General features: G+C 43.9%; 1 protein-coding gene across 3 annotated transcripts; it reads left to right on the top strand.

Moving 5' to 3' along the window:
• Positions 1-4,666: 4,666 nt before the first annotated feature.
• On the top strand, positions 4,667-44,079 carry LOC145357830 (uncharacterized). 3 transcript variants are annotated; one of them, XM_080211359.1, is made up of 9 exons: positions 4,667-4,785; positions 10,532-10,714; positions 12,250-12,306; positions 24,978-25,068; positions 27,287-27,462; positions 31,854-32,028; positions 36,117-36,303; positions 39,281-39,520; positions 41,825-44,079. In XM_080211359.1, the coding sequence occupies exons 2-9, from the start codon at positions 10,607-10,609 to the stop codon at positions 41,880-41,882; spliced, it is 1,092 nt and encodes a 363-aa protein (XP_080067485.1). In that variant the 5' UTR covers positions 4,667-4,785; positions 10,532-10,606; the 3' UTR covers positions 41,883-44,079. The 3 variants fall into 3 exon arrangements, with proteins under 3 accessions (XP_080067485.1, XP_080067487.1, XP_080067486.1); XM_080211361.1 differs by lacking the exon at positions 4,667-4,785 and having other exon boundaries at positions 10,543-10,718; XM_080211360.1 differs by lacking the exon at positions 4,667-4,785 and having other exon boundaries at positions 10,543-10,721.
• Positions 44,080-61,583: the final 17,504 nt, after the last annotated feature.

Below are 61,583 nucleotides of genomic sequence, written 5' to 3'. Positions count from 1 at the left end.
CAATGTAGCATTCCATCTGTACTGCTGCAGAGTGCCAGGCTAGATTGTGGTCATGTTGTTCCTGCAGCAAGTAACTTATCAGACTCGGAGCCAATCCACCATTTACAAGGTAGATGTTAGAAGTGTGATAGAATACTCACCACCACTTAACCTAGATGAGTACAGCTCCAAAACACTAAAGCTCAACACCACCCAGGACAAAGCAGAGCACATAATTTGCACTCCACCACCGACACACATTGGCAACAATGTTATCATCTACAAGATGCACAGCAGCAACTCAGCAAGTTTCCTTCCATAGCACCTTACAAACTTGCAACCTCTACTGCCTAGAAGGACAAGGGCAACAGGTGAATGGGAACACCACCACCTGCAAGTTCCCCTCCAAGCCACAAACATCCCAACTTGGAAATATATTGCTGTACCTTCACTGTCACTGGGTCAAAGTCCTGGGATACTTCCTAACAGCACTGTGGGTGCACCTACACTGCAGGGACTGCAGTGGTTCAAGACGGGCAGCTTAAGGGCGATTTAAGAGTAGGTAAAAATGCTAACATTGCCAACAATGTTCACATCCCATGAAAGAATAACGAAAATGTCTTTAAACTGCTGATTTCACTCTATGACCTGATTGCATACGTGGAAGTGACTACCACTGAACCGTAATCGGCACAATGTATATACATTTTCTGCGAAGATGTGTGAAATTAAATTCCTTTATTAAGCATAGTTGTTTATCCCAATTTAGAACCAGTTTTATGCCGTACCATATTAAGTTTGAATTTTGGTTCTCATGTACTTGTGGTTAGTTCACTCTCCCCCTCCCACCTGCGCTTTCCATAGTGAACTGTTCTATTCAAGTATATTAAGTAACAAGATATAAAAAATTTGTAATGTTCAAGTCGCTATTTTTAAACAGGATTTAACATGAGAAAACTTCCAGAGTTAAGTATAATTTGATTGAAAACTCAGGATTGTAGTTTCTGCATTGTCCTTAATGTGCCCTGGTTAGTCCGGACTGTGTTGCTCAGACTTAAAACAAAGAAATGCAGCATTAAATTCTGACCACAATGCACATTTGGCTACTTCATTGTTTCCCATCATCAGTTTCCTCCCAAGTGCTCGGAGAGCGTGAATGAGTTCCACAGCAGGTTCATAATAGCGTTACAGAAAGTGTACTCTTAATAAGAACATAAGAAATAGGAGCAGGATTAGGTCATCTAGCCCCTCGAGGCTGCTCCGCCATTCAATAAGATCATGGCTGATCAGATAGTGGGTTCAGTTCCACTTACCCGCCTGCTCCCCATAACCCTTAATTCCCTTACTGATTAAAGATCTATTTATCTGTGACTCAAACACACTTAATGAGGTAGCCTCTACTGCTTCATTGGGTGGAGAATTCCAAAGATTCACTACCCTCTGGGATAAGAAGTTCCTCCTCAACTCTGTTCTAAATTGACTCCCCTGTATTTTGAGGCTATGCCCCCTAGTTCTTGTTTCCGTTTTAAGTGGAAATAACCTCGCTGCTTCTACCCTATCTAACCCCGTCATTATCTTATATGTCTCTATAAAATCTCCCCTCAACTTTCTAAACTCCAATCAGGACAGGCCCAACCTACTCAGTCTCTCCTCATAAGCTAACCCCCTCATCTTCAGAATCAACCTGGTGAACCTTCTCTGTATCCCCTCCAAAGCTAATATATCCTTCCTTAAATAAAGGGAGCAAAATTGTACACAGTACTCTAGGTGTGGCCTCACCAGTACCTTGTACAATTGCAGCATGACCTCCCTGCTTTTATACTCCATCCCTCTCGCGATAAAAGCCAACATTCCATTTACCTTCTTGATTACCTGCTGCACCTGCAATAAGCTATCTTGTGAGGAGAGATTTCTTCAGAGTTGTTTTGATCTGGAAGGTGTGTGACTATGGAGTAAATTCCTATTGTAATTTTCGAAAGACTTCGTGCTGGAAGACACTAAATTTTAGGGTTAGAACAAAACTGCAAGGTGGACTAAATTAGACAAATTGAACACCAGGTTGGATAACCTTCTGTGCTGTAAAGTTCTATGATTTTACCAAGCTGTTTGCAAGGATTGTGACAGAAGTCATGTGTTGAACATACTTCCCCTTTGGGCCCAGTAATTGCAATATTTATTTTCCTCTTTCCTTGTCTCTAACCATGCAGGGAGAGTCATTGGCTCTGAGATCTCTGACAGCAGGTTTCCCCCCTCCTGTTGCTAGCTGTTTGAAAAGACTTTGTTTTGCCTTGCTGCACTGTGCTCTGGTAAAAATATGAGCTTGTTAACTCGCTGCAGTGGAACGTGTCTCAAATATATAAATAGGTTTCTAAAAAAGGCAATGATTTGTATGTCTGCCCCAATGACTCCATGGGTAAAAGTACTGCATGGTGGTTGTGGGTCAGTGTCTCACCCCTGAGAATTGTACAGATCATCTAGGCTGATGCTCAGGGAGCGTTGCACTGTTGGAGTTGCTGATTTTCGGATGATATGTCAAGCTGTTGAACCAGCCTGCCCGCTCAGGAGGACATAAACGATCCCATGCTATTATTATGGAGAACGTGGGAATTCTCCCCTGGCCAATATTTATCCTTCAGCCGGCATCACCCAAAAAAGCCACACGATCTGCTTAGAAACACATTTCTGTATGTGGGATCTTGCTCTGTGCAAATTGGCTGCCACATTTCCTCCACTACATCAGTGATCATTTCATGAGCACTTGATTGAGTGAAAAGTTCTTTGGCATGGCCCCGTGGATGTGAAGAATGTGTTTTAAGACTTACTTTCCAAACTCAGATCAGGAAGGATAGAGAACAAGAGTTAACGAGGATGAGATGGGAATGTTCCAATTGACCTCAGTACTCTGGGCTAAGAAAGGGGAAACCAATCAGGGTGGTCAGCATTTAGTGGCTCCTGGAAAGGGGACATGCATGGAAATCGAATGAAGACTGACTGACCCCCCCCACACCAGATCATCCTGTAGTTTGCTGGCATTTGGTGCCTTGTGGCCATGATGAAGCATGTCACCTACATGAGGTACCGCAGACCGATCCCACATCAGTCCTCTTGTCAAGATCAGAGGAAAATATTTGGAGTGGGTAAAGTTGAAGGTGAGTAGTGACGGAGAGCTTTGGATTAAGATATATGCTGTATGAAGTGTTAACACTTCTACATTCACACAGGCAAAGTGAGTTGCATTCCTTTTATTTAAAAACTGAAAACAAATTTGTGAACCAGATTATAAAAAAAATGCAATTTTTCACAGTGGGTGGTGTGTAAAGTGCCAATCTTGACTAACGGGACCAAATGGAGATTCCCGGAATGAGAAAATGTTAATCACCTTTCAGTTCTAATTCTTGTAAAAATGAGAACCTGAATTGATCTTTGATCAATTTTCAAAATAACGGTAGCACAGTGGTTAGCACTGCTGCCTCACAGAGCCAGGGACCTGTGTTCGATTCCCGGCTTGGGTCACTGTGCAGAGTCTGCAAGTTCTCCCCATGTCTATATGGTTTCCTCGCGGTATCCTAGTTTCCTCCCACAGTCCAAAAGACATGCTAGTTAGGTGCATTGGCCATGCTAAATTCTCCCTCAGTGTATCTGAACAGGCACCAGAGCATGGCAACTAGGGAATTTTCACAGTAACTTCATTGCTATGTTAATGTAATGAGTGGTCCATCACCTGATGAAGGAGAAGTGCTCTGAAAGCTTGTGATTTTAAATAAACCTGTTGGACCTTAACCTGGTATTGTGAGACTTCTTAGTGTAGAGTTTGCACATTCGCCGTGTCTGTGCTCCAGTTTCCTTCCACAGTCCAAAGATGTGCGGGTTAGGTTAATTGGCCATGACAAATTGTCCCTCAGAGTCAGAGTGACTAGGAGAGTAGGGGATTACGGGGATGGGACCTGGGTAGGATTGTTGTAGATGCAGACTCAAAGGGCCAAATAGCCTCCTGCTCTGCAGATTCTATGAAATGAATAAACTTTAAAAAATTATGTTTCCGTACTTCTGTTGTTTCAAATGGCTCCAGTTTGCAAACACTGATCTCTGCAATATTTTTTGTATCAAGTTAATTTTCAGTGAACCGTGAGCGATGGGTAAAGCAATGCAAAATGCGACCTGACAATTTCAATGATCTGCTGTGTGGTTACAGCTGTATTTTTCAATTGCTGTGTTCACCAGAGGGGTGATGAGCTGTTAACAAAACAACCTCGCTGCTTCCTTTCAGAAAACTAGTGACGAGACAGTTCAATGGCCAGTTTATTAAAATCCTTGAAAACCTCATCAAAATAAGGGGCCGCTGTTGAATAACTAATTGAAAGGCTGCAATACTTAGAAAGGGAGAAAGAAGTCCTTATTTTTAATTTGTTACTTTAAAAATATGTGGAGACTTAAGATGAGGCAAAACGACAGCCTTTGCAATTGGCTTGGTCAACAAGGCAGCACTTTCATGACAATAGTGCTGTTGAGATGAGGATGGATTAACATGATGTTCAATTATGAAGTCCTAGATTACAGTCTGTTTCCTCCTGGGTTTGTTTACACATCAGATCAGCCATGCAGTTACTAAGAGTGACATGGCAACATTAGGAGGTATGTGTACACACTTGGAAGTCTCACATGATTAACAGATTGAGAGGTGGAGTACTGCTCAGAATGCCATGTATCAGAACGCCAAGCTGAACAAGAAACTGCACAGGATTCTTACCCTTCTCTGAATGAACGGACAAGATAATTACATTTCTGCTCAACTCTTGACGTACCAAGGTAGGAATTTACATGGTGCAGGCTGTGCGTGTGTTTTCTTTTTGGAGATTACACATGCATAGTATTTATTGCTTAAAGAAGATTGGGGTCATTTGGTCTAAATGGAGTTTCAGTCACTTCCTCGGCCTCTGTTCTATTCACAATGATGTGTCATACTGTTTCTGTTGGCATCTTCTTCCTGTGCTGGTATTGTGCTACTTACCAAATGAATCGGCAGGAGGGCATTGAGTTAGCTGCCCCCCTTGTTAAGCAGTGAAAAAGGCGATGGGAATTATTGTTATTCTATCTGTAAGGTAATACTAAAAGTGAGAAGCTAGGCTGTCATTTATTCTAAACATAGTAAAAATAAACCAAATGTTAAGAATCCTGTACGCATGTTGCACATATACATGTCCAGTTAATGAATGGAAATATTCAGACAGAAAATATTGCTTTTTTTGTACAAATTTTGGCAGTCACAGAAATCTTTATGTTACTGATCATTGCATGTTTCCAATAATAATTCCCATGATTCACAGAATCAGAATCACAGTGTTATCACATTCCAGGCTACGGTAGTTACATTACTGAACTGATATCCCAGAGCAAAACAGGAAATGCAAGAAAACCTCAGCAGGTCAGACAGCATCTGAGGAGAGAGAATAGAGCTAACATTGAGTCTGGATGACCCTTCATCACATGTTCTAGAGACCAGGACTAATAATTTAGCTTCATGAATTCAAATCTCATCATGGAGACTGGGGAATTTAAATTCAATGAATTAAAGAAATCTGAAATCAAAAACTAATCATAATGGAGACCATGAAACAACTGGATTTTTGTATAAAGAAATCCAACTCGTAGATTAATCCTGAGGGAAGGAAATCTGCCATCCCTATCCTGGTGGACAGGTACATTATTCCATATCCACAGTAAAATGGTGATCTCTTAGCTGATAACTGAAATGACATAAGGAGCTAATCAGTTTTATTCAAGAAGGCATTGCACTCCTTACCTGGTAGGGGAGAATCAATGGGTGGCACGGTGGCACAATGGTTAGCACTGCTTCCTCACAGTGCCAGGGACTTGGGTTCAAGTACCAGCTTGGGTCACTGTCTGTGCAGAGTCTGTGCAGAGTCTGCACATTCTCCCCGTGTCTACGTGGATATCCTCTGGGTGCTGTGGTTTCCTCACACAGTGCTGGTTAGGTGCATTGGCCATGCTAAATTCACCCTCAGTTTACCCGAACAGGTGCCTGAGTGTGGCGACTAGGGGATTTTCACAGTAACTTCATTGCAGTGTTAATGCACGCCTACTTGTGACAATAATAATAAATAAATTTTACATAACGATCAGGCAGGGGATGGGATTAGCCCATTGTACTGGGTGTATGCTGACTCCTGCAATCGTGGTTTACCCTGGCTAGCATAGAGTAAAGGATCAGGGTAGCCAATGAGGTTAAACCGAGGCTTTACCTGATGCAATTTTTCAAAGCCATCTCGGCCTTTTGGCTAAGATGAAGCATTAGATCAAGCTCGGGATGGGTGCAATGCCTCATCCTATCAGCTTGGATAATGTTTGATTGAGTCAAGATGGGTTGCAAAGTATGTCTGCTTGGATTTTTTTGTCCCTCATGGGGACCTTGATTGGGCTTCATTTGAATTGGCTTTTTGACTAGAATAAAAGTACCAAAACAAAAAGGCATCTCAGCACCATGTCCTCAAGGGCAGTTAGGGGTGGACAATAGATCCTGTCCCAGTCAGTGATGCCCACATCTCATGACTGAATATAAGAACAAGAATCGGTCTACCAAAGACTGGAATTTTCAATCCCTCACTGGTGGGATTTTCCTGTCCCAAGAATGTCAATGACTATTTGAAACGATCACCCCATCCTGCCTCGGGGAATCTGTTGCAAGTGGGGGAGGGAGGCTGGAAAACTCTGGCCAAGGACTCCAGGGTTTCACAAGTGTGGTGTTAAATCAGATTGAAATATATTTTAGTCAGGATTTTCTTTTTGTCTTCCTGGTAAATCAGTGATGATTTTCTTGTTTGAGTGTAAGTCTAAATTGTTGTTTACAATTTAGTGTTGTTACCATTGATTTCCTCTTTAAAAAAAAGTTAAAGTAAAGTTTATTTATTAGTCACAAGTAGGCTTATGTTAACACTGCAATGAAGTTGCTGTGAAAATTGCCTAGACGCCACCTGTTTGGGCACACTGAGGGAGGATTTAGCATGGCCAATGCACCTAACCAGCACGTCCTTCAGACTGTGGGAGGAAACCCATGATGTGGAGATGCCGGCATTGGACTGGGATAAGCACAGTAAGATGTCTCACAACACCAGGTTAAAGTCCAACAGGTTTATTTGGTAGCACAAGCCACAAGCTTTCGGAGTGCTGCCCCTTCATCAGGTGATTGGGAGTCCTGTTCACAAACAGGGCATATAAAGACACAAACTCAATTTACAAAATAATGGTTGGAATATAAGAACATAAGAAATAGGAGCAGGAGTAGGCCATCCAGCCCTTCGAGCCTGCCCCGCCATTCAATAAGATCATGGCTGATCTGTCGCTGCTCAGTTCCACTTTCCCGCCCTCTCCCCATAACCCTTAATCCCCTCTCCTATAACCCTTAATCCCCTCTCCTATCAAAAACCCATCAACCCGCGTCTTAAAAATATTTAGCGAGGCAGCCTCCACCACTTCAACGGGCAGAGAATTCCAGAGATTCACCACCCTTTGAGTGAAGAAGTTCCTCCTCAACTCCGTTCTAAACCGCCCCCCTTTTATCTTGAGGCTGTGCCCCCTAGTCCTATTGTCTTTTTTGAGCGGGAAGAGTCTTTCCACCTCTATCCTATCCATCCCATTCATCATCTTATACACCGGTGAAGACTCACATTCCAACCCTTTGTTTGCCATGAAGCTGGAAGCACCTGTTTAAAAAATGAATAAGGAGGGATTGCAGTTGAATATAAAATAAGAGCCAGCTGCTAAATTAGATTGTTAACTAAAAAGTAAGAATGTGTAGGGTTACAAGAGAAAAAGTGAGGGAATGGCATTGGATGAGTTGTTCATTTGGAGAGCTGGTGTTTACAAGATGCACCGAAAGGCCTCCTTCCGTGTCGGGGCAATTCCGTGATTATGAATGAGGAGATCCAAATGTTTCTAAAAAAAATCTTTGAAACAAGTGAAGACCTGGATATTTATTATTTTTTTAAAAAGAATTAAATGTAGCAGCTGTCAGCACGCTCTTGGGCTGGAACATATTTGATTTTTCCACGCGATTACCTTTTAAACTGGCAGCAGAAATAAACAAATGTTCCAAAAATGTGATGACATCCTATGGCCAGCAGAGGATGCAAAATAACTTGCAATACATTTTCCATTTCATCATCAAAGAGAGAAACAGCACCATCACCTGAACACACTCAATCAATCTGCATTATTTCATAAAGTCTTGTACCTGGCATGCAATTTGGCCATGACCCTTTGAGTGTCATGTCACATGGAAATTTGTGGCACACTTTTGTGTGCGATTGTCACAAATTTATATTTTCATAAAACAGCAGGTAGAGAATGCATGAACGCCAGGCAGGAAAACGAGGGACGGAATCGTCGACCCCAAGGTTAAAAATCAAACTATCAAAAATGAGCAATCACCAGTCAGCCATAGATAGCAAAAAAGAGAACCACTGAAACCTTGCCATGTATACCTCTTGAAAATTCCTCCAGTTCTGACTGAGAACTTCTCACTGCAAATATTAACTGCATTGGATCAGCAATCTCATTGTATACATCGCATGAATTTTCCATGCGTGCAGCATGACTTCAATGCTGTATTGAAGTGCATTTTTTTAAAAAAAGTTTTAAAGTTTATTTATTAGCGTCACAAGTAGGCTCACATTAACACTGCAATGAAGTTACTGTGGAAATTTCCTAGTCACCACACTCCGGCACCTGTTCGGTTACACTAAGGGAGAATTTAGCATGGCCAATGCGCCTAACCAGCATATCTTTTGGACTCTAGGAGGAAACCGGAAGAAGCCCACACAGACACGGGAAGAACGTACAGGCAGTGACCCAAGCCAGGGATCGTATCTGGGTTCCTTGCGCTCTGAGGCAACAGTGCTAACCACTGTGCCACTGTGCCGCCCCAGGTGCCACCCCACCATATCTTGACTGTATGCTTAAGTCAGGGCTTGAATCCACAAACTTCTAACATACAGGCAAGCAGCTGGTACTTTATTGAAGGTTTCTTGATGTCTCAGGCTATGACTTTACGTCCTGTCCTTTAAATTGACAAGCTACCAGCCCAAAGGTTGGTGAGGTCATATAAGCCATGTTTCCTGTTCTTTATTCAACTGTTTTCATTTGGATTCCGAAATATATTTTTCCCGCATGGATAGTTTTATCGTTTTCCATTTCCCATTTCTGCGCGGTTGAGCGGCTTTGCCAATTTTCAGCCGCTCTGACGTATTGTGCTTCTGACATGACAAAGGAGAAAATTGCCTCCCACAAATAATCCATGTGTTTTTGACACATTCCATTCATAGTCTGGCATTTCAATCTTGTTATTCATATCTGAATATAAATGTCCATTGACCTATGGGTTGGGGGGAGGGGGGCGGAGGAGGGAACGGAATATTTCTGCATTACTTTTACAGTTACTTAGTTACTGGTAACCACAACAGTGCATGACGGATGGCCAATGGCTGGGAGAATTGTGCTCACATTCCAGTCTCCAGTGACAGCAACACTAAAGCACCCTTTTGCAATTGAATGTCAACAGCTTTTGGTCAGGTTTCAGGAGAATTGGGAGGAATGTTAGTGTCAGCAAGGGCTTAGAGGGAAGAAGTGAACACTGGGCTTTCACCAACTTAGTAGTAACTGCATGGGGGGGGTAAGACACAGACGCTTATGGATGAGAATGGGAGCAGTATGGTTGTCCTAATTTTCATAGACTGAGTTCTGAATTCATCAGAGTGCTGATATATTTGTAAACTATTTCTGTTCACCATGTATTCTGATTTATTGACTAAAAATCTGTTCAGTTTGACCACACTGGATGTGCGGTGGGAGTGGGGCAGGATAGTGGGGTTAGAGTTGTTGGTGATATGGGAGTCACTGCAAAAAGATTCAGAGGTAAACAGTTTGAATGCCTTTGGAGGTTCTGAAGCTTCAGCTCTGCTTCTCTCTCCAGATATTCACTAACAATATCCAGCATTTTCTATTTTTATTTCAGATTGCTAGCATCCATGGTATGTTTTGCTTTGGGCCCAGATTGGAGCCTTAAGTGTTCACTCCAGAGTATCTGTTACTCTACACATAATTTATACACTTTAATTGGTCCCTATAAGTTATATAATTAGACTGGGGCACTGATAGCTGAAAGTACCATGGAGCATTGAATTCAGGTCAGACAGGATTGAATGTGGACCTCCTTTGTCCATACTGCCCCACTCAGTGCAGGCCATCAATTGTGGGTGTTTTGGCAGCACACATTTGCATCTGAATTGGAATCATATGGATTAAAACCCACTCTAGTAATTCAGCATGACTGAAGGAGAAATGTGATGCCTTTCAGATAAGATGTTAAGCTGAGTTATCTTCACTTTGGAATGGGTGTAAAATATCTGAACAATTGAGAGGCTGCATACCTGTAATTAATAGGATTATTTATTATAAGAAAGTTCATCTCAAAATTATTTGATGTGACATACAGTATGTTATTCAGGGAAGAAATCTTGTGTTTTTCTCTCTATTTCAGCCCCACTGCCAAGGTGGATGACCACTGTTTCCTCATTGTGTTAATGACCCATGACATCCAGCAAGCCAATTGCAAATGTACAACTGTTTAACACCAGGGACGCCGAATAGACATGGTCCTGCAGTACACTCGCTCAGTCTTGAGGAAGATTCTCAATGGAGTTTTAAACTGGTGGAGACTGATGTTGGTGGTACTGACTTCCTTTATCCTTACAATTCTCAGCACTTAACATTGCCAGAAAATGTTTTATTAAAATAGATTTAATTTCCTTCAACCTACTACCTATCTCTACTGAGCTAGCTAGTTATCTGCTTACTTCAAGCTAGTAATGTATCTGTATTTATGTGTGCAGAATGCTAATATAGTAATATTATAAAATTTTGTATGTACATTATTGAAATGCAAAGAGGAATGTAGTTCATAGCAAATTCACACTGTGACCTCCAATTCATAGTCTATCTTAATTCCATCTACACATGATACAAACTGAATGCACCCCCTCCCCATCCACGACTGGGAACACAGTTTTTTTTTACTATATTTGTAGATGGCTTGGAAGAAGGAATAGGGAGCTATATCACTGACAGTACTAGGTTAGCACAGTAAGAAATCTCACAACAGCAGGTTGAAGTCCAACAGGTTTAATTTGTAACCACAAACTTTCGGAGCACTGCTCCTTCATCAGGCAACGAAAGCTCGTGATTCCAAATAAATCTGTTGGACTTTAACGTGGTGTTGTGAAACTTCTTACAGTGCTAGGTTAGTTGGGGGCACAGTAAATATACAGAAGCGGGGGGTTGAGAAAATGACAATGGGATATAGATGATTTAAGCAGGCAAGGAAAGCTGTAGCAAATGGAGTTCAATTTGGGGAAAGTGTGAAGTCATTCATTTTTGATTTCAGAAAAATAGAATCAGGCTATTACCTAAATGGCAAGTAACAAAGAACTGTGGAGGAGTAAAGAGTTTTGGAGATTCAAATCGAGAAATGACTAAAAGTAATTGAAAAGTTGAATGAAATGTTTACCATTATCTCAAGAGAGCTGGATTACAAAGGGGTGGAGGTGATGTTCCAGCTGTAGCGAGCTTGAGTTAAACTCCATCTAGACAACTATTGTCATTATTGGATACCACACCCTCAGAAGGTTATATTGGCCTTGGAGCAGATGCCGTACATTTTCATCAGAATTATACCTCGACAGATTGCATAGACTGGGCTTGCATTCCCTTGAATTTATAAGATTAATGAATGAACTAATTAAAACACTTAATCAAAAAAGTTGATAGGAATAGTGAAAGTTTTCTCCAGTGGGGAGATTAGAGCTAGGCTGATAAGGGATGTAGGATCTGTTCATTCCTTTAGAATAGACATAGACACAACTGGTTCAAACGTCTTTATTACGCATCTTTTATAATTAGCATTTTACAGAAAGTAAAAGAGATTAATTTTACTGGTAAGAGAGAGAAGAGATCTTGCCTCAAAAGCTTATGCAGGATTCAGAACAGCAACTGAACTGAACTGAAAACATATAGATGTTACCACAATATACCTAAATACTTATCTGTGTTATTAAAGAGCTGAGTACAAGCAGTCTCTATGAGTTAACTCATAGAGCAGCCATGGTCTAATTTAACTACAGGACAAGTTAAAGGGCTACTCCAATACCCATGTTGCTGTGAGCACCTTTAACAATTATTTCTCTTTTATCATACACACAGACCAAACTGCACTCCACCAGATTTAAGATTGAGCCACTCTCCTCATTGACAACAACAGTAAGTATTTTATTTTCTCTTATCAATTTACTTCAGCTGGCGTTGTTAAGTGTGTCGAACATTTTACATTTCATAGCTTCTGGTTAGACTTTAACGACAAAGATCGAAGGGAGTGAACAATCTCCTCATTGGTGTTGTGAAGTGAAAGATCTAAGGACAGCTTGAACTGCCTATATTTTCACTGTACAATCCATCAGCATTCCTACAAATTTACGGAGCATGGAATTTGTGGGTGTTGAAGCTATGTTGGAACATCTCACAATTGCGGCTGTGTAAGCTCCTTCAATCGCATTGTGTGTAGATGTAGCTATATTGTGTGGGGTTGTGCATCATACAAAACAGATGGCAATCTGAGGTAGAATAGAGCTACCTATGGAGTGAAACCCTGGCAAGCATCCACAATCTTCAGGGGACAGATGAAAAAAATGGTGATGGATTCCAAGATGATTATTGAACAAAATAAATTTTATTTATTATTGTCACAAGTAGGCTTACATTAACACTGCAATGACGTTACTGTGAAAATCTCCTAGTCACCACACTCCGGCACCAGTTTGGGTATGTGAGGGAGAATTTAGCATGGCCAATGCACCTAACCAGCACGTTCAAACTGTGGGCAGAGACTGGAGCACCCAGAGGACACCCACGCTTCACGGGGAGAATGTGCAAACTCTGCACAGGCAGTTACTCAAGCTGGGAATCGAACCTGGGTACCTGGTGTGTGAGGCATCAGTGCAAGCCAGTGTGGTACATAACCTGCGCACAGGAGAGGGGAGAGGCAAAAAATTAAAGAAAAAGGATATCAGTTAAGAACATAAGAAAATGCAGGAGTCGGCCATCTGGTCCTTTGAGCATACCCCAACATTAAATAAGGTAGTGCGGATCTTTTATTTCAGCTCCGTCTTCTTACCCTATTTCCATATTTCATAATTCTCTTAGTACCCAAAAATGTATTGACCTCATGAATCTGAAATATTCACGTTTGCTGTTTTCAGGCTAGTTGTTTTAAATTGCTAATGCCTGCCTCAATGGAAATAAAGGACTTTTCTATTTCTTAAACAGGTTAGGGAGTTTTGTCTGTGTTTTGTTCAGAAGGGCATCCATGGAGCAAAGCTGTACAGATAAAAATGCACCGTAGTTTTTATAGCAGACTGTGTTTGCTTGAATAAAATAAAACCATTCTCATTAGGTGTGATGCTTGTGCATTGTCTCAATGTTTATTAGAAACACAGCTACTAATAAATGAAAAACAATACCAGACACTAATTGGGTACAATGGGTCAATAGAACATAGAACACTACAGCACAAACAGGCCCTTCGGCCCACAGTTTGCGCCGATCACATCTATACCTAACAAGCCGTAGAACTATCTGTAACTCCAAATGCCATTAGATCCCATGTACTCATCCAGAAGCCTTTTAAAAGACCCCAGCGAGTTTGCCTCTACCACCACTGACAGCAGCCGATTCCACTCACACACCACCCTCTGAGTGAAAAACTTTCCCCTAACATCTCCTCTTTACTTGCTTCCCAGCGCCTTAAGCCTGTGTCCTCTCATAGCGAACATTTCAGCCCTGGGAAATAGCCTCTGAGAATCCACCCTATCTATTCCTGTCAACATTTTATAAACCTCTACCAGGTCGCCTCTCAACCTTCGTCTCTCCAGGGAGAAGAGACCGAGCTCCTTCAACCTATCTTCATAAGGCATACCTCCCAATCCAGGCAGCATCCTTGTAAATCTCCTCTGCACCCTCTCAATAGCTTCCACATCCTTCCTGTAGTGAGGCGACCAGAACTGCGCACAGTACACCAAGTGGGGTCACAAAGGTTCCCTCTGTCCATGATTCTGGTGCCCAAACAGGTTTAAGAGTGAAATATTACAAAACACAACAAAAGCAATATATAAAATTACCAAAGAGCAGGGCAAATAGAAGCAGCCTTTTCCCAGTATTTGAGGGCTATAGAACAAGAGACAACTGGCAAGAGAGGCAGCATGGTGGCACAATGGTTAGAACTACTGCCTCACAGTGCCAGGGACCCAGGTTCAATTCCGGCCTTGTTCACTGTCTGTGTGGAGTTCGCACTTTCTCCCCGTGTCTGCATGTGTTTTCCCCAGGTGCTCCGGTTTCCTCCTACAGTCCAAAAATTTGCGGGTTAGGTTGATTTGCCATGCAAAATTGACCCAAATGTTGGGGGATTAGCAGGGTGAACATGTGAGGTCACAGGAAAGGACCTGGGTGAGATTGTGGTCGATACGGACTCAATGGGCCTAACGGCCTTCTTCTGTACTGTAGGGATTCTATAATTCTATGACCGGCACAAGATTAAATGTAAGCGATTCAGGACTGCGAGCAGGAGAACCTCTTTACATCGGGATCTGGCAAAGTCAATAGGCAAGACAGAAGCTTCATCCACATTCAGAATTAGATTGTATTGGTGGGTGAAGGAAAAGGCGAAATAGGCACATGGGCACAGATCAGGTAAACGTGATTAAGAATATTTAGTCGTGGAGGATAATTGCTGTTGGAATGTGGTTGGGCTGAATGGGCTGACTCTGTATTCTACCTACTGTGTGTATAATAATTCACTCTGAACTCCGAGTTCAGCCATAATTAAAACTCCCATGATATGCATCAGATCACAATTAGATTGAATTCATCCTGAGTCTGTAAGGGGATGAGAGGTTGAGCATGGGGCAGAATTTGTCCATTCAGGGACTCTGTTTTTGTCCGGAATCATAACTTTGAATGGTTAGTTACTCTGTGGTCTTTGTTCATTCTATCTAATTTAAACATTTATGCTCATAAGAGCTATCAAATTATTTTGTACATCATAGTTCGGATGAACTGTACGGAATAGTTACTGTAGTTGCAAATTCTGTGGTTATTTTAATATTGCTTCATATCTGACAATAGTGTGAAATGCTCCATGAGGCAAATCCAGTCATCAGTGCCGCAGAAAGTCATTTTTGGGGTTGTTGCTTCTTACAAGCACTAATCACCGAAATGGTGCAATTTTCAGATTGTACAGTAAATATTCAGTTATAACAATGCTAAGAAATGGTTCAAAGATGTGATGCTTCCATTAAATATCCCAAATTTGCAACAGCCTCCAGAATTATCTCTTAATAGCAAAAAAGTGCAAGTGCTTTTTTTAAAAAAAAACATTGTGAATGTGGCTTCCTTCTTGTAAAAAGCTCTATCGTGATGTCTGAGGACTCTTTCATTCTGCATATTTCACCTGAATATGAAACTTCCATATGCAAAAGTTACCAGGAATAAAACCTGATTAGCTAAGTCATAAGGATGGCATGGTGGCAGAGTGGTTAGCACTGCTGCCTCCTGGCACTAGGGACTCGGGTTCAATTCTGGCCTCGGGTCACTGTCTATGTGGAGTTTTCACATTCTCCCCATGTCTGCGTGGGTTTCCTCTGGGTGCTCCAGTTCCCTCCCACAATCCAAAGATGTGTGTGTTAGGTTGATTGGCCATACTAAATTGATCCTAGTGCCAGGGGATTAACAGAGTGAATATGAGAGGTTGTGGATATAGGGCCTGAGTTGTGATTGGTGAAGGCTCGATGGGCCAAATGGCCTCTTTCTGCACTGGAGGGATTCTATTGATTCTTTGATTCAAAATTAACTGGAACTTGGAGTACTAACCAGCCATGTGAGATTGTCAGTAGTTTTCAAATAGTTTAAATAGAAGGCCATCACTAAAAACTGTAGAAAGAAAACTACTTTTTAAATCATTGGCAACAGAAATATTCAATGATAATTACTTAAAGTTGTGTTTTAATCATGATGTGGAGATGCTGGCATTGGACTGGGGTGGGCAAAGTGAGAAGTCTCACAACGCCATGTTAAAACCCAACAGGTTTATTTGGGATCACGAGCTTTCAGGGCACTGCTCCTTCATCAGGAAGATTTTCACTCACCTGATGAAGGACCAGCACTCCGAAAGCTTGTGATCCCAAATAAACCTGTTGGACTTTAACCTGGTATTGTGAAACTTCTTAATATGTTATAATCAGCAAGCAATTAACTAAAACCAAGGACCTCTGTAGATCAGTAAAGGACAATAAAGGCTTCCCAAGTCCAGCATCGATCTGTTTTGGAAACCTCTGACACCGTGGGTGGGATTTTCCAGCCACTCTCACTCCAAAACCAGAAAATCCTGCCTGAGATCAACAGACCATTCCAGAGTCTGCCCCTCGCTGGCTATGATTCCAGTGGCAGACAGGATGGGTATTTATACCCCTGTATCTTTTTATAAATTAATTTTAAAGGACATGAACATCACTGGCTGGGCCAGCATTTGTTGCCTATCACTAATTGTCCTCCAGTTCAGAGGGCATTTCAGAGTCAACCTCATTGCTGCGGATATAAAGTCACGTGTAGGCCAGACCAAGTAAGAGCAGCAAATTTCCTTCCCTGAAGGATATTAGTGAACCAATTGGGTTTTTACAACAATTGACAATGATTTCATGGTCATCTTTCAAGATTTTTATTGAATTCAAATTTCATCATCTGCCATGGTGGGATTCGAACACGAGTCCCCAGATCTTGTTCTGGGTCTCTGGATTACTAGTCCAGAGAGAATATTCCCTGGTGCATTTGTTGTAGGTATTGTATCTTTGTTTGCAAGAACAGACCTTCTGGCATGTATTCTGGACTTGTAGCTCATGGTTTATATTAAAGATCTTTGGTTAAATATCTAAAAATACATATTGAAGATTTTTACTGTTCTAACCTATGTGACATTTTGTAAGTAATAAGTAACATTTTACCCATATTTTCAATGTTTAGTTGAGGTAAGATGGATTTGTTTTCTGAGGAATAGGTTAAAATGTAAATAGTTAACAAAACTTGCCTACCCATTGATGCAATGATGCCAGTGGAGACTAATATTAGGCTAGTGTATCATAGAATCCCTACAGTCCAGAAGGGGGCTATTTGGCCCATTGAGCCTGCACCAACAACAATCCCACCCAAGCCCTACCCCTGTAACCACACGTATTTACCTTGCTAACCCTGCTGACACTAAGGGGCATTTTAGCATGGCCAATCAACCTAAACCGCACTGCTTTGTAGTTTGGGAGGAAACCCACGCAGACACAGGGAGAACTTGCAAACTCTAAAGCTAGAATCAATCCAGAGTCCCTACGTTAAGCCACTGTGCCACCCAAACAAAGGTGTGCAATGTAGGGTTCAATCCCACAACCCTGAGATAAAGGGTCTCATGCACTACTGACTGAGTTTGCCATGGGTGCACTGTTAAAACTAGTATTTTTAGTTTGGGTTTCCTTCCTTGATGAGTTAAGATTGCTCCACTGTGTCTGCAGTGTGCCATTTGAATATTGGATTTTTAATTGAACTTGGACAGCTCTGGATTCTGGTTCTAAGTGGTGAATAGTGGCTCTGTCAGATGATCTGTGACCTGCTATTTAGAGAAGCTGCATATCTTAAACCTGAAATTAAATTGTGATGTCAGAACTGGATTTAGATCTGCATGTTATACACCCAAAACAGAGGCTGAATATTGGCTCCTAATGCTATGTTTGCCTGATGGCTCACAGTCATGCAGACTTCAGCCAAAAGGACCATTTTTCTTGGTCAATGAAGTGTGCTATAATTATCATGTTTGCAGCCTCTTTTCTGCTGACAAGGAAGTAAGATGCGATTGTTCAGTTTTATTGCTCTGCCCATTACAGGAAGTATAACTCATAACCTGCTGTTCCTTACCATCAGCATTCTGTCCCTCCCTCAGTCAGTTCTAGGTCATCAAGCTCACTGCATGAGTACTGTGCAGTTCAAACCTTTGGTGAGAGGCAGCTCTCCATTCCTGTTCCTGTTAATGCTCTCAGGTTTACAATAGGCAAACTAGACACAAATATTAGAACGCAGGTTCCAGAACATATCTTCAGCTGGAACTGGCTGCTGAATGTGTCATGGTTTGTGTGGGTAGGCGTGGGAGTAATTCAACAGAAGAGCAAGATATAAGGTCCGAGATATCGCTTTCCCTTGACATTGTGGAGATGCATCGCTTTGCCTTCGTCCCTAATGCTCTTGTAAGGAAGGATGTCCATAATGTAACAAAGTCACAGGCTTGAAATCTTTCAACCCTCCTTTAGTTCAGGCCATCATCCTTCCGGTTCTAACCTTATCTGGTAAGCAAAGACTTGTCATCTTGTAGAGAATATGTGCACTAGTCCAGATGAGTGCCCACCCTGCAGCTTACAGTTAAGTGAACAAGTTTGCGTGCAAATAATTTTATGCACAAACTCCTTTTGGTGATATGTCACAGCTTGTACTTATGACTGTCAGTTAACTCAGCCAGCTCGACAGTTGATTTGTGATGAAGCATGACACAGCAGTGCGGGTTCGATTCCCATCCCGGCTGAGGTTATTCATGTCTTCTCAACACTGCCCCGTGCCTGAGGTATGGTGATCCTCAGGTTAAATCACCACCAGTCAGCTCTCCCAAGAGCAGCCTATGTTCACCTGGGACTATTGGCAACAATACTTTTACCTTACTGTATTTATGTCCAGCTGGAGTATGCATTATACTCAATGAGAGAGCTTTAAGCTTGAGGGAGCATTTGTAATGGGCCAGTAAATGTGCAGCAGGCCCATAGTAAGACTTTATCGCATGTACACTTGGGCTTTCTGCTGAAAATTACATTGTGCATTGTTTAACTCAGTAGCTTCCCTAAGGTATGCCATCTTAAGTATTTATTTCCCAGTCCTGGGTAGAGTGTTGGGTTTAAGACGTGCCTACATTCTGTGCGGAATGGCAAACAGGACAATCCTCCTTGGATTCAACTCAAATCTCATCAGTTTAGTTTTACCAACTGTTAGGAGATTTTGATTTTGTGCTGTGCTTTAACTCACTCGCCTGCTGACTCAGTATCGTGCCTTCGCATCTATTTATCCTTCCCATAGATTTTTCAGCTGATTTCTTTCTTCCTTATTTGGACAGGCTGAAAAATAACTGTGTTTGAAATAGAACATAGAACACAGAATACTACAGCACAAACAGGCCCTTCGGCCCACAAGTTGCGCCGATCACATCTATACCTACCAAGCCGTAGAACTATCTGTAACTTCCAATCCCATTAGATCCCATATCCTCATCCAGAAGTCTTTTAAGAGACCCCAGCGAGTTCGCCTCTACCACCGCCGACGGCAGCCAATTCCACTCACTCACCGCCCTCTGAGTGAAAAACTTTCCCCTAACATCTCCTCTGTACTTGCTTCCCAGCACCTTAAACCTCTGTGTCCTCTCGTAGCGACATTTTCAGCCCTGGGAAATATCCTCCGAGAATCCACCCTATCTATTCCTCTCAACATTTTATAAACCTCTATCAGGTCGCCTCTCAACCTTCGTCTCTCCAGGGAGAAGAGACCGAGCTCCCTCAACCTATCTTCATAAGGCATACCTCCCAATCCAGGCAACATCCTTGTAAATCTCCTCTGCACCCTCTCAATAGCTTCCACAACCTTCCTGTAGTGAGGTGACCAGAACTGCACACAGTTCTCCAAGTGGGGTTTGACAAGGGCTGAAATATATAGCTGAAATAACTTTTGGCTCCACATGCAATTACTTACGATTTAATTTAAGGTACTTCCCTTACCTGTGCATGCTTATCATGTAAACGGATTCGTTTTGACATCTTGTAAATTGAGGGAGTATCTCTTCAATCCCTTCAAATTAGGGTGTTAATGTCTGATGATGCACTTGATCTGTCACATCCCACCCCATAGCCCAAGCTAGGCTGACAGCTTATCGTCTAACTCAGAGACCTAGGACTGTATGGTGCCACAGTTGTTAGCACTGCTGCCTAACAGTGCCAGGGACCTGGGTTTGATTGCAGCCTTAGGTGACTGTGCGGAGTTTGCACGTTCTTCCTGTTATGCGTGGGTTTCCTCAGGGTTCCTCCTGCAGTCCAAAGATGTGTTGGTTAGGTGGATTAGCAGGATAAATGTACAGAGTTACTCAGGGTAGGGATTGAGCATGGGTGGGATACTCTGTCAGAGAGCCAGTGCAGACGCAATGGGCCAAATGGCCTCTTTCTACATGATTCTGATTGGATGCACAATTTCCAGCATTGTAAAATAAACCCTTATTCATTCATTATTGTTCTCAATGTTTGTATATTGCCTGTCCTTTTCCTTCCTCCTTATTTTTTCCCCATCTCTCCACTCCTCTTTTAATATTCAGATACATCTTAAACATAGAAACTAAAAGCCAGAGTAGACCATTTGGCCCTTCAAGCCTGCTTCACCATTCGTTTTGAGCATGGCTAATTATCAAATTCAATATCCTGATTGCCCCTTCTTCCATATCTCCTGATCACTTTATTCCCAAGAGCTATATTTAATTTCTTCTTAAAATCAGACAACATTTTGGCCTCAACTACTTTCTGTGGTATTGAATTCCACACATTCACCAGCCTCTGAGTGAAGAAACTTCTCCTCACCTCAGTCCTAAAAACTTTATCTCTCACCCTCAAACTATGACCCCCTAGTTCTGGACTTTCCCACCATCAGGAACGTGTTTTCTGAAAAAAATCATTTTGTCAAAGTTTTTCATTTTGCACTCATCAGGAAAATTGCAACAATACCAACGTTAGGACGAAACAGCTACTTGATATGTATGAGAAGACAGGGCTGATTGGTTGGCAAGTAGAGTCCCATTAGCAAAGGCATTGTCATGGAGAATGCACCAGTTAATGGTGACTGAGAGTTAACTGCCAAAAACTGTCAGTTTAACCAAGCAGCTTGAGTCTGATTGGTCAAGACATTACCCTGTAGAATGAACCAGTGACTTGTGGATTCTTTGTATTCAAAAATAATATCAATGCTGAGTTTTTTTAGTAAAACAATTAACATTTTTAGAATAATTTGATATACATGGTTTCAGATATAAAGCATCATTATACACACAATCCAATCCCCCAACTGAGATGTTTATTTGGAAGAGGTGGTGATTGAAACACTAACAGATTAATTAGTTTGATTAATTTTGATTGGAATTTATGGAATCTACATCAATTTATTAAATATGTTAGAACTGCATTAAAATAATGCATGTACACTTAATGGGTGCAATGTTCTCTCTAAATTTTCTTTATATTGGGTGGGCTCCTATCTCCTCTGAGCACTAACTTTCCGTCCATTGACACCACACATTTCAAAACCATTTGCTTATTGTGTAACAAAAGCAAAGTACTGTGAAGGCTGGAATCTGAAACAAAAACAGAAAATGCTAGAAAATCTCAGCAGGTCTGACAGCACCAGTGGGGAGAGAATAGAGCCAATGTTTCAATACTAGATGACCCTTCGTCAGAGCTAAGAGCAAAGAGAATTAGCAGAGATGTATGCTATGGGGAGGGGGGAGAAGGCTGGAATGGGACAAAGAGAATGTAAATGAGGATACAGAACGCTGAGAAAGGTGCTAAGAGTGTACGTTAAGTGATCAGAATGTGTGAATGGCAGACCAGAGGTGCAGATTGTTAATGGACTGCCTGGTGAAAATGGCAGTTGCCCTGAAGTTGGGGGGAGAGGGGGCAAGTAGGAGAGTGGAATGGAGAAGTGGAAAAACTTAATCCGAGAATTTCAGAGCTATTAGCTCTGAAGAAGGGTTATCCAGATTTGAAACATGGGGTCTATTCTTCCCCACAGATGCTGTCAGACCTGTTGAGATTTTCCAGCATTTTCTGCTTTTGTTTGCTTATTGTCTGATCTGCGTGAACAAAAGCAATTTACAAGTTAGGAGATTTTGACAGAATGTCAAATCATTCTTTCCTCATCGGAACAGAACAATGGATTTACAATAATATTCCAAAAAAAGCTCTACACAGTTTGCTAAAAATAATAAGGGAATCTGGCAAATCCTGTGCCCTGTCTGATGGTGAGTAGGTAAAGTATGAACACATCGGTCTTTAAAACTAATCAGAGACATTGTCTATAATGGAAGCATGTAATTCATTGTAGAATTAATAGTGACAAAACTAATATAGCAAGAATTTGTGTTTTTATAAAGCATTAATTTAACAGACATGTGCTGCAGTGCAATCAACTGAACAACCAGAGTTAGTTCCCATTTGCTTTCAATTTGAGTTCAATGATATCATTTACAGTCACACCCCATTAAATAGAGTACAAGCCAGTTTCACAGCATACTTTTCATGTGTGCCTAATCCACCAAACTGTTCCATACTGCATATTACTGCACAATGGTACAGTGGATAGCACTGCTGCCTCACAGTGCCAGGGACCTGGGCTTGATTCCTGGCCTCGGGTCACTGGCTGCGCAGAGTCTGCATGTTCTCCCCATGTCTGCGTGGGTTTCCTCTGGGTGCTCCAGTTTCCTCCCACAGTCTGAAAGACATGCTAGTTAGGTGCACTGGCCATGCTAAATTCTCCCTCGGTATACCCAAACAGGTGCCGGAGTGTGGCGATGAGGTGATTTTGTTCCAGTAACTTCTTTGCAGTGTTAATGTAAGCCTACTTGTGACACTAATGAATAAACTTTAAAATGTTATTCCTGCCTCCTTAGTGCAACATTGCATATCATCAGGTTAGTTTTATAAATCTCCTATCTACTTCATGTTCAATCTCTGTAATGATAAAGGAGGGTAGGAGAAACTATGAAGCTGGGCTAGCGCTTAATATAAAAAAGGATAGCAAGAGTTTTTATAAATATATAAAAAGGAAGAGGCTGGCTAGGGTGAACGTTGGTCCTTTAGAGGATGAGAAAGGGGACCTAGTGGTAGGGGATGGGGATATGGCTAAGGTATTGAATAACTTTTTTGTTTCTGTCTTCACGGAGGAGGACGTGAATAATTTGCCGGGTGTTAGCGATGGAAAGGTGGTAGGACTGGAGGGTCTTAATGACATTACTGTTACTAGAGAGGCGGTGCTCGACAGACTGGAGGGGCTGATTGTGGACAAGTCCCCAGGACCGGATGGAATGCATCCGAGGGTTCTGAAAGAAATGGCGGAGGTTATAGTGGATGCATTGGTGGTTATTTTCCAGACGTCGCTGGATTCCGGGGAAGTGCCGGAAGATTGGAAAACGGGTAATGTTACACCGTTGTTTAAGAAGGGTGGCAGGCAAAAGGCAGGGAATTATAGGCCGGTTAGTTTAACGTCTGTGGTAGGTAAAATGTTAGAATCCGTCATTAAGGAGGAAATTGCGAGGCACCTTGAAGGCAATTGCTTGATAGAGCAGACGCAGCACAGTTTCATTAAAGGGAAGTCATGTCTGACAAATTTACTGGAGTTCTATGAGGATGTGTCTAGGGCGGTCGATAGAGGAAAGCCGGGGGATGTGGTCTTTCTGGATTTTCAGAAGGCGTTTGACAAAGTGCCTCACAAGAGGTTATTGCAGAAGGTCAGGGGACTTGGAGTTGGGGGTAGGGTGTTAGCGTGGATAGAGGATTGGTTGTCAAATAGGAGGCAGAGAGTGGGGGTCAACGGGTGCTATTCGGATTGGCGGATGGTGACTAGTGGAGTGCCCCAGGGGTCGGTGCTGGGGCCTCAGCTTTTTACCATTTATATAGATGATCTGGAGGAGGGAACCGAGTGTAGGGTGTCGAAATTTGCGGATGACACCAAGATTGGGGGAACGGCAAATTGTGCGGAGGGTGTGGAGAGTCTGCAGAAGGATCTAGATAGGCTGGGCGAATGGGCCAGGAAATGGCAAATGGAATTTAATGTTGGCAAGTGTGAGGTGGTCCACTTTGGTAGGAAGAATGGTAGGAAGGACTATTACTTACGTGGCGAAAAACTGCAGCAGGCGACGGTGCAGAGGGACCTCGGGGTCCTTGTGCGTGAGTCGCAAAAACCCAGCCTGCAGGTGCAGCAGGTGGTCAGGAAGGCGAATGGGATGCTGGCCTTCATAGCGAAGGGGATTGAATATAAAAGTAGGGAGGTCTTGCTGCAGCTGTATAGGGCATTGGTGAGGCCGCAGCTGGAGTACTGTGTGCAGTTTTGGGCGCCGTACCTGCGCAAAGATATTTTGGCCTTGGAGGGAGTGCAGAGGAGGTTTACTAGGCTGATGCCGGAGTTGAGGGGGTTGAGCTATGAGGAGAGGCTGAATAAACTAGGCATGTACTCGTTGGAGTTTAGAAGAATGAGGGGAGATCTCACTGAGACGTATAAGATGATGAATGGGATGGATAGGATAGAGGTGGAGAGACTCTTCCCGCTCAAAAAAGACAGTAGGACTAGGGGGCACAGCCTCAAGATAAAGGGGGGGCGTTTTAGAACGGAGTTGAGGAGGAACTTCTTCACTCAAAGGGTGGTGAATCTCTGGAATTCTCTGTCCGTTGAAGTGGTGGAGGCTGCCTCGCTAAATATTTTCAAGAAGCGGGTTGATGGGTTTTTGATAAGAGAGGGGATTAAGGGTTATGGGGAGAGGGCCGGAAAGTGGAACTGAGCCACGACAGATCAGCCATGATCTTATTGAATGGCGGGGCAGGCTCGAAGGGCTAGATGGCCTGCTCCTGCTCCTATTTCTTATGTTCTTATGTTCTTAAGTTTAAAATATTCATGTGTCGATTATTTTTAACAAAACAAGCAGATCTAACCTTGGGTTATTTTTGTGTTTGTGAAAAGCGCTACTCATTGTTTGCATTCTTGACAACTAACTGCTTTGCTTCAAGGTGGAACTTCAAGACCCAGCTCCGAGAGTAGCAACAAGGCAACTCCGTGATAGCCTCTCAGTCCCCTCGAAATCTCAGCAAGAACAAACAGGTCTGTTTATCATGAGAAAGATACTAACTGAAAGCAATAATCCTCAGCTAACAAGCTCAGCATTAGGCTTGCTGGGACTAACAACCTTTCTGTGTTCTTGAAATTGGAGAGGTGATACCTTTAGTGGTATTATTGCTAGGCTATTAATCCAGAAACTCAACTACTGTGAAGACTGTTTAGAGCTTGTGTACTGGGATGAGAATCCTCAAAGGGAGAACAGGCCACAGAATCCCTACAAAGCAGAATGAGGCCATTCGGCCCATCAAGTCTGCACTACCAATCCCACCCAAGCCCTATCTCCATAACCCCACGTATTTACCCTGCTAATCCCTGTAATTTACACATCCCAGGACACCAAGGACTATTTCTGTTTCTGACCCACACACTCTCGAGTGTCGTCTCCCAGTTGCGAGAACAAGTTCAGCAATTTTTATCCAAGATGTTAGACCTCACAAAATAAAGCAAAAATGCCGCGGTTGCTGGAATATTTTCAGAAAATGCTGAAAATCCTCAATGGGTCATGTAGCAGGGGTGGGGGAAGGAACAAAGTCGCAGCTGCTGCCTGACCCGTGGAATATTTGCAGCATATTCTGCTCAGATATATGAAGTTTAAAAGATAATTGATTCCTCCCTTCCTGTGGGGTTTGTGTGCAGCCTCTGTTCAATGCCTCCCCATGACAGCACTGTTGTGATGTTAAACCTTAACCCATGTGAAATTCTTGAAAGCCGTTACTTTAATTAATGTAAATTCACACTGCTCGTCTCACAAGTATTCTGAGAGGCACACAGCTTTTAATGCCTGTCACCTTTGGTTTCAGTTCTGGCGCTGTGATATTTGTTCTCTGCTTGACGTGTAGCCACCTCTTGCTACCAGACAATGACAACTGTAAGGTTGACCCAAAGAAAAATTTTCCAGCTCTGCCGGCTGCCAGGACCATCCAGGCCCATACAATCAGTGGACTTCTGTCTGGGCTGCCAAATCTCCTGTGGTTGGTCTGGCCACAGTGTTTGGGGCAGGGGGTGGGGGGCAGAAAATCCTGGCTTGAAGTTTGCATAGAGAAAGCATGTTTGACATTCTTAGACTCTCTGACAAAGGGTCATCCATGCTTGAAACGTTGGCTTTATCCTCTCCCCACAGATGTTGTCAGATCTGCAGAGATTTTCCCAGCATTTTCTGTTTTTGTTTCAGACTCCAACATCCACAGTATTTTGCTTTTATTTCACATTCTCAGAATGTTCCTGAGTGTTTCACTCGCAGAAGATGAAGTGTGTTCTCAATTCATTTGCCATTGTAATGTTGGCAGTCATGGCCAACAATTTGTGCACAGCAAGCTCCCAGAGGCAGCCAACGAGAGAAATGACTAGGTGATCTGTTTTCAGTAGTGTTTGGTTGAAGGGGCAGCGTTGGCCTGGGCAATGGAAAGATGGAACATCCATCAGACAAGTGTCTCAGCTGAAAGATAGCACCTCTGGCTGTGCAGCACATCCTCAGTAGCTAGCTTGGGTGTCTGGAGTGGGATTTAATCCTGTGACTGTTTGAATCGGATACAATTCATGGATGTTGTAGGAATTATCCTGTTGCTGTACTGAGGCCAAAGGAGCGGCATGGTGGTGCAGTGGTTAATGCTGCTGCCTCACAGCTCCAGGGACCCGGGTTCAATTCTGGCCTCGGGTCACTGCCAGCGTGGAATTTGCACATTCTCCCTGTGCCTGCATGGGTTTCCTCCCACAGTCCACAAATATACGACTGTGTGCGCGGGTGTATGTGCATGCGTACAACTGGCCTCTCCAGCGCCTAGATGTTACAATGTCTTCTTGCCATTGTCTGTCTGCAGGTGCTGACAATTACACCTTGGTTCCTCTGATTTTCCCCTTTGTGTATCTGGGTTGTTTGTAGCTCTCTCATTCTGGGACTTTCTAAATTAGCATCTGTATACCTCCACTGATCTCTTAGTCATCTAGGTGATCTGTTTCCTCATGATAGCTATTTACACCTGATTCTGTCTCTAACCTCTTTACTGTCTGTTAACTCTGTTTTTCCCATCAGTGCAGCCTGACTGGCTGACTATTTGCAGAATTTTCAGTTTTGATCTGCAGATCATTAGCCCAAGTCTCTGGATTACTAGTCTAGTATGTAACCATTAGCTATCATACCCACTGCTGAGTTGTTTCTGTCAGCCTCTTGCCTTCACTTATGTTTGATTTAATGTAATGACAGATGGGGTGAACCAGGAGTTTTTTAGTCTGCAAGAAGAGACTAAAGAGTCAAGGAAAAGAATTATGAAGATTGAAAATGACATCGAGTGTATTCGATCAGAACTAGACAAACTGCAGATGGAGTGGGAATGCAGACAGCACCACTCACTGGCTGAATGGAATGACTGCAAGGAAGAGGTGAACAAAAGCAGTTCCTCTTTCTGTCTATGAATATTTTTTCTTCAATTGAACGCTGTAGCCAACATCGAGTTGTCTAATAGGAAGCAGAGAGCTGGTATCAATGGGTGCTATTCTGATTGGCGGTTGGTGACTAGTGGAGTGCTGCAGGGATCGGTGCTGGGGCCTCAGCTATTTACCATTTATATAGATGATCTGGAGGGGGCTGAGTGTAGGGTAACGAAATTTGCTGATGACACAAAGATGAGTGGTAAAGCAAATTGCGTGGAGGGTGTGGAAAGTCTGCAGAGGGATCTAGATAGGCTAAGCGAGTGGGCGAGGACCTGGCAGTTGGAGTATGTTTCCAAGTGTGAGGTTATCCACTTTGGCAGAAATAATAGTAGGAGGGATTACTATTTAAAGGCGAAAAGCTGCAGCATGCTACAGTGCAGAGGGACCTGGGGGTCCTTGTGCATGAGTCGCAAAAACCCAGTCTGCAGGTGCAGCAGGTGATCAAGAAGGCGAATGGGATGCTGGCCTTTATAGCGAGGGGGATAGAATATAAAAGCAGGGAGGTCTTGCTGCAACTGTACAGGATACTGGTGAGGCCGCAGCTGGAGTACTGTGTGCAGTTTTGGTCGCCGCACTTGCGCAAGGATATATTGGCCTCGGAGGGAGTGCAGAGGAGGTTCACTAGGCTGATACCGGAGATGAGGGGGTTAGACTATGAAGAGAGACTAAATAGACTGGGTCTGTACTCGTTGGAGTTTAGAAGGATGAGGGGGGATCTTATAGAGACGTATAAGATAATGAAAGGAATGGATAGGGTAGAGGTAGAGAGATTCTTCCCGCTTAGAAAGGATAGCAGGACTAGAAGGCACAGCCTCAAGATAAGGGGGATGCAGTTTAGATCGGAGTTGAGGAGGAACTTCTTCACTCAAAGGGTGGTGAATCTCTGGAATTGTCTGCCCATTGAAGTGGTGGAGGCTACCTCGCTAAATATATTTAAGTCATGGGTAGATAGGTTTTTGACAGACAAGGGAATTAAGGGTTATGGGGAGAAAGCGGGAAAGTGGAACTGATCCACTTCAGATCAGCCATGATCTTATTGAATGGCGGGGCAGGCTCGAAGGGCTAGATGGCCTACTCCTGTTCCTATTTCTTATGTTCTTATGTTCTTGAGAGCCAATGAAAAATAAGCACGCTGGAATCTGTCAGGCACTCACCGACCACATGAGTTACCGTGAGTAAACTCCATTGCACAGAAATAGAACAGCAGCAATCCTTTCCTCCGCATGCACAAACACATGGACGCTCACATCCACATCTACATATGCATTCATCCACAAATTTCTGCGCTCACGTATAGGCCACACACCTCACACTGATTCCCTCTCCCTTTCTCACACCTCACACTGATTCCCTCTCCCTTTCTCACACCTCACACTGATTCCCTCTCTCTTTCTCACACCATACACTGATTCCCTCTCTCTTTCTCTCTCTCACACACACCCCCATACCTCACACTGATTCTCACTCTCTCTATCTCCAACTGCGCTCACCCCAAGGCCAGAATATCCCACTTGAAGTCAACGGATGTTTGTATGAACTGTGTCCTGCCTCCTACAATTCCCATGGTGGGAGGGATGGTAAAATTCCACCCACACACACTTACATCTCTCTCTCACATACACCACACGTTGATTTTGTCTCTCTTTCTCAAACACCTCACACTGATTATCTTTGTTTTACACACACACACACACACACACACACACACACAAAGATTCGCTTTCTCACACAAACACACCTCACACTTATTCTCTCACACACGTTATTATGCAGTGGTTTAATTACACACTGGCATAACTCACATGGTGTGACAGAGAATTGCTGTTTGAAAACAATGATAGTTATCAACTTAGTGTGGTAGGGGATGTGTTGTAGAAAGTGTGCCTAAAATATAGGAACAGAAACAGTCTATTCAACCTTTCAACCCTAATTCTGTCAGTTAGATCATTGCTCATCCGCACCTTAACTCCAGCGATAACTTAACTCCAGCGATAACTTAACTCCAACCAAGTGTCTTGGTTACACACCCCTTATCAAACAAAATGTAATCAACCGCATCACCATAATGTGCAAGGCTTTAAATAGAATATGGACATTATATTCTACCTTTTTTATCAGTTGCAATTATGACAGTGAGTGGTAGTAGTCAGGATCAGGATGATGATTTCACACGTAAGTTTTACAAGCTAAACGTTTTAAAAATATATGCCTTTTGGCTAAGATCAAGTGTAGTATCATGCTATTCTTGGTTAAAGTCATTGGGTTACATTTTAGCTTCATTTGAAGCAATTTTTAAAAGTGGCATCTCGGCCTTTTAGCTAGAATGCAAATGAGATCAAGCCTTGGAGGAGGAGCTATGCCTCCTCCAATCAGCTTGGATCATGTAGATCAAGCCCAAGCCAGGAGGTGAGAGCCCTGTCTTGTCAGCTTGGATCGGGAATGTCCCAACTTGTTGGGACTCTGAATTGGACTTGATTTGATTGGATTGAATTGGAATAAAGTATGTGCTGGAAATGTGAAATTAAAATGGAAACTGCTGGAAAAGTCGGCCAGCGTTTGAAAGGGAAAGATCACTTAATGTTTCTAGTGATGATTAATCTTCATCACATCTCTGCCTAAAGCATTTATTATACAAACAAGGAGCAGGAGTAGGCCATTCAGCCACTTGAGCCCCTCCTGCCATTTAATTAGTTCATGGCTAACCTGTTAATAACCTCAAATCTGTATCCTGCCTACCCCTGATAACCTAACATCCCCTTGCTTACTAAAAATCTCTGCACCTCTGCCTTAAAAATCTACTTTTTCCTGCTTTTCCAGCCCACTGAGTCTACACCAACACATTAGAAACACTTGAACTCCCACCTAATAGCTCTATTAGCCCACATCCCTGAATGTTCTGATGTGCGAAGTGCTCGTCCAGATACTTTCTAAAAGGATGTGATGTAACCAGCCTCCACCACCCTCCTTGGCAGCGCATTCCAGACCATCACTACCCTCTGACTAAAAAGGTTTTTCCTCACATCCTCCCAAAATTCCTGTCCCTCACCTTGAACTCTCTTGACTGACCCTTCAACAAAGGAAAACAGCAGCTGCTTATCCACTCTGTTAATGTCCCTCATAATCTTGTACACTCAATCAGGTCACCCTCTCACTTTTCTCTGCTCCAACAAAAAAAACTCAAGACTATCTAACCTCTGTTCATAACTTAAATGTTCCATCCCAGGCAACATCCTGGTGAATCTCCCCTGCACCCCCTCCAGTGCGATCACATCCTTCCTATAATACGGCAACCAGAACTGCACACACTACTCTAGCTGTAGTCTTACCAAAGTTCTATATAACTCCAACATGACTTCCCTGCCTTTGTAATCTATGCCTCGATTGATAAAGGCAAGTGTCGCATATGCCTTTTTCACCATGCTACTAACATACCCTTCTGCCTTCAAGTTTTTGGACAAATATGCCAAGGTCCCTTTGTTGCACAGAGCTTCCTAGTGTCCTACCATTCATTGAGTGCTTCCTTGTCAAATTACTCCTTCCAAAGTGTATCACCTCACACTTTTCAAGATTAAATCCCATCTGCCACTTGTCTGCCCATTTGAACATTCTGTCCATATCTTCCTGTAGCCCAAGACACTCCCCCTCACTGTTAATCATCTGGCCAATCTCTGTGTCATCTGCAAATTTGCTAATTCTACGCCCACAAAGCCATCCATGTCATATTTATATAAACGACGACTAAAAGGGGGAGCCCAATGCTGATCCCTGGACACTGGCGTCCAGTCACTAAAGCAACCTTCTGTCATGACTCTCTGTCTCCTACAACTGAGCCAATTTGAATCCGTTTCATCCAATTACCCTGTATCCCATGTGAATTTACCTTCTTTATGAGTCTCCCAGGTGGGATCTTGTCAAAAGCTTTGCTGAAATCCACATAAACTACATCAAAAGCACTACATTCATCTACACACCTGGTCACTACCTCAAATAATTCAATCAAATTTGTTAGGTATGACCTTCCTCTGACAAAGCCACACTGACTGATCAAGTTTTGCCTCTCCAAGTGAAGATAGATGCTCTCCTTCAGAACTTTCTCCAATAGTTTCCTTACCGCTGACATGAGAGTCACTGGCCCGTAGTTCCCGGGTTTATCTCTACAACTCATCTCTGTATCTTTCTATTCCAAATGCTGACTGACCTCCTGCGTTTTCTGCCCTTATCAATAATATTACATTATGTTCAAATAAACCTCACGACTGAATAGCTGATTGCTAGAAAATAACATAAGGAAGTTGATAGAAAATTAACAAACATTTGCTGACACTGATTGTACTCTTCAGATATGTGAGGAATGCAGTGAGCAGACAATGGAGATAAAGGACTTGGAACGTCCATTGAAGAGCAAGACGCCAAGGCTAGTAATCCAGGCTCAACATGCCACATGCCGACAGAGGAAAGATTATACGATGAGAGATGAAGTGGACCGTCCTTGCAGTGAACAGGTTACACAGACAGGTAGTGTTCAGTTAAAAGATAAAGATGGCAACATCCTCACCTCTGTCGGTTTGTGAAAAGCACACACGGGCTTCAAAGTGTAATTGTTTCACTTTGTTTGTGCTCTAATGCAAACATACTCAACTAACACTTGCCTTTGAATAAAGTGCTGCATCTGAATCAACTTGGTAAGCAGTGGATCTGAATCGCAAGCAGCTAGTCCTTTAACATTAGTTTTATGCACATGTGTATTTTGAGAGAGTAAACATTGAATTCCTTTAATTCAGTTTGAGCATTAACAGTGCGAATATTAACTGCAATATTTCTTCAATGATCTGATCTCCTGTTGTTAGATTGGCTAGACATATCTCATCTCATAATTTACTATTTAGATGGAGCTTTTGTTGAATGAACCTCAGCTTCTAGTGGTTCTTGCTTGAGAAGCCAGCATGCCTGACTCGGTTTACGTTCCGCTATGTCTGGATCGAGCCAATATTTTGTGCAACCAACATCCCTGTTTCAGGACTGTTCAATAGTAACTCCGATTTCTTAAAAAAAATCGATATATGCTTTTTATTTTTAGTCATTGGATACCAGCAAAAAAGTTTATTTAAAGTTTATTAGTCACAAGTTGGCTTACACTAATGCAATGAAGTTACTGTGAAATTCCCCTAGTCGCCACACTCCGGTGCCTGTTCGTGTCAATGCACCTAACCAGCACGTCTTTCAGACTGTGGAAGGAAACCAGAGCACCCAGGCGAAACCCACACATACACAGGGAGAACATGCAGACTCCACACAGACAGTGACCCAAGCCAGGAATTGAACCCAGTTGCTGGCACTGTGAGGCAGCAATGCTAAACACTGTGCTGCCCTCTGGGGTGTTTTTGAGTTGAACATGATTTATCTCTTTATTATTCTTCCATGCGGTGTGAATATCAGTGGCAAGGCCATCATTTGTTGCAAACACCCGCTTGCCCTTGAGAAGTTGGTGGTGAGCTGCCTTGTTGAGCCACTGCAATATATCTGATGTAGATAATTCTCAGTGATTTTAGAAAGGAGTTCCTGGGTTTTGACCCAGTGACAGTGAAGGAAAAAAAGTCCCTGTCATATTCTGTAGGTTGACTGTAAGTCTTTCTTAACTTCTAGAACTATTTACATTTGGCTGGTATTGGGTACAGGCTAGGAGTTGTCTCCATGCTTTGGTCTGAACTCAATGCTGCTCAACACTGCACTTACCCCAGGGTTTGAGTCAAGTACCTTACATCACTGTGTGGGTGGTACTGCACTCAGTCCCACATTAACCCTTTACGTTCCAGATTCTGATACTACAGTCCGCTCCTATTTGTTGCCCATTTCTAGACATATTTCGAAGTGTGAAGTCATGAAAACCACCATTGCTCACACTATCATTTGTCCAGACTCAACTCTGTGCTTGTTGTATTATCCCATTCCAATAACAAGGTCCAACACCCCGCTATGTGTTTGTCTATTAATAAGGTGAGCACTGGTTCTAGACTCCTCTGTTCAGCTATACCACAGGACGAGACCATACCTTAGGTGGGAAATTCTCATTGCCTGGTCAGCTCGAACAACCCTAGCACCTTCCTCAATACAAAATGAACCTTGGAGCAAAACTCCTGGCAATCCAGCAGTGCACAGAATATTACTTTATTACTTAAAGAGGGAATGTATCATTTAACAACCTGTGTTCTCACCATAAGCTGTAATAAATTGAGAATTTTCCCTGATGATTTCATGATGGTACAATGGTTTGCACTGCTGCCTCACAGCGCCAGGGATCCAAGTTTGATTCCTGGCTTGGGTCACTGTGTGGAGTTTGCACCTTCCCTCCGTGTCTGCATGGGTTTCCTCCAGGTTCTCTGGTTTCCTCCCACGGTCCAAAGATGTATGGCTTAGGTTGGATGGTCATGCAAAATTGCCCCTTAGTGTCCCATGATGTTAGGGGGTAATGCATGGGATAACAGGGAAAGAAGGGACTGGGTGGGATTGTTGTCAGTGGAGGCCCATTGGGCCGAATGGCCTCTTTCTGCACTGTAGGGATTCTATGATTGTATGTCAAATGGACTCAAAGAACTAAGGGGAAGATGAGTTTTTTTTTCGAGACAGTACGGAATTATAATGACCTGAAATGCACTGCCAGATAGGAAGGTGGGTGCAAATTCAACAGTGCCGTTCGAAGGGAACTCAATAAATACTTGAAAAGGGAAAGAGCTATGGGTAGATTGGGGTATGGACTAGTTGAATAGCTCTTTCAAAGAGTCGGCAAAGGAACAGTGGGCCCAAAGCACTGTGTGGCCCTGTGATAATGACCCCTATGGAACAGGGAAGGTTCAAACTTCATTTCTGCTCCATGTGGCTGATTTCAGAGGAAGGGATTGTAAACATAGGCCCTGCTTTCTGCTCCTGTTCGCCATCTAGTGGCCTAGATTCCTCATGGAAGGAGGAGAAATCAAAAATCTGTTGCCTGATTTATCGTGTTTTAAATCTCTTTGTAAAAGACATGAGACTTCAGGAGGAAAAATTAATTAAACACAAATTTGATCCATCAGAACACATTGCTTAGATTTTCAAGGCTTTTAGGCCCCTTTTACAAAACGTGTGACAAGTGAATGAAGTTTTATTATTGTCCGATGCATGTAGCCTCGAGAGAAAGTACACGCTTTTTTTTTATTTTAAAAATAAACTTTATTCATAAAAAGAACTCTCAAATAAACTATTGCAAAACAACAAATCCAAGAATTACAAACACTGCAAAACAAAATCATTTTTCCAGTACAATACTATGCTTATTTACACTACATTACATTCATTACATTTCATTACTTAAAATTATATACATGCCTCAGATTTTGCTGTGTGCTTTTATTGTTCAGTTTTGCACACAATTACGCAGGCCGAGGGTATTCTGCAGTTACCGGGCCCTCCGTCTACCTTGGTTGAAAGGTTTTACAGTGTGGCCTTTCCCCTTTGTGCGTTTGCGGCAGCTGCCCCAAGCTTGAATAAACTAGGCTTGAATAAGGCTTAGTTTATTAATAGGCTTAGTTTATTCAATCTAGGCTTGAATAAACTAGGCTTGTACTCGAGTTTAGAAGAATGAGGGGAGATCTCATTGAGACGTATAAGATGATGAATGGGATGAATAGGATAGAGGTGGAGAGGCTCTTCCCACTCAGAAAGGACAGTAGGACTAGAGGGCACAGCCTCAAGATAAAGGGGGGAGCGGTTTAGAACAGAGTTGAGGAAGAACTTCTTCACTCAAAGGGTGGTGAATCTCTGGAATTCTCTGCCCGTTGAAGTGGTGGAGGCTGCCTCGCTAAATATATTTAAGACGCGGGTTGATCGGTTTTTGATAGGCAAGGGGATTAAGGGTTATGGGGAGAGGGCGGGAATGTGGAAATGAGCCACGACAGATCAGCCATGATCTTATTGAATGGCGGGGCAGGCTCGAGGGGCTAGATGGCCTACTCCTGCTCCTATTTCTTATGTTCTTATGTTTGAGTGCCTCCCTCAGCACGTAGTCCTGGATCTTGGAATGTGCCAGTCTGCAACACTCGGTCGAGGACAAATCTTTCGACTGGAAGATCAGCAAGTTTCAGGTAACCAAAGTGCGTCCATCACCGAGTTGATGACCCTCCAGCAGCAGTTGATATTTGTCTCGGTGTGTGTCCCCGGAAACAGCCCGTAGAGCACAAGAGTCCTGCATCACTGAGCTGTTTGGGACGAACCTCGACAAATATCACTGTACCTCACTCCAGATCTTCTTTGCAAAGACACATTTCACAAGGAGGCGTGCGACCATCTCATCACCCCCGCAGCCGCTTCGAGGGTAGCATGCAGTGATGTTGAGACCTCGAGCGTGCATAAGGGATCTGATGGGGAGTGTTGTTCTCACCACCAGCCAAGCCAGATCTTTGTGCTTGTTTGAGAGTTCTGGTGATGAGGCATTCTGCCATATGACGCTGACAGCTTGCTCAGGGAACCATCCAACAGGATCTGCCATCTCCTTTTCTCTCAGGGCCTCAAGAGTGTTACGCGCTTGATTGCCGTGTGGTCAAAGATGTGTTTGCTTGTTTTTTCTTTGACAGATTTCCTATCGCAATTTGATGAAAGCGACCAAGCAGAAATGATGTCATGTGGAAGTGAGCCCTATGCCAAGCACTATATCACGGCAATGCCTTTGCACAGCTTTCCACGTGGACCCACTTCTCTTGCCTCGTCTGTGCCAACTTACAACAACTCCAGATGTGGATCCAGTGTAGCTGTACCGTACAGGTCAGTTGTTAGAGTTGTAGGAATTGGTGATGAATTGGTGGCATGGTGGTGCAGTGGTTAGCACTGCTGTATCACAGCTCCAGGGACCGGGTTTGATTCTGACCTTGGGCGGCTGTGTCACCCAAGTTTGCATGTTCTCCCTGGGTCTGCGTGGCTTTCCTTTGGGTGCTCTGGTTTCCTCCAAAGACGTGTAGGTTAGATGGATTGGCCATGCTAAATTTCCCCTTGGTGCCCCAAGATTTGTAAGTTACTGGAATTAATGGAGTAAATACATGGGGTTATGGGGATAGGGCTTGGGCGGGAAGATCTGTCAGAGAGTCTATACAGACTGGATGGGCTGAATGGCCTCTTTCTGCTCTGCAGGGATTCTATGATTCTTTGAAAAATTAAACTCCATGTATTCTTACTGTCCTGGTAGTCACGGGATATAATGCCTAACCATCAATTCGTCTGCCACAGACCTGTACAAGACTGAAACAACAACAACGTAAGCTCATTAGCATCATAAAACATCCAAAGGTGCTTCACAGGGGCGTTACCAAAGACATTTTGACACCAGGTCATATTGAAGAGGTGATTAAAATGTATTAGCTTTTAAGTCGCATCTTAAAAGAGAAAATCACTGTGGAAGTACAGGTTTTAGGGAGGAAATTCCAGGATTTAGAGCCATGGCAAATGAAGATAAGGCCACCAGTGGTGAAACAAATAAAACTGGGACTGCTCAACAGGCTCGAATCGTAGGAGCACAAACATCTGACATAGGGCCGGAGGCAATGACAGAGCTATGGAGGGATGAGACCATGGGTAGACTTGACAACAACGGTAAGGGTTTAAAATTAACTTGAGTTGTTTTAATCTGGGTATCGCTGACTAGCACAGAATTTGTTAACATCCCTAATTGCCCTTGAGAACAAAGAAAACTACTGTACCGACCGTGCTGCCGTGTGAACTAAAACCCCCTACCCTTCCGGGGACTGTATCCCACTATTCCCATCCTATTCATGTATTTATCCAGACGCCCCTGAAAAGTCACTCCTATATCTGCTTCCACTCCCTCCCCTGGCAGTGGCAGTGCCTCTTGAACTACTGCAGTCCCTAAGCTGTAGGTACACCCACAGTGCTGTTAGAGAGGGAGTTCCAGGATTTTTGACCCAGGGACAGTGAAGGATCAGAGATATACTTCCAAATCAGGATGATGTGTGGTTTGGAGGGGAACTTGCAAGAGATGGTGTTCCCATACATCTGCTGCCCTTATCCTTCTCGGTGGTAGAGATTGCGGATTTGGATGCAGGAGATAATCTGGGTCCCTGGCACTGTGAGGCAACAGTGCTAACCCACTGTGCTGCCCTATAATACAGCCCATCTGGGTATTATCACAGTGCAGTTTGAGGGACCTTGCTGTGGGCAAATTGGCTGATGCATATTCTACAATATAACAACAGAACTTCAATTGCCTGTAAAGTGCTTCAAGATATCCTGAGATCTTCTTTAAATGGAAAGGTGACTAATGTATTCTTGAGCATACAAGTCAGGATGGTAGTATTTGCTACAGTGCACTATTTTTAATCAGTAGTCATTGAAACTAGTCATTTGCTACAAGAATCAGAATCTCGCTTCTTTCCACAGGTGAATGGAGTCAGAGTATGTATCTATGTTTGTTTTCACTTGTATTTTGAACCTTATTTCAGTATTATTAATTGAGTTTAAATTCCACCAGCTGCCATGGTGGGACTTGAATCTATGTCCCCCAGAGTATTTGCCTGGTTCTTGGGATTATTGATCCAATGACGTTACTGCTTTGCCTACAGAGAAAGGCGCCGATAGAGACACAGAAACTGGAATCAGGAGTAGGCCCTTTGAGCCTGCTCCACTGTTCATTATTATCCTAGCTGATCATCAAATTCAATATCCTGTTCCCCCCCTTTCCCCCTCATGTCCCTTGATCCCTTTAGCCCCAAGAGCTAGATCCAATTTCTTGAAATCACACAACGGCCGGAATTCTTCCAAAATAATTCTAAGTGTCGAATTTGTGTAAAAACTGAAGGTTAGAAAAGAATCTCCCACAGTCTGTGCACTGTGGAGACCACCAGTGTGAATATTATTAAAAACTGGGGGCAGGGCCTATTCCTGCTGGAGAGGCTGAAGTCAGCATGCTGAGCGGGGCCGCTGAGCGGGGCCACTGCACGTGCGCTGATTTGTCAGTGCCAAGATTGGTGCAGTGGCCCTGCACTGACAGTCTTCTGATGGCTGGCCACTTCGATCACTGGCCAGCCCAGTGACCCCTGCAATGCTGGCTCTCCACCCCTGTGCAGCCCAATCGCTCACCGTTCCTGGGTGCAGCCCTGACCCTCCCCCAACCAAGCCAGCCCTGATCTCCAGCCTCTTCCCCTCCCCCCCTACACACACCACCCAGACAGTTACCCTCCCCATCCTTCCCGCCCCCACACTCTCCCCAGGAGGCCCAACCACCCCCTCCACCCCAGCTGACCCCAACACACCCCGATCACTGGCCTCCATCTCTCCTCCACTGATCCCAATTGCAGAGTGGCAGCGGGACACCCCCACCTCCACCCATCCCCGCCTAGGGCCTGCCCTCATCAGGCCCGACCATCTGACGAAGGAACAACGTGTTCCGAAAGCTTGGGGCGTTTGCTACAAATAAACTTGTTGGACTTTAAGCTGGTGTTGTGGGATTTCTTTCTGTTTTACCCGAACGGATGCCAGAGTGTGTTCACTAGGGGATTTTCACAAGAACTTCATTGCAGTGTTAATATAAACCCACTTGTGACACTAAAAAATAAACTTTTGAAGATGACAACTTACACCATTGGGAATTCTAACTCCAAACACAATGCATTCTAAAAGAACCAACTAAGACCTACTGAGTTTTTCTAGCATTTTCTGTTTTCATTGCATATTCAAAATGTCTTGTTATTTTATGTTAAGCATGGTTCCATTCTGTCCACATCTCTCTCAGATTTAAGGCACATCTCGGAAGTGATCAGCCTCTGAAAGCATATGCACCCCGCTGTATCTTCGATGTACAGGTTGGGCACAGAGTAAAGGTTATACTGCCAAGCGGAAAAATCGGAGCGGGTGTGGTAAAGTATATAGGTGGCTTGCCTCAAGTTCCAGAGATCTGCTTTGGAGTGGAACTGGATTTTCCCGAGAATGGCCTACGCAATGGAGTGTTTGCAGGGAATTATTATTTCCATTGGTGAGTATATCATTCCACCAATTACTTTAAATCTGCAACCTGACTGTTGACCTCTTTGCTAATTGAAGTAGATCCTTTCAATACACTCTGCCCAGGACTCTCTGCATATTTTACATATCTTAATAGGATCTCTTGGGTGTTCTGCATTCCTCTTCCAAAGAAAGCAGGCTCACCTTTCCAAGATTACTACTTTGCTAAAATTGTTGTTCTTAGAAACGCCCATGCAAATATCTGTGTCAAGTTTGCAAACAAGGAACTGTTTTTGAGCAGATGCAGAGCTCTGTGGTGTGACCACGTGTATCATTGTGTCAGCTCAAATAACTTATCAATTTTTTTTTGCTGGGACTGAAACTGCGCTGGGTTAAAACTTTAATTTCAGTGGTAAGAGTGTTGGAATCATTTCACTTCTCTCTCCCTTTCCCCCATTTATCTTTTGTCAAACAGATGTTTTTCTAACTAATTCATTTTTACTGTTGCTATTTTAATGAAATTAGACTCATCTGCTCAGTGCTGAGGTTTTCCTCATCCTTATTGACAATTCCATCTATCACATTGGAATTCAATGAAGCAGTTAGCAGAAATAAAACTCTGCTTTGATCTCTAATGATGCTAATTCTGGGAATGAATTGCTTTCATTGAGATGCAACACTATGCCAATGCCCTCAATGTATATTATGTTTGGGTAGTTCATTGAGATAATGTCCATTGACTGCTGTTTAAGGGCAATGCTTATATATTCCTTTGTTTTATTTTGGATGCATTTAGAATGTTGGCTAAAATTAAAAGCAATTGATAACATTGAGAATTCACAGTTCTAGTGAAATTTCCTACATACCACATGGATGGAACTCACCAAAAGAGCCTTAAAACAGAAGACAATGGAGTAAGATTCAGGTGTTTGGAATACAAATGGATTTATACGCAGGGTAACGGCCATTCAGCAGGTCAGAAGCATTGAAAGAAAAAGAATAAATAAGTTCAGCTCACTTAAGGGCAGGTATCACAATGGGTGATTACGAGTGGGAGTCACATTATCCTTGTACATATTCCGTCTGCTATGATATACGCACAGCCGACAAGATCAGTCCGCTGAGAGCTGGGACGAATGAATCTACAAATAGAAAATACTGGAAACAAAGCAATTTATCCAAAAGCAGATGTAAAGATGAAAGATAGATGAATGTTCTTAGTGGAGCCACTTTGCCATCTTGCGAGGTACTACCATTGGGGTTCGTTGTCCAAAGATGTGCTGGTTAGGTGGATTGGCCTTGCTAAAATTACCTCATATGTTCCAATATTTGCAGGTCTTGGGACAGACATGGTGAATGTGTAGAGATGGGCCAGAGGGTAAGATAGTCTGTCAGTATATCAGACAGAGTTAGTGTAGACTCGATGGGCTGAATGGCCTCCTTCATTGTAGGAACTCTATGTCGATAATTTGCCTTTACCTCTTAAAGCTGGATTTTGACCTCAATGTGATTGAAACCCTAAAATCAAAACAAAATTCAGCTGGCAATCTGAAATAAAAGCAGAAGGTGCTTAAGTGTTCAAAAGTCATATTCGATTCAAAACACTGGGTCGGATTTTCCGACTGTGCTCACACCAAGATCGGAAAATCCCACTCGAGGTCAACGGACCTTTGCGTGGACCTCCCGCCTCTTCACCCGATATAATTCTCGTGGTGGGTGGGGGATGGGAAAACTCCACCCATTAACTCTGCTCCTCTGTCCGCAGATGCTGCTAGACTTGCTGAGTATTTTTTTCTTCACATTTTTCTGTGATTAAAACAGTGCACTGCTGCAGGTCTTGAGTATTGAGCTCTGATTAAAGTGCTGCCTAACAGCCTAAACCTGAGGCCGCTGAATTCCCCATGGCCTCACTGCCTCTGGACCATGAGTGGAAGCTCCCCCCACAGATGTACGTCTGTGACAGAAACTGTTCTTGTTCATTGAAGGAAGTTATTCAGCCTCCTGTGCTTAGTGCAGGCTCTGGAAAGATCCAGCCAGTTAGTCCTATTCCCCTGTTCTTTTTCAAGTGCATCATTCCACACATTGAGTTATATTTCTCAGTTTATTTATTTTTTCACTTTCCCTGTGCTTCCTCCTTGACTCAAGAATACTTCAGTCTGACCATGGCAAGTCATGTAAATTAATGAAGTGACTAACCAGTCCCAATTTGTCCCTGGTGCGATTAGCATGTCTAACCTGTTCTACTATATGCAAATCTTGTTGACTACTAAGTTTTTTTTAAATTCATAATTGATATGTTCTGACCTATTGTTGCCTTTGTCTTTTGATCTTACAGCAAGCCCAGTCAGGGTGTTTTCGTCCACTTTAGCAAAGTGCTGATGATCCTCGAATAGCAAAGATCCCTTCAAGGGCAAGGCTTCTATTATCTCTCAAAATCCAAAGTAACCTCGCTCTGAAATGTTGATAGAAATGCAGCCATGAACACATGAAATCCAGGAAACTTTCCATCCGACGCACTGGGCGGGATTTTCCAGCTGCGCTCGCCCTCAGACTGGAAAATTCCGCCTGAGGCGAACAGACCTTTCCATGGCCTGCCCCACGCCTGCTACGATTCCCATGTGGGCTGAGGGGGGAAAATTTGCCCATTGTCTGAGAAGCTTCTGCAACGCAACTCACTTAAAATGATATTTTGATTCCGTAAATCTTTTACCTTTTTAACCAATGGTGATGGTGCCTGTTTCACATTCCATTTACAAATTGTCTACGATACACTTTCTCTTCTGTTCATAAAGGTGTAGCACCTAGATTTCATTTTTCATTGAAAACATTACTTTTTAAAAAATATATTCATTCGTGTCACAAGTAAGCATAAATATTTGTTTCACAGAATCCCACTGAAGGGCCTGTTTAAAACCATGTTTATGGAACTAAAGTTTAAAAATTTTAAAGTTCAAATTAATTTATTAGTGTTACAAGTAGGCTTACATTAACACTACAATGAAGTTACTGTGAAAATCCCCTAGTCGCCACACTCAGCTGCCTGTTTGGATACACTGAAGGAGAATTTAGCGTGACCAACGCATCTAACCAGCACATGTTTTGGATTGTATGAGAAAACTGGAGCACCCAGCGGAAACCCCTGCAGACACCCAAGCTGGAATTGATCCTGGGTCCCTGGCCTTGTGAGGCAGCAGCGCTAAACATTGTACTAATGTGCCACTGTGCACGTAAAATGCGTGGGGTTGAATTTGTAACGTTTCTCTATATTATGCATGGAAGCTTAATCTAACATGCAATGGCTCAGAGGTGTGTGAGCAGAGATGGGTTGGTTGGCATCCAAATTTATAATTCCCAATGTACTGAGTCCCTGATGTCCAGTTCTGGTCTTCTCTGCAAATAGAAACATCTTCTGCACTTCTACCCTGAAGACATCTTTCAGAACATCTCTTAATCCTCTCTTCCACCTCAGTCTTCCTGATAGGTATGACCTCTCATTTCCAGTTAGGGGATAGGATGGCATCGTGGCATTATTGCTAGACTCTTAATCCAGAAACTCAGCTAACGTTCAGGGGACATGGGCTGGATTTCTGCACTGGCAGATGGTGGAATTCGAATCCAATAAAAAAAATCTAGAATTGCGAATCTACTGATGACCATGAAACCATTGCTGATAGTTGGGGAAAACCCATCTGGTTCACTAATAGCCTTCAAGGAAGGAAATCTGCCATTTCGAGTCAGAGCCAATGTGATTAACCCTCTACTGCCCTCCAAGGGCAACTAGGGAAGGGCAACAATTGCTGGCCAGCCAGGGACCCATGTCCCACAAATGAATAATAAAAATCACAATTTATTTTTCTAGCGCCTTTATATCCTTTCATAATACAGAAAGCATAACCAAGCATTGTTTAAGGTTCCTTGCAAGTTTAATATAACTGTGCTTCTCAGTTATATCTCTCATGAAATAAGCCCAGTGCTTGGTTTGCTTTTTTTTTTATGCCATTATATTTCGCGATTTATTTAACTGTGTCCCTTGGTCCCTTTACACCTCTACCCGACTTTCACAACAATGTGTGGCTTTTATTCTTCCTACCCAGAAGTACAACCTCATAGCATTTATTGGAGATGTTAACATAAATGTAATGGATTAATGTTGAAAGAAGCAAGTTTGTGTTCAATGTAAGAGTGTGATGTACAATATGAATTTGTGTGGCCTTGCATTTCATTTTTGAAGGCGTCAGATGCATGAAGGCAGATTTTTTTTGAACCAAGAATTGTGAGCCATATTTAAGGAAACACATCCATAGAATGGCAGCGTATCTTTTGACAGACTAAATGAAACTGGTATTAGGGTTGATGTGGATGGTCATTTGACCTCTCATCATTTAGTGGGTTGATTTTGAATTTGTGTGAGTGAAAAACAGCAATATTGACAACTCATTTTACCGCATCTGAAATCTTTATTCCCATTGATCTCAGTGGAAAGTAAAGCAGGAGAGCTATACAATGACTTGAAGGTAGAAACCGCTCAGAATTTTAACAAAGAACAAAGAACAACAACAGCCCGGAAAACAGGCCCTTCGGCCCAACGAGCCTGCGCTGCCATTTTAACATTACCAGTACCCCCCCTGCCCCCATGACCCTTATCTATTGTTTATGGCATTCCACATTGAGGGAAACAAATTTAAGGACAATTTATTACCTCCAATCAGCCTAATAGCACATCTTTGGGGTGTGGGAGGAAATCGGAGCACCCGGAGAAAACCCACGCAAGCACGGGGAGAATGCGCAAACTCCCACAGACACCGGCCCAAATCCATGTGTCTGCACAGCAAACAGTGATAGTCACTGAGCTGTTGTGTTGCCCAGCATCTGGTCCAGTTTAAGCACACACTAACGACGTGAAGCACTAGGCTACTCTCGAACATTCAACAGTAGCCCAAGTATGACCCATCGCATGTATGCCCCTCGTTAGACAACAAGGCAGACCGACTTAAGAACATACATAAGAACATAAGAAATAGGAGCAGGAGTAGGCCATCTAGCCCTCCGAGCCTGCCCCGCCATTCAATAAGATCATGGCTGATCCGTCGCTGCTCAGTTCCACTTTCCCGCTTTCTCCCCATAACCCTTAATCCCCTCTCTTATCAAAAACCCATCAACCCGCGTCTTAAAAATATTTAGCGAGGCAGCCTCCACCACTTCAACGGGCAGAGAATTCCAGAGATTCACCACCCTTTGAGTGAAGAAGTTCCTCCTCAACTCCGTTCTAAACCGCCCCCCTTTTATCTTGAGGCTGTGCCCTCTAGTCCTACTGTCTTTTTTGAGCGGGAAGAGTCTCTCCACCTCTATCCTATCCATCCCATGCATCATCTTCTACGTCTCAATGAGATCTCCCCTCATTCTTCTAAACTCTAACGAGTACAAGCCTAGTTTATTCAGCCTCTCCTCATAGCTCAACCCCCTCAACTCCGGTATCAGCCTAGTAAACCTCCTCTGCACTCCCTCCAAGGCCAAAATATCTTTGCGCAGGTGCGGCGCCCAGAACTGCACACAGTACTCCAGCTGCGGCCTCACCAATGCCCTATACAGCTGCAGCAAGACCTCCCTACTTTTATATTCAATCCCCCTCGCTATGAAGGCCAGCATCCCATTCGCCTTCCTGACCACCTGCTGCACCTGCAGGCTGGGTTTTTGCGACTCATGCACAAGGACCCCGAGGTCCCTCTGCACCGTCGCCTGCTGCAGTTTTTCGCCCCGTAAGTATAGTCCTTCCTACCATTCGTCCTACCAAAGTGGACCACCTCACACTTGCCAACATTAAATTCCATTTGCCATTTCCTGGCCCATTCGCCCAGCCTATCTAGATCCTTCTGCAGACTCTCCACACCCTCCGCACAATTTGCCGTTCCCCCAATCTTGGTGTCATTAGCAACTTAAAACCTGTGAATTAAAAGAGAAAAACATTATTATCATACCACATCCTTTTACATTACCAGGGATGTCCCAATGCTAATGAACCTTATTTAAAACAATCTCCTATATCCCATTTCCAACCCACTCATGTGCCTGTCTAAGTTACTCTTAAACAACTCACTTTAGGCAGAATGTATGGAGAGAGAAGCAGAATTAACGATTCAGGTTGATAATCTTCCATCAGAACAGAAACATTGGGTTGAATGTTTCCATGAGTATCCGGACTCATTCAGGATCCTGATACCACTAGTGTCTGGCATCCACACCCAAGCCAGGTGTAATCTTATGTGAAATAATAGGAGCAGGAGTGGGCCATTCTGCCCACTGAGACTACTCCACCCTGAATAAGATCAAGGCTGATCTGATTGTGTTCCTTAACTCCACATTCCTGCCTGTTCCCCCATAACTCCTTTGTCAATCAAAAATCTATATATCTCAGCACTCGGTGGCCAGTAGCGAGGCTGTCAGACTTGCTGAATGTTTGCAGCATTTTCTGTTTTTACTTCAGATTTCCAGCATTCTCAGTATTTCACGATCTCATGATTTACCCTATCGCACAGAATTGGATCCAACCCACTCCCTGGCGTGAGCAAGTTGAAATGCATTCTAATGTTATGGTGACAGCCATGCCACTGGTCCCTGCTTCTTCAAACAAAGGAGCAGCTAATGTATTCCCCCCGCCCACCCCGTCCAAGATAGTGGTGCCCCTCTTATTGCAGTAGCACTAATGTGCTGCACTGTGTGTTACCAGAGAAGAGTTCATCTCAAGCAACTAGACAGTTTCCCTTTTGTAGTGCAGACACTCCATTTTAACTCTAAGAAAGCTTCCAAACATATAAACTCTGGATTTTTTGCATTACTTGGAATTTGCTTACTTTTTAAAATGGACAAGAAACTACATCAGCAACCCCTTGTTTTGAGAAACGTGAGTACGAGATCTTGGCCAGCACTCCAGTGGAGCATTTTGAAGGAGTGCTGCACTGTCAGAGGTACAATTAAATGTTAAACTGAGGCCATTTGTGCCCTCTCGTGACACTATTCTGGATAACGGCTGGGCAAGTCTCTCTGGTGTTCTGGCCAATATTTACCCCTTGGCATCATTAACATGGATGAGCCCATTGTTGGCATGTTGCTGTCTGTGGGATCTTGCTGTGCACAAGTTGGCTACTGCATTTCCTGCATTGCAACACTGATTGCACTTCAAGAGGCAGATTTTCTGGCCACGCTCACCCCACAGCCACTGGAGGTCAACCCACCTTTGCGTGTCCTGTCCTGCCCGCTACGATTCCTGTGGCGGGCAGCATGGGAAAATTCCACCCCATGTCTACTTTGTTGAGTGTGAAGCTGAGGACAAGACAGGTGCTGCAGAAATGCCAATTTTCATTTAATTAATCGTTAGGGTTTGTGGATTTCCAAAGTGGTTCAGTTCATGTTGCACATTAATTTGCAAACAATAGATATTGGGAAATTTTTTTACTTCATTTGTTTTATGTGATGGTCTGTAGATTGTGTATTACAAAAGTGTTAGTTTGAAAATCATTTTAATTTTGTACTGTTAGAAATTTGCAATAAACTGAGCTTAAATTGGCTTCTTTGATTTGCTTCCATTTGATAAATTGCACAGTCCTTTGCAATAGGTCACCAATCTTTCATGAAATAAGGATGTACATAAAATCATTTGTTAGCTTTTATATGTAGAAGGGTCTGGTACACGCAGGGTTAATGCTGGACCAAATACAGTACCAACCAGTAAATAGGCACATGACCTGAACCTTGGGCCACTGGAGCCTTGGCCAGAAGCATGATAAGACTTGTGAAGATAGCTTGATACCTGTACCTTTTCCTGCATATTTGTATATAAGACTTGCTGTTAACATACAAAAGACTCTAAAGACTTATTTAACATACATGTTCTATAAGGGTTTGCTCCCACATCCCTGCCAGAAACAAAGTCACTCCAAGCCAGCCAACCCCGCAGCCATATCTTGCTGCATGTGGGGCTAAATAGCATGCCAACAAGACTTGCGCCCCTCACTGGGAAGAAGCCTTGCCCATGGGAACCACAGGATAATCAGATTGGCTCGCAGCTCCAGCAGTCCCGGAAGCAGCAAAAGCATATTAGTGAGCACTACCAGGACTGGACCCAGAACCAAGAAGGCATGGTGGATCCCACAGCAAGCTAAGCCTGGGATATTGGGTGAGAGTGTTTGTGCAACTTGGGGAGGGGTGAGGTGGGGGCATGGTTGGTTTTACAAAGTAGGTGGGTCGGAAGAAAGTAGGATGTTAGGTTAGAGGACCTGCACCCACCCCAAAGCACCTCCTGAAGATGTTCATTTAGAACCGTAATTATGGTCTCTGGTTCCACATACAAATGACCACTTTGAGTCCTTAATGGGCCCTACTCTTTCCCTAATTATTCTTTCACACTTGGTAATGGAGCAATAAGAGAAACAATGAAACAAAGGATGTGCCTGGCACTTTTTGTTCTACTACAAAAAACAGAAACAAGCAAAGAAAACAAAATGGAAGGAACAGAGCTTATGGTCTGACATTGTTGAACTCAATATCAAGTCTAGAGAGCTGTATCAACGTCTAATTGAAAGATGTTTTTAAAGTTTATTTATCAGTGTCACAAGTAAGCTTACATTAACACTGCAAATCAGCTACTGTGAAAATCCCCTACTTGCCACACTTTGGGACCTGTTCAAGTACACTGAGGGAGAATTTAGCATAGCCAATTCACCGAATCAACATTTTCGGATTGTTATCGGACAACAAATTTTATGAAATTGGGCACACAAAATGGAAGCAAACTAAAGCGAACTGTGATTCATTGTGTTATTTTTACATTCCACTGACCCCTGACCACCCCGGCCTGGCCATAGGGGACCCGACAGAACAGGTGTTACAGGGTAGGAATATTACTCTGGGATTTAAGGTTCAGGGACAGCACCCTGGGATTTAAGGTTAAGGAGGACGTCCAAGGTTTCGGGCCACTGGGATCGGACTCTCAGAGTTCGGTACACGTCCGGGTGCTGCAAGTCGGTGAGGACATCTGCGGGTGCGGAAGATTGGGCCACTGGGGGCAAAATCCGCGAGGAGTTTGCTACATGTCCGGGCGCTACTAAGTCTGGAGCCTCTGTGAGTGCCTCGACCACGACAAGCAGGAGTCCTCTGGTAGCGTGAAAAAACGACTACACATCGGGGGACTCCCGCGGTCGACTACACGCCAGTCCGCACCCAGGTCCGGGTGACTCTCTGGGAGGTAGGGAAACGGCTGCCCTCTGAGAGTCGATTTAGCAATAGGAATTTGGGTAGGAGCTAATGGCCCCGGACACTGTAGTCGGTAGTCTCTCCGTACGCTGCGGCCCTTGTGGAGAGGCTGTACAGAGCTCACCTGCCTCTGACAGCGGCAATCTCCCCGCTGCACGCAGGTCGGGCTCTGCGGGTTGTCACTGAAGGTACAAACGTACTAATAGTGGGAACACGAGACCGTAACCCAATCAGATACACACACAAGTATCTGTGAAAGCATTAGAGCCAGGGTTGGTACACTACAGACCCTAGTAAAGGAAACTAACATGGGTAGCAACAGTACCACCGTTGAATGGGGACCAGAAGGGTCCCTCACCTGCTATCGAGCAGACAAAATAAGAATCTAGTTAAAAACCTAATGAAGGTAATGTGGAACGCATGTTGAAAGCTTTCATGTATGTCTGTGTGTGTTTGGTAAAGAGGTTGTATCAATGTTTTTGTTTGTTGTTTTATTAATATTTTAATCTTCTTCCCCAATTGTGATTTTACAACAGGGGGGGTTTGACACAAAGCTTAAATAAAATTTGGAAATTGGATTGGATTAAATTGAAATAGATTCTTGGAATTTCTTGGCCTTTTGAGTATAATCAATGGCGATGATTGTGCTTAAAAGGTATAGAATTTAAATAATATACACATATGTGGGATTCAGGGATACTGGGTCCCCCAAGGAAAAACAAGACTGCAGCCTCGTAAGAATCCCTCCCCTACACATACGCGGGCCAGTCCACACTCCCCACAAACAATACCCCATAAAGCCCGAGGCGCTACAGGCCACTGAGAAAATCGTTCAAGCTCTGGTTGCCCAGGATATTTTAAGACCTACAGTGTCTAACACCAACTCCCCGATACGGCCAGTCCGTAAGCCAGACGGAAGTTACCGACTGACCATAGACTACACTGCCCTAAACAAAATAACACTGAAAGAACACCCCATAGTCGCGAGTCCATCCACTATTTTTAACGGACTCTGACCTGAACACAGTATTTTCTCTGTGTTAGACACAGCAAACAGATTCTGGTCCATCCCGCTTCACACGGTCTCCCAGGAAAGGTTCGCCTTTACCTGTGGAGGGAAACAGTACACATGGACACGCCTCCCCCAAGGGTTCCACAACAGTCCCAACATTTTCCACCGAGTTATGAGTGAGGCCCTTGAGGACTGCGACCTGTCCCCATAGAGAAGTACCTTCCTCCAATGTGTGGACGACATCCTTATTGCCTCCACCAACCTCACAGGACATATAGGAGCCCTGTCCACAATCCTACGCGGTCTGCAGGCTTAAAATCAACCCAACCAAGGCACAGATTGCACAACAGGAGGTCCGGTATTTAGGACACAACATAAGTCAAGGAAAGAGAGCCCCCCCCTCCAATCGGAATACTGCAATTATAAATATGCCCCGTCCAAACACAGTTAAAGGGGTGCGTAGAGTTATGGAACTCTGGAATACTGCCGGAATTTCATTGACCAGTTCACATCCCTGGCTGAACCAATTCAGCGGCTGATCAATGGGGGAAAGCCAGGAGCAGGAACGATCGAGTGGGGACCCGAACAGGAGGTAGCACACACACACCTGAAATCAGAACTATTAGCAGCTCCAGCCCTACGCCTGCCTAACACAACCAAACCCTTCCACCTCTTCTATGACTCAGAGGAGGGATTTTATAGCTCCGTGGTAACCCAAGAATACAGGGTACCATGCGACCGGTGGCATATTATTCCAACCGCCAATCCCCAGTAGCCCAGGGACTGCACAAGTATGTGGCGGCTCTAGATTGTGCTGCTTGGGCAGTCAGGGTATGCAAACCAATCACTATGTCAGGACAAATCATTTTACACACGAAACACACCATCGTTGAGCTCCTGAATACAGGCCAACTCCGGACTGTTTCGGATGCCTGAAGGGCCAATTGGGAAACGGTACTCCTACCCCCGAGACTGGTCCGTCCAGATAGTGCGGGACACTGGGAAGAACCCTGCTGAGGGACTCCCATCAGAGGGAAGTCCACACTACTGCCCGATTAACCCAGACACTGAAGAGGAGGGAGGGATTAATGACCAACCCCTAGATAACCCCGACCTCATACTGTATTTAGACGGGTCCCGAAGACAAATAGAGGGACAATATCGCACAGGTTGGGCAGTAGTAGACCAAAAAGGGACACTGGTAGCAAAAGACAATATGAGTGGGGAGACCTCAGCCCAATTGGCCAAACTCATAGCCCTCACGGAAGCCCTGAAGGCAGGAAGGGGGCAGCCAATATGCATTTGGGGTGGTCCACGATTACATGATGGCCTGGAAAATATCACCATGGGGGGTGGGGGGGGGAGGTGGGGGCGGCGCATAAAGCACGAAAATATAATCGTTGAAGGGAGTGATGAAAGATATCCTGCAACGATCACTAGCCCAACAAGCCGAGCAGGCTCTTTTGGGGGAGAGGGGTGCCCATACTCAACTGGATGGAATCACAATATTAGAAACTCACGCCCGTGCCATTAACCGCCTTATAGATGGAGAGAGAGAAAACACTGCCCGGGTACAACAGGAACAGCTGTGCCATGTGTACGGTCAGTGGATGGTAGGTCAATTAAGGCATAATTTGGACCAGGTACACAGGGGGGTGGTGCCCGATTGGATTGACAGCACCCGGTTAGCACAACTCGCAGATCAGAAGGGGGTGCTGGACAGCCGAACCTTGAAAGGAATGACATGGGTATATCCAGTGATCCCCGACTGCGAGGTTAGCGAGACTACGGGAGGAGGGATGGTCCTGGTTACACCAGACTCAGGACCATTCCCTATCTTCCAGATTGAAAACATTGGTGTTGTTAGAGGCAATACCTCCCTCCGCTACCATATAACCAAAGTTACGGCCATCTCAAGGCATGGCGTGATGTTCAGTACCTCCCTCTCGGGATGCAAACAAAGAGGAGAGACAACCATCTGCCCTCACCCACTGAGATAAGGAGAGACAGCTGAATGCCGGTTTAATAAAACGCAGGGCTGTACCCTAGAAATTACACCCACTGATCCATACTTTGCCTGGGCAGGATATGGAGGACGAGGCAGGTATTGTGTAGCCACAACAAGAACACCCTTGATATACAACGGGCTGACATGCCCGATCCCCAGCCCAAACTTCTGCTTCACCCCTCGCCGACCGGTCACTATTGGCCAGGTCCACATCACCAGCATCCGAAGTAGACAGACCCTGACACTTAATGCCTCGGACCCATTGAGAGACAACCTCAAATATTACCGAGAGCCAGAACAGGCTCCAATCCCACACTTAGCAGAAGTACTGAGAGAGCTCCATCTCAAAGTGGGACACTCCGTTCGATTATACCACCAGCTACAATCACATATCAAAACCCTGGAGCATGACACAGAGTCAGCCTAACAGAGCCAGACATGGGTTCAGGGGGTGTGGGACTGGGGTCTAAGTGTAGATATTCACCCCTGGATCCGGATAATCTTGCACATACTGGTTGCCATCTAACTCATACTGGCAATGTCCTGGGGGGTCATAATGTGCTATACATACCGCCAGCACAAGAAAACCAAAACTAAGAGGGAACTAATCAGAATGATTGGCAATATGGGGCAATTAGCAAATTGGGAAGACTTCTCCCGCATACACCTGATTTGACAAACCCAGGGCTCCCCTAAACTGTACGACTGCAGCGTGCAAATGCAGGGAGCACCAGACATAAAATTTGTGAAGAAAATCGGTCCGAGGGAGGTGGAACAAGCTCGCTCCCGACCGACAGGGGGGAACAACAAATTGGAAGCAAACTAAAGCTATCCTCAGAGCCCTCCACTAAAATCACAAAGTAACAGACACTGATCAGTAAGCAAGGACATGCTTTTAGAATGCAAATGAGGGCTAGCACATAAGGGAAATTGGACAGGATGGCACCTACAGGAACTAAATTAAAGAACACATCCCCACCCCATCAAAATCAGCACTTCTAAACCAAACAACCCATGGAGACAGCTAAAATTAACACAGTTAAGGAAACGTCCCTGGTCCTTCTTTGATCTTTGAGATCAATAACATACCTATGGTTCAAACCCCAGAGATTCTAGACCATTGATAGCCAACTAGACAAAAACGATTAACACACATTTAAAACAATTGCTCCAGCACTCGAAAACATCGAAACAGGATGGCAGAAGTCAAATACTGTAAATAAAGGATTAGCATTTGAAACGGGAAGTTCAGGTATAACTATAGCCCCTTGTGATGGAGTCTTTAGAGCACTTTCGGGACAGTCCGATTGTATGTCCTGACTGTGCTTCTCCGTCGACGTAAAAAGAAAATAAAGCTGTGCCGTTATTGAACCTCACCCTGAGTCCGTAGTGGTGGTTTCACCCACACGCGCTAACAGGATTGTGAGAGGACACCAGAGCACCTGGAGGAAACCCACACAGACACGGGGAGAACGTGTAGACTCTGCACAGACAGTGACCCAAGCCAGGAATCGAACCCAGATCTTTGGCACTGTGAGGCAGCTGTGCTAACCACTGTGCCACCGTATCCCAGATGAGATATAGTTCTTCAAGTTTATGTTGAGCTTCACTGGAACAGTGAAGTTAGCCAAGGACAGTTGACAGCTTGGGTTACATCTCTCATGGGGGTGTAAAAGGACACATTGTGTCCTGTTTTCCACTACCACACAACAAGAACAAAGAACAGAAACAGGCCCTTTGGCCCAACGAGCCCGTGCCGCCATCTTAACACCACCGCTCCCCTCCTCCAACCATGACCCTTATCTAATGTTTATGGCCATCCACATTGAGGGAAACTAATTTAGGGACAACTTATTACCTCCAATCAGCCTAATAGCACATCTTTGGGGTGTGGGAGGAAATCGGAGCACCCGGAGAAAACCCACGCAAGCACGGGGAGAATGCGCAAACTCCCACAGACACTGGCCCAAATCCATGTGTCTGCACAGCAATCAGTGATAGTCACTGATCTGTCGACTTGCCCAGAATCTGGTCCAGTTTAGGCACACACTAACGACATGAAGCACTAGGCCAATCTCGAACAACCAAGAGCAGCTCAAGTACGACCCATCGCGTGTATGCCCCTCGTTGGACACAAGGCAGACCGACTTAAAACCTGTGAATGAAAAAGAGAAAAAAAACATATTGTACCATATCCATTTACCTTACCAGGGATGCCCCAATGCTAATGAACGTTATTTAAACAATCTCCTATATCCACCCATCTCCAACCCACTCATGTGCCTGTCTAAGTTACTCTTAAACAACTCTAGCGTGTTTGCCTCCACCACCTTACTTGGCACTACCCCCACTACCCTCTGTGTGAAAAACCTCCCTCTAATATCTGTGTTATACCTCTCCCCCCTCACCTTAAGCCCATGGCCCCTTGTCCTGTGTGTCTCTAACATAGGAAATAGCTTACCTCTGTTTATTCTATCTATACCCTTCATAATCTTATATACCTCTATTAGATCCCCCCTCAGTCGCCATCTTTCAAGGGAAAAGAGCCCTAATTTATTCAATCTCTCCTCATAACCATACCAGGCAACATCCTGGTAAACCTCCTCTGCACTCCCTCCAGAGTCTCCACGTCCTTCCGGTAGTAAGGCGACTAGAACTGGACGCAGTACTCTAAATGCGGCCTAACCAACATCCTATACAACTGCAACATTAGACTCCAGCTCTTATATTCTATACCCCTTCCTATGAAGGCTAACATACCATAGGCTTTCTTCACCACACTCTCCACTTGCACTGCCACCTTCAAAGACTTGTGCACTTGCACCCCCACGTCTCGCTGCGATTCTATACTCCTTATGGGCTTACCCTTTATCATATAACTCCCCCCTACATTATTCTGGCCAAAATGCATCACCTCACATTTATCCGGATTAAACTCCATTTGCCATATATCTGTCCAATATACCAGCCTATCAATATCCCGTTGTATTGCCAGACACTGCTCCTCACTGCCCGCCAATCCAGCCATCTTGGTGTCATCAGCAAATTTGCTGATCACACCACCTACTCCTTCTTCCAAATCATTTATATACACTACAAAGAGAAGAGGTCCCAGTACCAAGCCCTGCGGCACACCACTACTGACAGACCTCCAGCTAGAAAAGGACCCTTTCACTACTACTCTCTGACTCCTCTTTGCAAGCCAGTTCTCTACCCATCTAGATACCTGACCACATATCCCATGAGCTTTAATCTTCTCTACCAACCTACCATGAGGGACTTTGTCAAACACCTTACTGAAATCCATATAGACGACATCAACGGCTCGTCCTTCGTCGACCATTTTTGTCACCTCCTCAAAAAATTCTACCAGATCCGTAAGGCAAGACTTCCCCTTTACAAAGCCATGCTGCGTATCCTTAATCAGATCGCAACGCTCTAAGTGCTCATACATCCTATCCCTAAGAATCCTCTCCATCAACTTGCCTACCACTGACGTTAAACTCACCGGCCTATAGTTGCCCGGGTTATCCCTCCTACCCTTTTTAAACAACGGTACCACGTTCGCTATCCTCCAGTCCTCTGGGACCTCACCTGTGTCCAAAGAAGAGACAAAGATTTGCGTCAGAGGCCCAGCAATCTCATCTCTCACTTCCCTAAGCAGCCTAGGATAAATGCCATCGGGCCGCGGAGATTTATCGGTTTTAATGCTACCTAAAAGCCCAAACACTTCTTCCCTCGTAATCGAAAGATCTTTCAATTGGTCTATCGTTCCCTCGATGACCATACCAGACATCAAGACCCTCTCCTTCGTGAATACCGACGCAAAGTATTCATTCAGGATCTCCCCCATTCCCACCGATTTTACCCCTAGCCACCCTTTTGCTCCTAACATAGGAGTAAAACGCCTTTGAATTCTCCTTAACCCTACCTGCCAAAGCCATCTCATGCCCCCTTTTTGCTCTCCTAACTTCCCTTTTGAGATCCCTCCTACTCTCTCTGTATTCCTCCAACGCTCTCTCCGTTCCCAGCTGCTTAGATCTGACATACGCTTCTCGTTTCTTCCTAACCAGGTCTTCTGTATCTCTAGAAATCCACGGCTCTCTAATCCTACCTTTCCCATCCTTCCTCCTAACCGGCACATGCCTTTCCTGCACCCATTGCAGTTTTCCCTTGAAAGACTCCCACATGCCTAACGTGGTCTTGCCTTCCAACAGCCTATCCCAGTCTGTATCCTTAAGCTCCTGCCTAATCCAGCTGTATCTAGCCTTTCCCCAATTTAGCACCCTCCCCTTAGGACAGCACTCATCTTTTTCCATTCGTATCCTAAAGTAGACAGAGTTGTGGTCACTGTTAGCCACATGTTCACCTACCGCAACCTCAACCAGCTGACCTGGCTCATTTCCCAGAACTAAATCCAGTATAGCCCCCTCTCTAGTCGGGCTATCTACGTACTGCTGTAAGGACCCTTCCAATACACATCTTACGAATTTGTCCCCGTCCGAACCCCCAGCTCTAGGCACCTTCCAATCCAAAGACTGCCCGATTCACTGTACTGCCCTCATTCAGTTAGTTGGACTTTAAAATCTCAACAGCGTGATTGGTGAAAACTGATCCTGGGAAGCCTTGCGTAATATTTCACATCAATCTGCCATTTAAACTCATAAAGTTGACAGTGCTGAGTCAAGGAGTAGCAACCCCAGAAAACCGATAAGGATCTGCATGCAGGCCTTAACAAATGGGAAGAATGACATTCGGAATACTCAACCCTTTTCCAAAGAATATCTTTCAACCAATGGTGGTATCCTCAGTAACTGATATCAATCATTTTTTGAATATTGAAACTCTGCAAAATAACTTTCTATTTCCTTGGATCTGTGCCAAAGTGACCTGCAGTGATTCATCTATACCTCGGGGGGAAATTACATTGCTTTTCAGAAGTTTGTTTAATCAGGTTGGACTGAGCCCTAACATGCACACGTTGCAGCCCTGCTCACAATGTTTTCTACCATGTATAAAAAAAGACCAAGTATTAGAAAAACACAATAATGTAATTGAGATACTGTTCAAAGCCACAGGTTGTGGTGGGCATTACAGTGACCACTGCTTCCAATCTTGTCACACATGTGGTCACTGGGTAGTGATGAAGAGCAGGGACGTGATAACATATTTTGGCCCAAGAGCAAAGTTGGGATCTTTCTATTCAATAATGTCTTGTTTTATTCAGGAAAGTGAATTTACCAACTCAGCCAGTGGACAGGCTACAATCAAAAGACTCATTTTGAAACAGTTTATTACAAATTTTAGCAAGTAGGGCGAAAACGAGAGACACGAAAGGAGGTTGGAACTCATAATTAGATTCCGTGACATCACACAAAAAGTATTATTGTAGCCAAGACGACCTGTAAACGTAAGTGGTGGAGGCTACCTCGCTGAATATATTTAAGTCACGGGTAGATAGATTTCTGATAGACAAGGGAATTAAGGGTTATGGGGAGAAGGCGGGAAAGTGGAACTGATCCACTTAAGATCAGCCATGATCTTATTGAATGGCAGGGCAGGCTCGAAGGACTAGATGGCCTACTCCTGCTCCTGTTTCTTATGTTCTTACGTTCTCATGTTATGTTGTCGCCAGCAGGGTTGTCTGATCTGCTGACTGAGAATCCTGATTGCAGACTTCACAGCTGTGAGGAGCGCATTCAGTGGGAAATCCCATTGACAACAGTGGGACCAGAAGATCCCACCACTGGCGAACACCTCCCGTCACTGCGACACACTCGATGGGTAGAAGTTGGAAAATACATTAAAAAAGAGATGGTTTATTATCTTTCCCAAATGACAATGAGATCCAATCATATCCAAAGATAAAAATAAAATAGTGAATGCTGAAAACCTGAAATAAAAACAGAAAGTGCTGACAAAGTTCAGCAGATCCGTCAGTATCTGGGGAGAAAGGAACAGAGTTAATGTTTTGAGTTGAAATGACTTCTTCAGACCTGAAGAAAGGTAGAAATTTACACTTACCTTTCCCTTCCTTCAATAGATAATGTTCAGCTTAAAATGTTAACCCTGCTTCCCTTTTCATGGATGCTGACAGGCCTGCTGAGTTTTAGCTAGGCCAGTGTTTCTTATCCTTGATTACCCTTGAGAAGGTATTGGTGAGCTGCCTTCTTGAACCGCTGCAGTCCATGTGGGGTAGGTACACCCACAATGATATTAAGGAGGGAGTTCCAAGATTTTAACCTAGCGTGAGTGAAGGGATGGTGAGATTTCCATGTCAGGATGGTAGGTGGCTTGGAGGGGAACTTCCAGGGGGTGGTGTTCCCAGGTATCTGCGGCTTTTGCCTTTATTGATGGCAATGGTCATGGAAAGTGCTCAACATGTGTCCTTAAGATCAAAGGGATAATATGAAGCAGAATGTAATAATACACAAGGAAATATTCAAGGAAATACATTGTTTTCTGTCATGTTTGTAAAGAACCAAATGCTTCAGGAATTAAGAAAGTCACTGTCAAGAGTTCATATACCCATTGAAATCAATACTTGTAGAATGAGAAAGCAACCTTGAACCTTGGATCAAGATTAAATTTATTTCCTGATTGTTCAATAAGGCCAAAGTCCAATGTAGGGAGGAACTGTTTCACCCTGTGATGCAATATACTGTTTCAAGTCTATGTGTGGGGACACTAGCTGTGTTGTTATGACTACGTGAGATTGGAGTAAAATAGTGCTCCTAGATATGCCCTTAGTAGAGTTTTACATAAGAACATAAGAAATAGGAGCAGGAGTAGGCCATCTAGCCCTTCGAGCCTGCCCCGCCATTCAATAAGATCATGGCTGATCTGTCGTGGCTCAGTTCCACATTCCCGCCCTCTCCCCATAACCCTTAATTCCCTTGCCTATCAAAAACCCATCAACCCGCGTCTTAAAAATATTTAGCGAGGCAGCCTCCACCACTTCAACGGGCAGAGAATTCCAGAGATTCACCACCCTTTGAGTGAAGAAGTTCCTCCTCAACTCCGTTCTAAACCGCCCCCCCCTTTATCTTGAGGCTGTGCCCCCTAGTCCTACTGTCCTTTCTGAGCGGGAAGACAAATGCCTCCTTGTCCGTATATGTTCAGTTCAGACCCCTTTCACACCCTCACAGTCTCTCATCACAGACTCTCCTCACGATGATTCCCAATGATCCAGGAACCGGAATCCCTGCCCCCTGCACCAGTCCCTCAGCCACGCATTCACCCTCCACCTCATACCATTCCTGCTCTCATTCTCCCGCGGTGCAGGCAGCAATCCTGAGATTACTACCTTCGCATTCCTCTTTCTCAGCTGCTTACCCAGTTCCCTATAATCCCTTTTCATGACTGCTTCCCTCTTCCTGCCTATGTCAGCAGTACCTATATGAACCACAACCTGCGGTTCCTCACCCTCCCCTTTCAGGATGTCTGGGACGCGTCCAGAGACATCCCGGATCCCAGCTCCAGGGAGACAAACCACCATCCGCGACTCCCGTCTGTGTCTGCAAAAACGCCTGTCTGATCCCCTCACTATGGAGTCCCGTATTAGTACTGCCTTGCTGCTCTTAGATTTTGAAGTACTGGCTCAGCTCCAGAGAGCTGGCCACTGCTTCCTCCTCCAGGTGAGCTGTCCCCCCCAGTGGTACTCAGGCACGAGTACTTATTTTGAAGGGGGACATCCACCGGCGTGCTCTCCATCACCTGAGGTTTCCCCTTCCTAATAGTTACCCACGTGCCTTCTTCCCGTTGCCCTGGTGTGACCACTTGCCGATAGCTCCTATCAATTATCTCCTCATTCTCTCTAATGAGACGAATGTCCTCAAGCTGCCTTTCCAGTTCCTTTACCAGGTCCCGTAGGGACTGCAGCTCCACACACCGAGCACAGGTATGGATGTCTGGGAGACCAGGAGCCTCCAAGACCTCCCACATATTGCATCGGCAACAACATACTGGCCTCACACTCATACTTGCCCTTTATAGAAACCCAGAGGAAAAAAAGTAATAAAAACTTATAACTTACCTTGCCTCACCCTTTTCGCTTTGGCCCTGTGAGCCAAAGCCCTTATAGCTCACACAAAAACAAAAACAAACATACCTGCTCTCACTCAGAGCCCTTCTCTCTCTGTCTCTTTTTTAGGTTAGACGAGGAGGGAGGGGTGGGATAGTCTACCTGTGTAGAGTATCGGGATTCCTCACCGCTCTTCACCTTTCCAATTTATGGGGATGCAGAGGAAAAAAAAAACTACTTCCCAGACCTCCCTATGACCACTTCCTGTATCCCCGGTTTCAAATTTAAAAAAAAGCTAGAGACGTTAGTTTAAAAAAAACACAGTAACTTACTCACAAGCTCTCCTCTCACCAGTCTCTCCCTCTGTGATATGCTCCCAAGGAACAATGAGCTGTGTCTGCGCTATAGTATTACACGGTTCTGTTGTTCTAAGAACAATTTCTTCCCTGCTGCTGCCAGATTTCTAAATGGACCTACCTTGCGTGAAGTTGAGCTTCCTTTACACACTAGCTATGACTGTAACACGACGTTCTCTCTCGTTTCCTTCTCTATGAGCAGTATGCTTTGTCTGTATAGCATGCAAGAAGCAATACTTTTCACTGTATGTTAATACATGTGACAATAGTAAATCGGATCAAATTTAAGTCTGTCTGTGTGCACTGCGAAAATAAGCAGCTAGAAGTTTTCCACACTGAAGGTGTGTGATACTGTTCCAGAAGCAGTGCCCCTGCAAAAATAATTATCTTTTACAGGAATATCTAAGATTTCTCTCCCTAACTGAGGAAGCCAATCAGCCAGCAGAAGGATTGCAGCTGGAAAACAGAACTGAAATCTCTGCTGAATTACAGATCACCTGAATCGAAGAATCACCTATTCACCAGCAGGTATCAACTTTACTGGAATCAATCGTTGCGTGTCATCATCAACTCCTCGCAAGTCAAGGGCTGTTCCATTATAACTTTTTATGTATTTTTACTTTGTATGAAACTCAATTCTTACTTCTAATCCATGTGAATGTATACATCCGTGCTCTACCTATTTTCCCCTTCCCTTTTTAGTCGTTAATAAATTTACCCTATCTTAACTCAAGAGAACCTGGTTAGATTTCACCATAATTATTGGGATTGGAAAAGGTACCCAAGGGAAAGGGAACCTTGTTTAAAGCTTGCTTCTCCCAGCAGAGGGTGGGTTGAATAAAGAGATGGATCCAGTCACCCCTCCCCACCCGGGTTTGTGTCAGGTTTTAGGGTCTTCCAGCTGGACAATGACAAATCAAGGGGGTATCACCGGGATCAACAACTTTTGGGGAAACTCACCTGGGGCTGGCGGTAACACTATCAATAAGAGTCCACTTGTTAAACAATCAACATTCTCTTCCATGAAGTATAAATTGTTGTTCCCTTTATATTTGGTATTTGTGTGAACCATCCTGATGAAGATGAGACGAAAGGCTTTGACAATGTGTGTATCTTTTCTTAAATACGCAGGTTCAATGCTACCAAATGACTATTGAAGACAGATTTTTGATTGACGATTCAAGGCTGTAGAGTTAAGGCCATATCAGATCAGCCATGATCTTATTGACTGACTGAAAGCTGAATGGCTCCTAATTGCTATGTTCTATGTTGGTAAGGAGAATGCTACAGGATCAACAGTGCAGGATGTACCATTAGCATTTGCAGTGTCTAAGTCAATGCAATTTGGTCTGTTAAGTTCATTCCTCTCTGACTCTTCTGCCAGCTGTTTAACAACTAAGTAGCCTACTCGGCCATTTCAGAGTCAGCCATTTTCCTATGGGTCTGGAG

This window comes from Carcharhinus amblyrhynchos, chromosome 24 (genome assembly GCF_965287045.1).
Source record: "Carcharhinus amblyrhynchos chromosome 24, sCarAmb.v2.hapA, whole genome shotgun sequence".
NCBI classification, from domain to species: Eukaryota; Metazoa; Chordata; class Chondrichthyes; order Carcharhiniformes; family Carcharhinidae; genus Carcharhinus; species Carcharhinus amblyrhynchos.
The sequence above is the reverse complement of the archived record's forward strand: the minus strand, read 5'-3'. Positions and strand labels throughout refer to the sequence as shown.

What these genes read in the sequence shown, in the direction of transcription:
- LOC145357830 (XM_080211359.1), top strand. Translation starts at nt 10,607, where the DNA reads ATGTACAACTGTTTAACACCAGGGACGCCGAATAGACATGGTCCTGCA. An exon ending in TTAAACTGGTGGAGACTGAT is followed by an intron (nt 10,715 to 12,249) that starts GTTGGTGGTACT and finishes TCATACACACAG; the next exon opens with ACCAAACTGCACTCCACCAG. An exon ending in TGAACAGGTTACACAGACAG is followed by an intron (nt 32,029 to 36,116) that starts GTAGTGTTCAGT and finishes TTTCTTTGACAG; the next exon opens with ATTTCCTATCGCAATTTGAT.